The 72,089-nt window shown below is 33.6% G+C and overlaps 3 protein-coding genes and 2 long non-coding RNA genes across 8 annotated transcripts; 1 reads left to right on the forward strand and 4 right to left on the reverse strand.

Moving 5' to 3' along the window:
* The first annotated feature begins 12,383 nt into the window (after positions 1 to 12,383).
* Positions 12,384 to 17,913, forward strand: LOC134261608 (uncharacterized). Of its 4 annotated transcripts, none has more exons than XM_062744033.1 (11): positions 12,385 to 13,166; positions 13,680 to 13,846; positions 13,901 to 13,991; positions 14,317 to 14,440; positions 14,712 to 14,949; positions 15,149 to 15,668; positions 15,838 to 16,024; positions 16,252 to 16,509; positions 16,650 to 16,821; positions 17,107 to 17,255; positions 17,364 to 17,913. In XM_062744033.1, exons 1-11 carry the CDS (start codon positions 12,732 to 12,734, stop codon positions 17,534 to 17,536), a joined length of 2,514 nt encoding a protein of 837 aa, XP_062600017.1. In that variant the 5' UTR covers positions 12,385 to 12,731; the 3' UTR covers positions 17,537 to 17,913. The 4 variants fall into 4 exon arrangements, with proteins under 4 accessions (XP_062600015.1, XP_062600017.1, XP_062600016.1 ...); XM_062744032.1 differs by having other exon boundaries at positions 12,387 to 13,166; positions 13,680 to 13,795; positions 13,847 to 13,991; XM_062744034.1 differs by having other exon boundaries at positions 12,390 to 13,166; positions 13,680 to 13,795.
* Positions 17,914 to 18,308: 395 nt separating this feature from the next.
* Positions 18,309 to 24,575, reverse strand: LOC134261605 (uncharacterized). Its single transcript, XM_062744027.1, has 2 exons — positions 24,364 to 24,575; positions 18,309 to 18,525 (listed from the first exon to the last, which is right to left on the reverse strand). The coding sequence occupies exons 1-2, from the start codon at positions 24,573 to 24,575 to the stop codon at positions 18,309 to 18,311; spliced, it is 429 nt and encodes a 142-aa protein (XP_062600011.1).
* A 7,008-nt stretch (positions 24,576 to 31,583) lies between these two features.
* On the reverse strand, positions 31,584 to 32,333 carry LOC134261601 (uncharacterized). The gene is made up of 3 exons (XR_009990852.1): positions 32,293 to 32,333; positions 31,964 to 32,009; positions 31,584 to 31,645 (listed from the first exon to the last, which is right to left on the reverse strand). It is a non-coding gene; the product is annotated as an uncharacterized LOC134261601 (long non-coding RNA).
* A 16,099-nt stretch (positions 32,334 to 48,432) lies between these two features.
* On the reverse strand, positions 48,433 to 55,279 carry LOC134261606 (fibroleukin-like). The gene is made up of 5 exons (XM_062744028.1): positions 55,000 to 55,279; positions 54,391 to 54,527; positions 53,619 to 53,715; positions 52,567 to 52,734; positions 48,433 to 48,695 (listed from the first exon to the last, which is right to left on the reverse strand). Exons 1-5 carry the CDS (start codon positions 55,259 to 55,261, stop codon positions 48,433 to 48,435), a joined length of 927 nt encoding a protein of 308 aa, XP_062600012.1. The 5' UTR covers positions 55,262 to 55,279.
* Positions 55,280 to 61,430: 6,151 nt separating this feature from the next.
* LOC134261602 (uncharacterized) lies at positions 61,431 to 62,965 on the reverse strand. Its single transcript, XR_009990853.1, has 3 exons — positions 62,889 to 62,965; positions 61,827 to 61,922; positions 61,431 to 61,508 (listed from the first exon to the last, which is right to left on the reverse strand). It is a non-coding gene; the product is annotated as an uncharacterized LOC134261602 (long non-coding RNA).
* Between the last annotated feature and the right edge of the window lie 9,124 nt (positions 62,966 to 72,089).

Consider the following 72,089-nt stretch of genomic DNA (forward strand, 5'->3'; position numbering starts at 1 on the left):
GTAATTGATTAATAGATTAAAGAAGATTTTTTGAATTACTCTTTTCACTTTATGTTAATTAATTTTTACGGTAGTTTTATAAAAACCCCATTCTATCATTAATACTGAAAAAGTTCTTATTGTAACTTTAGAAGAAAATGATGAGAGAGGTTCAATTAATCCTTTGGGATCAATTATCTAGCCTGCTGCAGAAAATTTAGTAGGCTTTTCTTTATCTTTAAGATTGTCTGCAACTGCTGTATGTTTGAAGTTATGGTCAAGCCTTTATAATATTTGCATTCATTGAAGGCTGCCATTCTATATAACACAAGCTTCATAGTTGTTTAATACATTCAATGTTAAATTGTTCTTTACTGCCTAATGTAAATACTTAGGATATTATTTTAAGGTTTATGAATATTCAGGATTTAATATTCTTGAAATTTTAAGAATACAGTTGCTGTTGCTAATTATTCGTACATTTTTTAATCATTCCGTAAGCTGCACCCTTTTAATTCTACCCCATGGCGGGGCCCTTGCTGACTGGTCAGTTTTCTAGTTTTAGTAGAGCTTCACTGCCACTAATATGGAGTTATCCTCTTCTCTCCCACGTGACAACCATTCCCATACTGTCATCTTGCATACTCTTTCCCGTAAGAGAAATAAATTTTTTTATGCTTATTTTAGTAGAGCTTCACTGCCATTAATATGGAGTTATCCTCTTCTCTCCCACGTGACAACCATTCTCATAGTGTCATCTTGCATACTCTTTCCCGTAAAAGAAATAAATTGTTTTATGCTTATTTTAGTAGGGCTTCACTGCCACTAATATGGATTTATCCTATTCTCTCCCACGTGACAACCATTCTCATAGTGTCATCTTGCATACTCTTTCCCGTAAGAGAAATAATTTTTTGTATGCTTATTTTAGGATGGCTACCTGCCACTAATATGGAGTTATTCTCTTCTCTCCCACGTGACAACCATTCTCATACTGTCATCTTGCATACTCTTTCCCGTAAGAGAAATAAATTTTTTTATGCTTATTTAAGTAGAGCTTCACTGCCACTAATATGGAGTTATCCTCTTCTCTCCAACGTGACAACCATTCTCATATTGTCATCTTGCATACTCTTTCCCGTAAGAGAAATAATTTTTTTTATGCTTATTTTAGTAGGGCTTTACTGCCACTAATATGGAGTTATCCTCTTCTCTCCTACGTGACAACCATTCTCATAGTGTCATCTTGCATACTCTTTCCTGTAAGAGACATAAATTTTTTATGCTTATTTTAGTAGGGCTTTACTGCCACTAATATGGAGTTATCCTCTTCTCTCCCACGTGACAACCATTCTCATAGTGTCATCTTGCATACTCTTTCCCGTAAGAGAAATAATTTTTTTATGCTTATTTTAGTAGGGCTTCACTGCCACTAATATGGAGTTATCCTCTTCTCTCCCACGTGACAACCATTCTCATAGTGTCATCTTGCATACTCTTTCCTGTAAGAGACATAAATTATTAGAATTAAAATACTGGAGACCTCTCAATTCGAGATTATTATCAGGCATACAAACAGTTGTTCCTGATTTGATAAATGTGTTGTAAAACCGATACTCTTTGCATTGAGATAAACTTAGTTAATTAACTCTGGTAGACAGAACTCCAACTCCAAAGCAATCCGTATCAAGTGTATAAAAAAATTGGACATCATCACCTGTCACCTTTTACTGATAACGAACACGATATTAAATGTGTTAGAATCTATCTATTCAATATATGAGTTAGACGTATATACAAATATTTATTTTTCGGAAAATGTTTTATCCCCTCCCTCTCTCTTCTTCCTCTCTTGGCAAAAAGTAAAGGGGTGGTTCCAACCCCCGGAACCCCCCCCTCTTCTGGATCCACCAATGATAAATATGTTTATATATTGTTCTGTTTTAAATTTTACCTCCTCTGAGGGAGTGCAGTCTCGATAGGAATTGGAGGCTAAAGTCGGTGGATAGGAATCGGAGTCTGGAGCCGGAGGATATGTAGGAGTGGATTCCCCATCCGAAGGAACCCAGTCCTCATCCATGGGATCCGATGGTAACTCCTCAAACAAGTCCATTGGACACTCCTCAAACGGGAGTTCACTCCTCTCATCCTCTTCCTTAATTGATAATGGTAAGAGTAAGATCATGTTGAAAACATTAACTTGTATTTAATTAGAATGGTTTTTCTGTTAGTTTGTAGATTTAAAAAAAAACGATGACGACAACAGAGATGGGACATTTTACCCCCAACATGTCACTTTTTGATCCGGGGCCACAGAGCTGGTAGGCCTCGCCAAAGGACATCTTGTCCCTTGCACTCCGATTTCTAAAGGTCCACAATCTGAAGAAAAATTGGTAAGTTTTGTTCTTTCAGTGTAGTGCACAGATGACAAATTAAACTGATTGATGTAATACAGGCTGATGTGTAAACTATTATAAAATTGTAGCTTGACTTGATGACAATCAAAATAAGCATAAACTATTTCAAATATAAAGATGTCTCTAAATTGAAATCAAACTGTAAGGAAATATACAGCAATTATAGTTCTTGGTTATTAAGTGCAGTAGGATACATAGATCGTATAATTCATGACCCAATGATTCCCTTTTAAAATGGTGTTAGTATGTTTAAATATTGTATTTGTTCTGTTTGAAAGTTTTACATAAACATATATAGGAATTTTTTTTTAAATTCATGTTCTAAAGAATACCAAAGCCATGATTGGTCATTAGACTACTGTTTAATTATATACCAATTTCTATTTTGTCCTAGCCACAGTGCTCAGGTGAGAGATGTAGCCCATGGGCCTCTTGCTTATAAATGAACAGTTTTCCCTAAGATGTTGTATGGCATTGTATATAATTTTTGAGAAAAAAAATGTGTAATTCTTTACCAAGCTTTTCGTAGACGAAATCCCTGATGTTGATGATTTCATGGTCTTGCAACGTCTCTGCCTCTATTACTCTCTGGAAAGCTCTATCTAAATTTATTCCGTGTTTGACTATAATTGCAGTCCGGATTGCCTCAGCCCTGGAGACTGAATATTTAGGGTCAGATGGCAATCCTCCCTGAAGGACTTCTTGGAGGAACCGTGGGATTGTTTCTAAAAAATGTGTAGGAAATATTAAATGAATAAATCTCAATTTAAAAAATGGGGATTTCCGATGACGACAACAGAGATGGGACATTTTATCCCCAACAAGTCACTTTTTGATCTGGGGCCACAGAGTTCGTATACTTCATCAAGGGACATCTTGTCCCTTGCATTCCGGACTTCCAGAGGTCGTCAATCTGAGAAAAAATTGGTAATTTCTGTTCTTTCCCTGTAGCGCACAGATGACAAATTAAACTGTTTGATGCAATACATACTTGTGTTAAGGGTAATGATCTCCACTGGTAGAGTTTGACTGTCTTCAGGCTCATGTGTAAACTGTTATCAAATTGTAGCTTGACTTTATTACAATCAAAATAAGCATGAACTATTATAATATAAAGATGTCTCTAAATTGAAATCCAACTGTAAGGAAATGTACAGAAATTCGAGGTCTTGGTTATAAAGTGCAGTAGGATACATAGATCGTGCAATTCATGTCCCATTGATTCCCTTATAAACTGATGTAAGTATGTTTAAATATTGTACTTGCGTTTTAAAATTTACCTCTCCTGAGGGAGTGCATCCTCGAAAGGAATGTGAGTGTGTAGCCGGAGGGTAGGAATCGGAGTCTGGAGTCGGAGGGAAGGAACTGGAGGAATGTGCTGAAGCCAGTGGAGCCGTAAAATTGGATTCCTCATCCGAGGGAACCCAGTCCTCGTCCCTTGGATCCGATAGTGACTTGAACACCTGTTGTTGTTTAACATAAATGTCAATTGTCTGTACATGTAGCATCCAATATTATAAAAATATATTTACTAGTAAACATTTATATATTATCTTTTAAAAAGGTTATACTTTTTTTAGTGGGGCTTCACTGTCACTAATATGGAGTTTTCCTCTTCTCTCCCACATGAGAACTATTCTCATTTCGTCATCTTGCATACTCTTTCCTGTAAGAGACATAAAATATTAGAATTAAAATACTACAGAGCTCTCAATTCGAGATTAGTATCAGACATGCAGTTGTTCTAGATTTGATAAAGTGTAAAAAAAAAAAAAAAAAAAAAAAAAAAAAAAAACAGGCATCATCACCTAGCTGTCACCTTTTACTGATAACGAGTACGAAAGAAACATACTCCAACCGGACGTTAAACAACATTAAATCAATTACCAACACAGCTTAGTCGACATAGATCACATTAAGCCTTAATGTCCGCGTGTCTCTCCAATGGAGAAGAGACCAACCTTTTTTGAGGCCTAGACCTCTTGATATAAAGAGAGAAACAAAGATATATAAATGACTTAGTTAGCTTCAATGCTTTTAAATGTTTCTCATTATTACAGTTTTCCGTGTTTGATACATACATGTTTCTTTTATACAAATATTCATTCATGTTTCTTTTTTTTAGTTCTAATTTTTTTTTAAGTATTTCTTTTTTAAAATTCTTTTAATTCAATGTTAAAGCTGAACACGATTCGTAAAAGTATTGTGTCCGCCATTTTAGTTCTCGAGACTCGCTACCCTGCAGGCTCCTATAAATAGGGCAAGAATTAGAGACTTGTCAGTGTAATCAGTGGAAACCGGTGTAGAAGGACGTATGTTAAACAGGACTTGATAGCCAGAATAATAACGAAATAATTCGTCTAATGCAGGGAAGTAAGATACCAAATAAATTTACAATTATAGCTGTATAAGTCAGTGCAGTATACAAACAACACAGATAAACGTAACTGCAATAAAATATAAACAAATGTAATGCAAGATAACCAGCACGAACACGGGTCGCCATTCCACGCCGATACCTGTGACAATAAAGCAGTCAGGTGTAACGAATGCGACGAGTACGTCCTAGTATTGATGTTTCGTAGATAAAGCTATCAAAAATGGCGTATGCCTATTTACGAGTCGTGTTCAGCTTTAAACTTTGATTCCCTATTTATAGTCTCACCTTTTCTGTTAGATTGTAGATTTATTTCTATGCCATGAAGCGCACTTTTAAGTTTTCATCTTTTCTTGTCCAGTGATCCTTGTGAAGATTCTTTTTTAATCAAGAAGCTCAAGGGCCTAAAAGACCACCAGCTAAGTATAAAGCAACACAATAAAGATCCAAAAATAACAGAGAAATGAGTCTATGTTGCCCAACCATTTTAAAATGTTGGTAAGAATACCATTTCTATATGTAACATGTGAGACTTTTTACCGGTCACGGTAGCCTAGCTAGTGGTAGAGCGTTCGCTTCGTGATCGGGAGGCCCGGGTTCGATTCTCGTTCGCGGCGCCGCGTCATACTTAAGACGTAAACAAAGGTAGTGACTGTTCCTTCGCCAAGCCCTCGGCATCAGAAGAGAAAGTCACGGGTCTTTCGGATATGACATTTTAAAACGTATGTCACGTGTCACGGTAGGCGCTGGCACGATAAAGAAACCTCACTGCTCAATGGCCCTGAGTGCCGAGTATGTGTTTAAATTCACCGGCATACGGTGACGTCTCCAAAAATTCCCAAGAGGGACGTTAAACAATATACAATCAATCAATTTTCATAATTTATATGAGATATCGCCAACACCCCATGAACCACTCACTGAACTAGGGGCCATTAAATTCCTGATTTAGAAAGAAGCATCCTTATTTCTCATAACTATGAATTTAGTTTAGCGACTTAATACCCAAGAGCAGGGGAGATGATCTTTAGAGACTTTAGGCATTTTACAACATAATTTAGAAAGCCCCGCTCAAATATCTGAAATTCACATTTTGGAAGAAGCACCCTTGTTCATAAAAGCTATGTATATTTTGCAGGAGCAGGGGTGAATTATTTTGATAAAATAAATAATACATTTTCACTATATATTCAAAAAGCCCCACCTTAGACTCAAAACCGCTGATCCTGGGCCGTGGGATTTAACAATTTTTGTGGTGGATTAAACGCTTTGTGCAATCATGCTAATAGTATGACTGACAATGAATTTCACAGTATCTTTCCTCTTCAACCATGAATGCTATATGCCAAATTTGGTAGAAATTGGTTTAGTGGTTCATAGGAAAAAGCTGAAATTATTTTAATATTAAGCACAACGGACGTTGCACGACGAGGGACGAACCGATTAAACTCGGTTGACTGTTAAATGATATTCTCTCTGATTCCTTATTATTATCCCATCCTACCTCGTGAAAAAAACAAGAGTTGAACAATTAATAATCAACATACTTTTCTTGATATATATACATTATGACACATATATACCTGCTACAAAAAATGTGGTATATCCAAGTTTGCCGCTGAAAAATGTTTATATACCAAAAAAAAAAAGGATTGTTCATAAGAAATATACATGTGATATTTGAAAACCCTAGCCCAAACCTTTCAAAATTTGTGGCTTATGTTTAAGTGTTGACAGACAAACAGATAGACAGATGAACAGAATAAAAACTTATTGTCTCTAAATGTCCGCTTACGGGGCATAAAAATTCAAAATAAATATTTCATTAAAGATATTTTAAAAGAAGACTTTCCAATTTCATTATATTTATCACAGGATTTCACTGCCTGTATAGTTGTGCGTTTTATGCTTCTGATTTTATTTGTCAAGTTTTGTCCAAATGTTGCTTTCTTGCTTCGTCTATAAAATAATAAACAATTAATTACCCCTTGTGAGGTCAACATGGTGAAATAAGGACCCAAGACCTTGCCCACGAGGTGACCTGTCCTGACCGAGGCCGCGTAGCGGCCGAGATCTCGCCAACACCCCATGAACCACTGAACTAGGGGCCATTAAATTCATATTTTAGAAAGAAGCATCCTTCTTTCTCATAACTATGAGTTTAGTTTAGCGACTTAATACCCAAGAGCAGGGGAGATGATCTTTATAGACTTTAGGCATTTTACAACATAATTTAGAAAGCCCCGCTCAAATATCAGAGCCCTTACCCAGGGACCTTAAAATTCACATTTTGGAAGAAGCACCCTTGTTCACAAAAGCTATGTATATTTTGCAGGAGCAGGGGTGAATTATTTTGATAAAATAAATAATACATTTTCACTATATATTCAAAAAGCCCCACCTTAGACTCAGAACCGCTGATCCTGGGGCCATGGATTTAACAATTTTTGTGAGACTTTTTACCGGTCATGGTAGCCTAGCTAGTGGTAGAGCGTTCGCTTCGTGATCGGGAGGCCCAGGTTCGATTCTCGTTCGCGGCGCCGCGTCATACCTAAGACGTAAACAAAGGTAGTGACTGTTCCTTCGCCAAGCCGTCGGCATCAGAAGAGAAAGTTACGGGTCTTTCGGATATGACATTTTAAAACGTCACGGGTCTTTCGGATATGACATTTAAAAACGTATGGACCCGTGGGGATACGGGTTAGAATAGGTCCTCAGTACCCCCTTGCTTGTCGTAAAAGGCGACTAGATGGGGTGGTCCTTCGGATGAGACCGTATAAACCGAGGCCCCGCGTCACAGCAGGTGTGGCACGATAAAGATCCCTCCCTGCTAAAAGGCCCTGAGTGCCGAGCATAGGCCTAAATTTGCAGCCCTTCACCGGCAATGGTAACGTCTCCATATCAGTGAAATATTCTGGAGAGGGACGTTAAACAGTAAACAATCCATTTAAAACGTGTGTCACGGTAGGCACTGGCACGATAAAGAACCCTCACTGCTCAATGGCCCTGAGTGCCGAGTATGGGTTTAAATTCACACGCATACGGTGACGTCTCCAAAAATTCCCAAGAGGGACGTTAAACAATATACAATAAATCAATTTTCATAATTTATATCAGATCTCGCCAACACCCCATGAACCACTGAACTAGGGGCCATTAAATTCCTATTTTAAAAAGAAGCATCCTTATTTCTCATAACTATGAATTTAGTTTAGTGACTTAGTGACTTAATACCCAAGAGCAGGGGAGATGATCTTTAGAGACTTTAGGCATTTTACAACATAATAAGCCCCGCTCAAATATCAGAACCCTTACCCAGGGACCTTAAAATTCACATTTTGGAAGAAGCACCCTTGTTCATAAAAGCTATGTATATTTTGCAGGAGCAGGGGTGAATTATTTTTATAAAATAAATAATACATTTTCACTATATATTCAAAAAGCCCCACCTTAGACTCAGAACCGCTGATCCTGGGGCCATGGATTTAACAATTTTTGTGGTGGATTAAACGCTTTGTGCAATCATGCTAATAGTATGTCTGACAATGAATTTCACAGTATCTTTCCTCTTCATCCATGAATGCTATATGCCAAATTTGGTAGAAATTGGTTTAGTGGTTCATAGGAAAAAGCTGAAATTATTTTAATATTAAGCACAACGGACGTTGCACGACGACGGACGAACCGATTAAACTCGGTTGACTGTTCAATGATATTCTCTCTGATTCCTTATTATTATCCCATCCTACCTCGTGAAAAAAACGTGATTTAACCAATTTATAATCAACATAATTTTCTTGATATATATACATTATGACACATATATAACAAAAAATGTGGTATATCCAAGTTTGCTGCTGAAAAATGTTTGTATACCCAAAAAAAAAGGATTGTTCATAAGAAATATACATGTGACATTTGAAAACCCTAGCCCAAACCTTTCAAAATTTGTGGCTTATGTTTAAGTGTTGACAGACAAACAGATAGACAGATGGACAGAATAAAAACTTATTGTCTCTAAATGTCCGCTTACGGGGCATAAAAATTCAAAATAAATATTTTATTAAAGATATTTTAAAAGAAGACTTACCAATTTCATTATATTTATCACAGGATTTCACTGCCTGTATAGTTGTGCGTTTTATGCTTCTGATTTTATTTGTTAAGTTTTGTCCAAATGTTGCTTCCTTGCTTCGTCTATAAAATAATAAACAATTAATTACCCCTTGTGAGGTCAACATGGTGAAATAAGGACCCGAGACCTTGCCCACGAGGTGACCTGTACTGACCGAGGCCGCGTAGGGGCCGAGATCTCGCCAACACCCCATGAACCACTGAACTAGGGGCCATTAAATTCCTATTTTAGAAAGAAGCATCCTTATTTCTCATAACTATGAGTTTAGTTTAGCGACTTAATACCCAAGAGCAAAGGACATAATCTTTAGAGACTTTAGGCATTTTACAACATAATTTAGAAAGCCCCGCTCAAATATCAGAACCCTTACCCAGGGACCTTAAAATTCACATTTTGGAAGAAGCACCCTTGTTCATAAAAGCTATGTATATTTTGCAGGAGCAGGGGTGAATTATTTTTACATTTTCACTATATATTCAAAAAGCCCCACCTTAGACTCAGAACCGCTGATCCTGGGGCCATGGATTTAACAATTTTTGTGGTGGATTAAACGCTTTGTGCAATCATGCTAATAGTATGACTGACAATGAATTTCACAGTATCTTTCCTCTTCATCCATGAATGCTATATGCCAAATTTGGTAGAAATTGGTTTAGTGGTTCATAGGAAAAAGCTGAAATTATTTTAATATTAAGCACAACGGACGTTGCACGACGACGGACGAACCGATTAAACTCGGTTGACTGTTAAATGATATTCTCTCTGATTCCTTATTATTATCCCATCCTACCTCGTGAAAAAAACGTGATTTAACCAATTTATAATCAACATAATTTTCTTGATATATATACATTATGACACATATATAACAAAAAATGTGGTATATCCAAATTTGCTGCTGAAAAATGTTTGTATACCCCAAAAAAAGGATTGTTCATAAGAAATATACATGTGACATTTGAAAACCCTAGCCCAAACCTTTCAAAATTTGTGGCTTATGTTTAAGTGTTGACAGACAAACAGATAGACAGATGGACAGAATAAAAACTTATTGTCTCTAAATGTCCGATTACGGGGCATAAAAATTCAAAATAAATATTTCATTAAAGATATTTTAAAAGAAGACTTACCAATTTTATTATATTTATCACAGGATTTCACTGCCTGTATAGCTGTGCGTTTGATGCTTCTGATTTAATTGTTAAGTTTTGTCCAAATGTTGCTTTCTTGCTTGGTCTATAAAATATTAAACAATTAATTACCCCTTTTGAGGTCAACATGGGGAAATAAGGACCCGAGACCTTTCCAACGAGGTGACCTGTCCTGACCTCGGCCGCTACGCGGCCTCGGTCAGGGCAGGTCATCGAGTGGGCCAGGTTGAGGGTCCTTATTTCACCATGTTAACCTCGCAAGGGGTAATTGATTGTTTTATTATACCGATATGTATTAAAATTATGAACCTTTTATCGTTATCAATGCTTTCTTTCATCGGGATCGGGATTCGCTACAGACCGGATAGTGAATTTGTTTACATTGACGTCTGCAAGTTCCATGTGTAAGTGTTTGCATCATGATTTACTGAATAAAAACAAATTTGGTTGATAGCGACATATATTGTTATAACTATCGATTACTTTTCCTCTACATAGTCAAAATCTAACACAGAATTTAACTCGAAGAGCCGCCTCTACATTTTTATTGAACTGAATTGTAACGGTATATTGTAACGATAAAATTTTACTGTATTCTGAATGGTAATGCAAAACAGACAAAGCGCAATTTTAAAAACATGTTAATTTTGCGAATAATTATTATTTTATGCATTAACTTCACTCAAAAACATTTTTTTGATTAAGCGGTCATTAAAAATAATGACCGGGTCATTATATCCCACGTGCAGATTGCTAGGTCAGTATTGCTGTAAACAGTACCATTTGGAGTCATTGTTGTGTTTTAAAGTTTTTTTTTACCAGCCAATCAAATTGGAGTATTATCAATAGAGGTGTAATAAATGTGATTAATTTCAAATTAGCCTTATATGAATTGCACCCATAGGCCTTAAAGTTCACCTGAGTATCATATAACAACTTTCCAACAATTGAACAAGATTGAAACCAGAGGCCATCAAATTCAGAATTTGGGAGATAAAAAGGCACCCTTGCTTATCAATATACACTTAGTTTGCACGTTTAATACGTAGAAGCAGGACAGAAGATTATTACAGAAATAAAGCATTTCCACTCTGTAATAGATAAATCCCTTTCCCCAATATCACGGAGCAATAAAGAATATTTCAAATATAAAAAAAAATATAAGCCCCCCCCCCCCCCCCCCACTAAACCCATACCAAGCGGAATCCGGGTCATTTCTCCCCAGTACCTGCTCCGCCTAGGTCATTTCCGCCCAGGTCATTTCTCGCCTGTGTCATTTCCCTCCATTACCCAGGTCATTTCTCTCCACAACCTAGGTCATTTCACTCCAACACAAAAATTAAAGTGAAACAAGTTTAATTTTATTAAGTTTTGTTAATTACCACGCTGAATTTAACGCTTACTTTATTTATTTTGTTTCATCTTATTTATTTATTTATTCACACATTTATTTTTTATTTATTTATATGACTTCACACATTTATTGTTTATTTTCTTCATAATTAAAACATTTATGCATTCACTCATTTATTTAAATAATTTTTTTTTAGAATTCTTTTTAAATTTAATTCATTCCTTTATTTATTAATTTTTTGTATCAATTTATACAATGTTGAACTAGCTTTCACAAGGACAGAGGCACATGATTATTTATTTTTATTCATTAATTCTATAGCTACGATTTACTGTCTTTCTTTCTAATGGAATTAGCTGCAGAACTGTAGCTCTCTGAAAAATATGCATTGACAGTGCGGTCTGTCAACCAAAAAAAAGGGAGAGCTACAGTTCTGCAGCTATAATGGAATATAGAATAACTTTAAATGCCATAATAGAAATATTTTTTTATCTTCTTTCTTTAACAATTAAATTCATTATCAATTAGACCTACAGTGAATTTGTTTATTGTCCTGTCATCTGTCGTTTATGGTCTTTATCAGGAATAAATAAATAATTTTTAGAATTCGTAATTGCTGTCTTGTGGTTTTATGGTACCCTACAAGGTGTTTTTTTATCATCATGCTGGGTGCATATGTTTATCCCTAAATTGTCGATTTACAGATTGACAACACAATACCTCCTTTAGTCTTTAGACAAAAAAATGTCAACTTGTACAAAGATGTGTTTAGTCGGATTATTATATAAATGAGAATTTGTTCCCACTTTTTATTACATTGAAAACAAACTTAATTACATGTACGGTAATACTTCCTAGCGATCACAATTTTTAGGCAAGATGACTTAACCTAAATGTATGCATCTTCACAATCAAGTAAATTTTAAAGGGTAATGGAAATGGGTAGCAATTCTTTTATATGTTTTAGAGTTTGGCGAAATAAAACCAACAAAAAAACCGCAAATCGAAATCGATGCAAGTTTAACGGAGTTATTTGGGGAAAACCCAAATTCACACCTGAGCGACTTTGTGAATCGCGCGGTTTTGGTCCTTGGCACCCACAATGCACTAGTGTGACGTCACTACATGGACCGACCATTTTGAAAACAAAGGAGAGAGTGAATTTTCGAGGACGTTTTTAGAGCTTTATTTATATTTCTAGTGACTTTTGTGAACTTTTGTTGTACAGCGATCGTAGTATGTAGTGTTTAGTTTGTTTAAAATTAGTTTTTAGAATTTTTTCCATTTGATTTTTGTGAAATTTTTGTGTGAACTGAGGATGTCGGAGACCCCCGTCCCCAGAGCAGATTCCAGAGGAAGACGATGTGTCGCGGGCGGCTGCAGCAACACAAAGATGGAGGGAATTAGCCTACATTACTTTCCCTTTGACAGACCTGCCGTTTTGCGAAGATGGATACAGTTTGTACAACAGTACAGACGAGATTGGAAGGGTCCCTCGAAGACGTCCACGTTGTGCTCCGTCCACTTCACTGAGGATGCGTACCCTGCCAAGTACAAGATTATGGAGTCGGTGGGAGTGACAGTGCCCAGAAAGGACCTCAATAAGGATGCCATTCCTACACTGCAGACGAAAGTGGGCCCTTCCACCACACCGGCATTGGCACTTGGGAAACGGAAAGCCCATCCTACGACACCTCTTACTAGCACCCCGAAGAAGCCTAGGAGGGCTTATCTCAGAAGGGAATCCAAAAGAGTAAGTTAATTCAATCATTTATTTTTCTATTATTAAAATATTTTTATTTACATATAAATATAAGTGCTGTAATCATGGTAATCTTCATCATCTCAATACTCGTGCAGCTATTTTGTCCTGTCAGGCATCACAATATCAAATAGCACAGTTAAATTATGTGTACATTCAAAATTCTATGCATCTGATGTATTTGTTTAACCAGATTAACACACACTTCAGGGGTGCGCAATTACAAATGTAAGATACTAGCCCGTCGGGGTAGTGGAAGTAACAAAGTTACTAGCCTTAGGTTGCCACTTGCCAGTCACTATCCCATTACCTACCGAAAACAATCCATGTACATGTATAAGTATAACATGAAGGTTAAAAAACTACTTAAGTTGAAATATATGAAACAATTAATGGCTAACCGTTATTTTAGCAGTTTATCACTCCTTTTTTTTAAAGTAAATTTATGACCAAAACATTTATTTTAAAGGATTTGTGAATATCAGTTTTAAAATTGAATTGTAGATAGTATTAGAGTTTGAGCAGGCAAGGAGAGAGTCCAAGTCCGACACCCTAACTGAAGCTGGCCGTGACGGATGTAATCCCCAGGGGGTTGAAGGCACACAGACAGAGCAGCAGAGGTCTGACGATACACGGCAGCAGGGGTCGGGTGATGCACCAGAGCAGCAGAGGTCTGACGATATACCAAAGCAGCCGGGGTCTGACAATACACCAGAGCAGCAGAGGTCTGACGATATACCAAAGCAGCCGGGGTCTGACAATACACCAGAGCAGCAGAGATCCATTAACACACCAACCATTGAATTAGATGAAGAGGTAAAATTTGTACACAACCTTATATGCTTAAAATATTTTCATTGTTGTGAAGCTGACAGCAAATTGAATTTAATTTTATGAAGCTTTTAGGAGAATTAAAGGATACTTATCATTGGTCCTATATTACATACCTAGATTTTGGGCAGATTTGTTCATTATGAGCCACAAATAGTTCCCAGTCAGAAGTATTTATTTGACAGAAAAGAAAAAAAAATCATATGGGGAAAAAAAAAGAAATGTTTTGAAAAAAATTAATGTTTCCTGCATATTCTTCATGCTGTGATGGTCATTATGTATATTAAAATTTTATGTCTGATATTTACAGAGATGTACCAATGTCGTAGAGATGGTTGCAAAAGAGACAAGGACTGTAGGGTGCCAACGTTCCTTGACTAAGCCAATGAGAAAGTCCCACTACACCCAAACCAAATGGAAGACCAGCGACAAAGGTATTTTAATTTATAAATATCAGTTTTCATGCAAGGGGACTCGATGTTGAATAAATAAAGATTAATATCTAAGGAATATTTGTCGAGTAAAGCTTAAGTTAAACAGTATTGTGAGAATTGAATCAGCTAAGTTTGTTTCAGTCCCACCTGTTTTTTTTTTTTTTTTTTAAGAATTTGTAGTTTCAAAAAACCCAAGTTATTTTTTATGCTTTAATGTAGGCTATAATGTGTTTTAAAACAATAATGTGCATATTGAAATTATTATTTTCAGTGGTGCAGGCAGGTAATCCTGTGAAGACCAGGGATGTTGGAATTGCCTGTGAACTTCTGCCAGCTCCTCCCCTAAGACGACTGGGAGAACCAGAGACACCTGTACTACGTGAAGAGTGTGCAGACACAACGTTCTCTTCTATTGGTACAGATGACGGTTCAGATGAGGAGGACGAATCAGTTCACGACGACTCATTCAGTAGCATTGACTCAGAAGATCTGCTGGAAGCCGACAGAGGGTAATTATATTATAGATATTATTTCAAGTAATAATCAATAACTTGATGACATGATGTACTGAAAAAAATGAGAACAAATCCACTTATATTTCACAAAGTTATAATTTAAGTCCCATTTTCATTTATTTCTATGTAATGTAGTAGTCATGATTGAGAGTACTATTGTGACAGCATAATTTTGACCTCTCTGCATTTTCAGGGATAGGAGAGGAATGAAGTTTATAGTGTACCATAGTCAACTCATGGATCTCTTTGCAACATGCCCAAGATGTGCCAGCCCATCCTTGGCAGACATCGTTCACTCAAAGGGAACCTTCATTTCTGTTCGTCAAGAGTGTGGATGCTGTCGTTTCAGCAGAATTTGGTCAAGCCAGCCCCTTATTGGTGCCATCCCAGCTGGGAATTTTGAACTGTCATGTGCCATTTTGTTTTCTGGGTCCTTGCCGACAAAGTCCATTCGGATGTTGCAATTTATGGACATTGCTACAATCTCAGTGAGGACCTTCATGAATCACCAACAGCATTACTTACATCCCACCATTCTTAGTGTTTGGAAGAACCACCAGAACCAGTATGTACAGCAGATTCAGGACTCTGGTCAGCCAGTTCGTTTGGGCGGAGATGGGAGGGCCGACACTCCAGGTCACTGTGCCAAGTTTGGCAGCTACACGGCCATGGATTTGGACAAAAACATCGTCATTGATGTCCAACTTGTACAGGTATTTACCATATGATACATGAAACCACTTATTCTAAAAATAACTGTTTACAGAAATGCAATAATTCTTATCTAAGTGATAAGTTTAAAAAAAAATAATTAAAAAAAAATCATGTTCAATAGTATTTGACCTTTTAAGGTAAACTAATGTAACTTTTTTTACTTATTAGAGCAATGAGGTCGGGGGAAGCTGTCGTATGGAGAAGGAAGGGCTGATAAGAGTTGTCCAATTCCTACAACAGAACAACATTGAAGTCTGCCAGCTCATAACAGACCGACATCTTCAGGTGGCGAAATGGGTTCGGGAGAATATGCCAGACACTACACACTATGTGGATGTTTGGCATGTTGCAAAAGGTTTGTGACATTGCTTTCTTGTTTTTACAATTAAGTTGAATGCTAAAATTTTATAAAGTAAAGGAAGACGCTAATTTATTATAAAACTCTATCATTTGTATTAAAATTGTCTCAAAAAGGAAGGACAAGTGTCAGATTTTGTAAACTTCTATGTACATAATTGTCAGATTTTGTAAAATTCTATGTACATAATTGTCAGATTTTGTAAACTTCTATGTACATTTAAGGTCTGAAGAAGAAGCTGACAGCCCTCGGCAAGGAAAAAGACTGTGAGAGGTTGATGGAGTGGATCAAGAGCATTGTCAACCACCTGTACTGGGTCCCCACTTCCACACCAGAAGGCAGCAATGAATTGAGGTGGGAGAAATGGGTCAGCGTCTTCAACCACATCCAGAACATCCACGAGGGACATGGTGATCTCTTTGAGAGATGCGAACATGCAGAATTAGACGAAGCTGCACGACGGAAAAGATGGCTGAGACCTGGTAAAGATTTTTCAATTCCTTTAGAACCTTATTGCAGTATTGTTGATGAATTTGTTGAAGAATTGTATTTAAATCCATTATCTTTGATTATATTTATTTAGATTGAATTTTGTTAAGAGTGTATTTTTCTCCTTTCATAGGTACCAAAGTAGTGGAGAAGCTGGAAGCCATCATCACCTCAAGGCAGATGAAGAAAGATATTCCAATGCTTTCACCTGATGTTCAGACATCCAGTCTAGAGGCCTACCATTCGGTGATTAACCATTATGCCCCAAAGATGAACAAGTTTTCCTATCATGGGATGCAGAGTCGGTACGGAAAAATTTGATGATACACATGTATTTTTATTGAACAGCTATCTCTCTATGTTGTTGGACTAATGAAACTACCGTAGTTGTCTTGGTTTCAGTTTCTACTGTGAAGTGTATTGTTATTCTCAATGATAGTTTGTGTTTTGTTTTTTTGCTATCATTTGTGCCATATTTTGATAATGATTGCGGGTAAAGTGTGAATGGGATAGGTAATTCTTAGGAACTTTTTTTTTTCATACTTTGTAAACAAAATATGCATTGCTGAATATTTACTTGTTTCTTGTAGATTGCTCATTGCTGCAATGCATTTCAATGAAAATGGACAGAATCTGCAGGCTACTACAAAGGATGGTAAACCCAGGTACAGCATCACTTTCCCAAAACAAAAGAAGGGCGACTACACAGTGAAGAAAATCAAAACAAATAACACATATGGTAAGTTTAATCAGTTTACTTGTAAATTCATATACTTAAAGCACATTTCAATAATAGCTAGAAAGATATACATGTAGTTCATCGAGTCATTTTATGCTCTTATTACAGGATACGTTGAGTCACTCATGGTTGAGGCTACTTCCCGAGTCAGGGACACTCCAATGCCACGCTGTGAGCCTGACGAAATGCCAGATGATCCACCTCCACTGTGTGCGGATTTCCTTCATCCGGAGAAAGATGAGGCCATCGATCATCACGTCACTCGCTTCCGGCGCAACTAAACCCGGTATAGTGTCCATCTTCCTCAGGATAAGTGGTGCGGATCTTATGGACTGCACAAGCTGGGAGAGGTACCCTCACTTCCTTTCCAAGCCATCCCCAGCACCATCGAACCAGCTGCCGATATCCGATATATCTCATGCGCCTACAACATAAAGATAATTTGTACTTGTTATGAATACTTGTTACTGTTTTTATATATTAATAAATATTTACATAGATATTTTGTTGTTAGCTCTCTCTGTGTTGTATACGTACACTGATTTTGTTAAAGAAAATTGTTTGTTTTGTTTTCTATTCTATATTTTAAAATATACATTTTTTTTTTATTGTTATCCTGTATTCTTGCATATTTGATGAGTTATTATTTTTTGTTAGCCTTTTTATCATTGACACTTTAACTATTCAGTTTTCATTGTTTTGTTTTTTTTTTTGTTGTTTACAATATAATTGTAGTGATAAAATTGTTCAAGTTTGACCTTTTTTTCCTATTGTTGTGTTAATGTTTTCATTTTGTTGAGTTTGTTAATATTTTTGGTTTTATTTTCTGTTTGTATAAATTTGAGACATTGTGAATTATCAAACAATTTGATAAGTTCACTGTGCAATTTTGTCTCTATGTTCAATAAACAATGAACAGCCAATTAGTCTTATTTATGTTTCATTTCAAGTTTATAGTCTATGTTCCTCATGTACCATATTGTATGGTTTGAGCGAAATAAACTGATTCTGATTTCATTTTAACATTTATTTCATTGAATTGAATCAGAATTATTACCCATTAGTTTCCGGAAGTTCTGCATACTGCTGTCTATACGAATGGTATGCCGTCCTCAAAACAGAAGGGTGAAGACATACTGGGGAGAACCCATTGTGCTGTGTAATGCAGTGTCGATGGTCTTCTTCTGTCACGCATCTGATTTCTGGTATCTCCTGGCAGCATACACACTCTTCTGCATTAGGCATCGCAACACACTGCTCGCAAGTGCACCTGTTGACAAATGAAAGCTATTTTAATTCAGTATAGGAATTAAAAGTTTAATAGAAAAAATCTGTGATATTTCTGTTTTCAGATGATGAATAAGTCATAACACAAGTACATCTCCCTCCGCAAGCCCCATTTACTGTGGAGTGCAGTTTTCTGTACTGAAATTTCGTTCCCAAGCAACCAACTCATAAACCAAAAATTGTATTTGTTAGAAACTAAATGCAGAATATTTCTAGTTAGGCCAAAACAAAAAATACTCTTGTTTCCTGTCACCCGACCTACCCTACATTTTACCCTCCGACCCTAAAAGTTTTTTTTACATTTACATTTTTTGGGTTACTATTTTCCTAAAATACTAAAGTTGACCAACAATATTTACATAACTAATACATCATAAGTGTACAGGATACCTTTACTTTATAAATCTTTATTAACAAACTTTGGTCTGTAAAAAATATCATTTTCTTGTTATTACATACTATATGTTCTGCATTCATTGAGTTTTGAAAATAAATTTTTTTCTCAAATATAATTTTTTTTCCCTACCTACATACTCTAATTTATTTGGTCAGGGTACAGGAAACAAGATTATATTTTCTTTTAGCCTTACTTCATGCTATTTTCAAAACGGCTTAAAAATGGTTGATACTGGTTTTGTAATGTAACAAGGGAAACCACAGTATAGGCACAGTGTGTTCAAACAATATTATACATAGGTCCAATATTAAAAAGTCTAAAAATAATAACGAAACATTTAGCTAAAAGAAGTATATAGGGTAAGGGCCATTTAAGGCCCCCACTCAGAAAATGTTTATCTTTACTATGGAGAGGGATAAGGCAAGGATGTTACTAAAAATATATAATTTAATTTGATCAGGCGTTCCGTTGCCATGGAAACCGTCGTCAAAATCATACACCTTCAGACCTCTAAATCTGGCATCTAATGCCATCTATTGTCATTTAGATACCAACTATATTGTCTTAAGTTAATGATAGTATGTATACTTTAGGATATGTCAAAGTGACTATTTTACTAAAAAAATTATATTTTTAATTTAATAGGTATTCCGTTACCATGGAAACTGTATTCAAACTTATTCCATTATATCTGAAATTATGGCTTTATTGACAATTAAGAGATCTGTAATTTTGGTAGCATCTATAAAATGTTCCATAAATATTTATATTTTGGATACCCTAAGATGATTTTGTACTTAGAATTATATCAAATTGATAGGCAAGTCCGTTGCCATAGCAACCATTTTGTACAAACTTATTCCCTTAGATAAGTTTTTGTTGTTGTTTACCAAACAAAAGCAGTCGTTCATTTTTTTAATACAATTTTTTCCGATTTTTTTTTCTTTTTGTTAAACTTTATATTTTGAGGAATAAAGAAAACAAGATATGATTGTTAAACTCTATTCGCCCGGCGGCAACAAAGTTCGAAAAAGCTATTACAGCATATAGGTTACAGTCAAGGTCACAAGGTCTTTGACCTTGGTGTCATTTGAAAGCACTTAACTTGTGAAGTATGCATACCAAATATAAAGTCTAGTGAAGTATGCATACCAAATATAAAGTCTATCTCCTATGGTTCAAAAGTTGGAGCAAAAGTTCGAAAAAAACTATTTTTAGCATATAGGTCACAGTCAAGGTCACAAGGTCATTGACCTTAGTGTCAGTTGAAAGAGTTTAGTTAGTGGAGTATGCATTCCATATATGAAGTTTCTATCTCGAACGGTTCAAAAGTTAATGCAAAGGTTAAAGTTGACAACAGACAGTCAAACAGATAAACAGACAAACATACAGACAGGACAAAAACAATATACGCCCCAAATAAATTCGGTCGCATAAATATTTAACATTTTAACAAAAACTTGGTATTGAGGGACGTGGTTGTTGACAGGAATCAACTTGTCTCTCTTACAATAAGTCTGTCCGTTAATGCAGTCCTTTCCGATAATAACTTTGTAACTTAGAAAAATTAGAAGTTTATATTCTAGTACATGTATACATATGTACGGTTGTATATTTAAGACACGCAATTATTTTTTTTTAATACCAGAAAAAAATTATCTTGTGAAAACGACATAATTATCTTGTGAAAACGAGATATTATCTTGTGAAAACGAGATATTATCTTGTGAAAACGAGAAAATATCTTGTGAAAACGACTTATTGTCTTGTGAAAACGAGATAATATCTTGTGAAAACGAGATATTATCTTGTGAAAACGAGATAATATCTTGTGAAAACGAGATATTATCTTGTGAAAACGAGATAATATCTTGTGAAAACGAGATATTATCTTGTGAAAACGAGATAATATCTTGTGAAAACGAGATAATATCTTGTGAAAACGAGATAATATCTTGTGAAAACGACATAATATAATAAGTCGTTTTCACAAGATATGTCGTTTTCACAAGATAATATCTCGTTTTCACAAGATAAATTCTCGTTTTCACAAGATAAATTCTCGTTTTCACAAGATATTATCTCGTTTTCACATGATAATATGTCGTTTTCACAAGATAATATCTCGTTTTCACAAGTTATTATCTCGTTTTCACAAGATAATAAGTCGTTTTCACAAGATATTTTCTCGTTTTCACAAGATATTATCTCGTTTTCACAAGATAATATCTCGTTTTCACAAGATATTATCTCGTTTTCACAAGATAATAAGTCGTTTTTACAAGATAATATCTCGTTTTCACAAGATAATATCTCGTTTTCACAAGATAATAAGTCGTTCTCACAAGATAATTTTTTTCTGGTATTTAAAAAAAAAATAATTGCGTGTCCTAAATATACCACCGTACATATGATTTATGATTTGATTAAATCTCTAATTCAAAGTCTTGTCAAAAATTGTTATACCATAATCATTTATAAAATTCAAATCACTGGCAGATGAAAATATGAAAAATGCTAAGTATTAATTGGATCTTATCAATTATCATTTTACGGAGGAATTTATTTAAAAAAAAAAAAAAAAAAAAAAATCTGTATCATTCAGCATAAATTTGCAATATGGACATTAAAATTTTGCATCGCGTGATCATATTTGAAATGCAGAAATAAGTAGTGAAACGACATATTGACTTATATTTTTTATATTTATGAATTTTTAATTTATGATTCTATAGCCAAAGTGTCGCCCGCGTGACGCAGTAGATAAAACATCTTTCTCTAGAGTCGCCGCGAAGTAAGGAGTCAATCCTTACGTCGAGGGATAGAATCCCACCAAGGGACGTGGAGGCCGGTCCTTCGTTTAAACTGAGGTCCCGTGTGTAGTAGGAGATGGCACGAAAAAGATCTCTCGCTGGTCAATTGCCCTAAGTGCCGAGTATAGGTTAGAATCTGTTGCCCTTCATCTGCAAGTGGTGGTATCTCAATATAAAGAAAAATTCTCAATAGGGACATTGAAAACAATCTATCAATCATTTTTAATTTTTTCTCCATTGAAATCGATGGCCTTTTCCTATTAACATGTACAAAAATTCTAGTATCAGAAAGGGAAGATCGTGTAAATACTGCCTCTAATACATTGTTAAAAAATTCGAAAGGCATAATGATATAAGGTTTTTAAAATTAAACATAAAAATGTTAAAGAAAACAATACGAATTCATGTAACTGGCCATTGAGGAGATACACTGTACACAAATTCAATGAACAGGTTTGTTTGAATTTTTTATCTACCCTTTCGAGAACTTATTTTTTATATTCGAAATCTTATGTCTCGATTCCGATGTGAGATTTGAACCATGTACTTAAGGATATTCTGCGCTATACTCTGCAACTCATGGGCAAATGATTTAACCACTGAGCCACACAGGTGCACCAATAGACCTGGTGAAATATCGGAATCTTGTCCTGATATCATAGAGGGAGAAGGGTGCAATCAGTAAAATATACCGAGTAATCAGTAACTTTCTAGTCTTCTGCCTCACAATTTCAAATTAATTTCAACTGGTACAGTGTACTTTTTGAGATTTTTCCGAGAAGAAATACAACTACACGTGTAAGAACCTTGATTGTATTACAAACTACGAAAGTAGCAATGACACATGCCACTTTCTCAACACTCAAAAATATGTATTTTAAAACTTCCTATTTGTACAGTCCGGAAAAGAAATCACAATGTTTTAACTAGTTAATTAAAATAAAAAGGAAATAATTATTGTAATATTTAAAAAAAATAGTTTAGGTAAAAAAAAACAATATCATGTTGAGTGTTACTGCAGTAATCAGTAAAAAAAATGTTAAGAGAAAGGGTATATGACCTTATGTATGTGTACATGTATAATGGGTCCTTCTTACTATTATTTAATTTGATGATTCACACTATGATAGTTTTTATAATAACACATTAACCCTAAAAATTCAGAAATTAAATTAATGAACTTTTAGAATTAAAAATGTGATGCATTTATACTGTTTGTTTGTTTGTTTGTTTGTTTTTTTTTTTGAATATATAAATAAAATGTTGATTCAAAACTTTTTTACTATTTATTTTTATTTAGGCCTATTTATTTATTTATTTATTTTTTGTACAGACAGTATAAATAAGTTAATTATGCAATAAAATTAAATCATAGAAATATTAATATTATTTTTGTTGTCTATTTGAGTATTTGTACTCAACATTTATAGAAAAAAAATATTTTAGTTGGTTTTATTGAAATTACTAATGCCCCGAACTTCTTAGAATAACGTTGAATTTTTTACGCGTCTGGTTGGCCGTATATTTGTTGCCTTGTAAACAGGTAAACAATGAACGATATAGGAAGAAATGACAACGTATAAAGTAGATATGGAAATATGCACACACATTGAACGTATTTTAACATGATCAAATAATTTTACAAAATGTATACTGTGTATATATTTCTTCTGTGAACTGATTTGATGTACAGTAGACGAAGTTCAAGCGATTCGAAGATCAAACTAGATCATCGTTTTCCTTGTGATCCACACCCGTACATTCACACATCAACAGATCAATGTCGATCCCGATAAAATATATTCTTTAATCATAAATATGTTTCAAAAATAGATATGTCTCGAACTTTATGTCGAAAATATACATGAAGCAATCGATAGATGATGCTACCTTCGAAATAAAAAAAAAATTCAACACATGTCAACAACGTCGTCGTCTTTCTCCGTAGATGCTTGTGACGTCACGCGAGTCAGAAAGTGCTATTTTTCTCAAGGTTTTTTTATTTTTTAAGTGTGTGCGACTTTATGAACAAGATAAATTTTTTGAATGAAGTCTTTCTTTGAAAATATCTTTTACGTGTGTAAATATCTTTCTTGTTCAAGGCGTCGCACATACCTGAAATCGCCGATAACAATGCTAAAAATGCCACTTTAAAGCGTTTTCTTGTAAACTTTGTCACTTTAAGCATTTAATTGTCTGCATATTACTTAAATCAACATATCAATTTAACCATAAAAGAAAAGTATAAATTCTAATCTTTCAAAAAATATCAATTTCATTGGGGTATATTGGCGTTTAAATTGTAACAAAAACGGGGGCCAAACTATGATAGAAACCCTATATAGTTCTTTAGCCAACATAATTTATAGGAGGGTTATCATGATCCTATAGTGAATGTGATTTTTTGGTAACAGATTTGCCAGTAATCAAACAAAAAGGTAAAAGTCCGATGCCTTGAAGGCAATCACCTTTCAGCAGAAAATGTTCATAGTTCAGCCATATCCTAAGTAAATTACACAATTTATGTTGCTTTATATGGTTATTAAGTCTAAATATTGGACTACATATGTCACATTAAGCAATCTAATTGGAAAATATGCCATTTTCTAACCAGTCAGTATTCCCCAAGCGCTCGTCCTCGCTGGGCTGTATGTCGTCTTCATCTACCAATTCCTCGTCAGAATCGGCTTCTGGCTCAAACTGGTAAGGTCTTGTACCAAGTTCGATACCCACTCCATCTTGTTCATCAAAAACTGAAGATCCATCTGACATATCAAGGCTGATATCGTCGTTGTTGTCGGAACTAATCTCGTTGAAATCCATACTAATCCGCCTAATCTGTCAATGTAGTGACGTCACGGCGATATAGCCTCGTTTTCGATCGATTCTATTTTTGCTTGATTGGATTTTCATAACAGGTAAAAATAGACGCTTTCAACGGGCAATAACTCCGCTAAATTTGCATCGATTTCGATGCGGTTTTTTTTTTGTTGGTTTTATTTCGCCAAACTCTAAAACATATAAAAGAATTGCTACCCATTTCCATTACCCTTTAACTTTTAAGATTTCATTTTCCCCCAAAATACATATGTTTTCTCTATGCAACAGTGGCAGCCCCTCCCCCAAACATTAACATATTTATTATAAGAACGTAAAATTAATGTACTGATGCATGGATTTTTAATTTAAAATGTCCCGATTGTTACAAACATTTTTCTGTATTATTTTCTCATGCGCAAATATGTATGTGCATACATGTAAAAGACCCACGAATGTCTCCTTGATAATAAAACGGAAGTAATGAACAGTCGAAAGATCGTTTTAGTCAACATGAGATCGAGTCATATGTCTTTGCCCTTTCAAAAAGCTAGTTCAAGTTTATGTATATACATGTAGTTGGAATATTTTTGTTTGTACTTAAAATTTATGATCTCTGGTATAACAATGGGAACTGAACGCCATGGATAAAATACGTATAAAAATGAGATGATTTTTATTTAAATTGAATCAAAGAATATGTAAACTTTTAGAGACAGTAGATTATTTGACATCTACTGAAAGTACATGTATCAAAATTACAAGTCCTGAACAACATTTTATACAGTCCTGATAATGTATTATCTATTTCATAAAATATTGTGGTAAAGACACCAGATAACATTATATTAAAAAGGGAGTTGGGTATAAATAATTTTTCTTACATTAGATTCATACATGTAAGAATCGTTTAATAGTGCAATATACTAGTACTTGAAACATATTAAAATTTACTAGCCATTTCCAGCGAAGTTGTGGAGGTGTCTATTGCCACACCGAGTAAGTTCCTTTTCGAAATCTTATAATTCATTTTTAAGAAAAAAATTTTCCCTTGTTACATTCCCATTAATTCATGTGATTTGGCTGCTTTGTTAATCTTGTATACCTTGAAAATATTGCATTTTAGGTTTTTTCATATTGATAGCATTTTTACGTCATTATTTTCCTCGCGTTCTTATTATTTATAGTTTTATATTATACAATTATTCTAAATAAATATTAGTAAATATTTACATACTTTTACTTGTGTATCTGGTTTCATAATATATATTTTTAAGTATCCTTTGTTTTCTAAAAAATATCTATTTTTTAGCTGCAGAACTGTAGTTTTCCGAAAAGAAAATGTATTGAACCGGTCTGTCAATATATATCTTTTCGGAGAGGTACATTTCTGCAGCTATTATTTTATGTCATGTCTATTTTCTCCCTTATTTCTCCTAAGATCAAAATTGTTATTTTTATTCCGACTTCTTTGTATCGCCAAACAAAATCAATCAATAAACATTTTTTTGGATTATTTTTCTAAGATTCGAGTTTCATCAGTATCTATATGATATTCAGATTAAAGACAAAACTTCATCATCGGCTATGTTAAAAATTAATTCTTTTAACAAATTAAATTATTTTAATTGAGTTTAAATTTTTCTTTCAAAATAATTACCTTTAACAGAAGAGGCCTCCACGTAGCAAGGGCTGGACAATGGTATCAATTTATTTTCATTAATATCAAATATTAAATTTTCCACTGTAAATAAAATTCCGATACATTCTCTCGTTTGAATTTTATTGGTCATGAATTAATAAAATTAATTTATTTTACGAGACAAAAGTTAATAACACAAGAATAGAAAAGTAAATAATTGTATAAGACCAGATTAAAAATGGGGTGAAATGACCCAGGTAGGAGAGAGAAATGACCTACCGTGAAATGGTGGGAGAGAGAAATAACCTGGGAGGGAAATTTTTTTAGAGAGAAATGACCTGACACCTACCAAGCGGCCACATATTTCACAATTCTGGAAGAAATCATTTTGTTCATCATAACCATAGTTTATCGGCTGAATGCCCAAAGGAAGACAAGACAATTTAAAAAAAAATGCGTTTTCACTGTAAAATTAATGGAAACCCACAGAATCTGTTACCCAGGGGGAAGGAAATTCACAATATCCACCCCAGCACCAGAGTACCTGACCCTTTGACCATGGATTTCGAAATTTAGTATATTACAATCATGCCAACAGACTTACAGTTTGACTGCTTGATGTCCTGTAAACAAGAGGGAGATTTTTTAAAATATTCCAATGGTTTTGATGCTTTAACCCCATCATCAGGTCCCAAGGGGACAATGACCTTGAAATTCAAAATTTTTGTTCCCCTTTCTTCATTGATGCTTCATGTAATGGCTTAGTTAGAATGATCTAACTGTGCCTCGGTACAAGCCCTCACCACAGTGAGAATACGTCCCCATTTCTTGCAATGTAGCAAATCGGAGCGGATCCGCTCCGAAACGATTTTGAAGAATAGAAAAGGATTTGCACTGGAAATATGTACCAAATTAATCAAAACAAACCTTTTGGAGATTGCTTATGCCTTTTATCCTAGAAAATAATCCATCTAAAGACGAAAATGCAATTAATTTTCTCAACGTTTTTCTTTCGCTTCAAATTTACCTGCCATGTTTACTTTTGGAACTCTGTAGATTTTTCGTAGTAAATGCACTGATTTAAAGAGAGTACGAGTTATCACCCATGTTTCTTTTGCTGCATTACGAATACACGGAACGAATTCGATCGTTAAACCATGTACGTAGGATATCATTTTAACGATAGAACGTTCTATCTAGTAATGACTAAAAGCCAAAAACTGTCCATAAAGTCAGATACTAGACGGTCCGAGGTGCCTTGGCGCCAAGGATAGTCTAACATCTGACAAAATGGTCCGTTAGAGGTTTAAAACTTATTTTACAATAAGAAATAGTGTCTCATTGTCAGCACAGAAATTAAATTAAAAGGAATGAAGCTAATTTCAACTTATTTTATCCGATTTAACATAAACACACCTCCCAACCTTATTAATATTCAGGGTCATGAACCCCAGAGAGCATTCATTGCATCAGATATTTTCTTTAAACAAGGAAAGACAACTCAAGATTTTCTTTAATGGTATAGTCAGTTTCTTTTTCAATTTATATACATTTAAATTGTGGAAAAAATTGGGGGGGGGGGGGTAGTGAGATATGTTTTATCTCATTAAGATCACTTCTGGTCAAGTTTATGTTGAATAAGTAAAACATTAACACAGTGTATTTTCAGTATAAAATACTGCAAAGGTGTATGAATGTGTTCACTAAATTTCTGTTAAATAAATACAGGTAAATTGAGTTTCAAGTATACCTGATTTCACATAAGTTGCATATAGATCTGCAGCTACTAGTACATATAAATATTTCTGGAAGGTATCTATATACATAATTATATTCAGTTTTTATTTTTTTCTGTTAACTGAATTCAACAAAAATAATTTAAACTGATATGCACACCATTTATAAATCATGACTCATACTGATAAAAATTCAAAGTAAACAAACAGCATGCAATCATGTTTTTATTTACAAGAAATTTACTAAGCACTACATGTAGACAGACAATGGAATGTTCAACAATAAGTTGTATATTACACTCATATGTTATAATAAAGATTATGCTGTTTAAAAATGATGTAAAAATTTATATATCAATATTTAGATACCCTTCGCAAGATCTCCAAATTTTGACTATTTTTAATAAACAAAATAAAGTGCACATGTACATTCTTAATATTTTTTTTTTCTACTAAAAAAAATTAAAGTTCCATTTTTTAAAGATAATCAACCTTATAATGAAATTCATAGTAAAAATATTCAAGTGTTTCTTTCTTTACTGATCTGGTTTAAAATACTTGTGTAATTACAATATGTAATTCAAACAGTTCAAGCATGCAATACTAGTGAGAACAACATGTAGCTATTACCTCCCTTTTTTTGCAAACAATTTCTATACTGTGATTGAATTAAAAACATCAGTTTTAAGTTATAAATCTTATCATTTTATAACCTATAAAGTCACCTGCATGGCACAGTGGCAAGAGCATCTGCTCGAGAGTTGATCCATAAATTGCTGGTTCGAAATCCCAGAATTGGACATGGATGAGACTGTATTTACAGAGGTCCTGTGTTGCAGTAGGTGTTATTGCCAAAAAGATCCATCATTGCTCAATTAACCATGTGTGCCAAGTAAAGGACAAAATTTGCAGCTCTCCACCGACAAATGTTGGCATCCCCATATGAGTGAAAATTTCTCAAGAAGAATGTTAAACAATGTGCAAATAAACAATAAACTATATGGAGTCTTTGAATATGCAAATTCTTTTTTTCTGAGATAGGGTTCCTCAAATGATGTTAAGATATGGTTCATAGGAGTAGAAATGCACTGTATCATCCCAGCTAGTCTTCATGAATTCAGCAACCATTTGTTATATGGCCTGAAAAATATTATACAAATATGGACTCAATATAGGTCAATATGCATTTATAATGACCCAGGATGACAGATATTGACCGAAGATACATGTGGTATATCGACCGAGGGCGATAGCCCGAGGTCGATATACATCATGTATCTGAGGTCAATATCTGACATCCTGGGTCATTATAAATGTATATTGACCGTGTATTGAGTCCATATTTATTATAATATATAAATAATAATTTCCCAAATTTAATAGTACAATGTATATATTTTCCTAATGTTTACAGAGATAGTATTAACCATAAATAAGTTGAATGTAAGTGTTTCAGAATTCATTGAATATTATTCAGAGAAAATTGTTTCGATAACTAATTTTAACCCATATCATAATAATAACGCAAGATATCTATCTCAGAATAACACAGAGTACCCCCTCCCCCAGATTGAGAATCACTCTCGTTTTCACTTGCAGAGGAAATGCATTGACAAATTATAAATACCTGTCTTCTAAGATAAGATCCAATCTTACATTGCATGCTTGTCTTCATTTTTTAGTCTCCGTAATCGCGTAAACACCGTCAAATCTCTAATCACCGAGTGGAAAAGTCGAACTCAACCATGAAATGGTATGTGTTCTAAGTATTACTGTATTCCACAAAAATATTCACAGATATCCTTGTAATTTTTGTGTATTATCAGCCTCATAGTTCTTCACTATATCTTTTAAATTTTCCTCACCTACAACTTGCGAACTTCCATGTTTGTCTAAAGCGAAAGTGAAAACGAGGCAGCTCGTGCGAGTCATTATTCGCTTTCAGCGGTCGTTAATAAAAAATAAGTACTTTTTATTGACCAATCAGAATACCACATTTCACAAAGTTATATAATATAAAATGTTAATGCATTAACATAAAAGTACATGTATATGATTGATATTTTTATGATTCATCATAAATTAATTGAATCAATAAAAATAAAGTCACACTTGTTATCTTGAAATGCTCATGGGACTGCTGAAAAAAAGAGATATTCAAGAGATTCAAGGTAAGATATATAGAAAAAAAATGTCGTTCAAGGGACTTTAAAATGACTTTGATATCTTAATGTGTTCAAAATATCACTCAGTGTCAACTATCAAAGATATATACCAAATTTCAACTCTAAAACAGAGTTTACAAAGTTCATATACATGCATGCCATTTACAGTTGCTAATTATATCTAATCATTGTTCATTAAGAATCTGCATGAGAAGGAGATATGCGCAAAAAGAGGAAATAAGTTAACAAAAGTAAATCATATAATTATATGCAATTCCAAGTGTTTGCAAATCATTCGTCCAATTTGTAATACTGTCATGAACGTCAACATACCCTAGGTAGTCAAAGATTTTTTATTTTAAGATACTCTTGTTTAACTGTATTTATTTAGACTGCACTATATTGACTTGTTTCCCAACAGTATACATTTTTCACTTATCTGAAATCCATCATTAATATCTTGATGAGAGTTATGCCTCTTTTCTATAACCCCAAAATATTGCTTTCTTTCTGAAAATTGTAGCTTTTTTGACCTTACATAGATATCAAATAAATTATCCATAAAATAGGAATTTAAATTATGAAAATTATATTATTTTAATGTCTACTTAACTTAAAAGCCAAGAAATAAACAAAACGATTTTCCAGTATTTACATAGTATTTACATAGGACTTTCAAGATAAACAATTTGTTTCTAATTACGGCATATTCATTACCCTTGATTCTGGGATTCTGCATTCAAAAATGATGTATTGTGGCCCTGATAATTTTGAATAGATTTCATAATAAAAGGCTTCAGCCTTAAATATTCCAGAATAAAACTTTGACCCCCACTGTGGACCCACCATACCCTTTAGCTATATGATCTGAACAAATCTAAATCTGCTCTTAACTATCTCAGAGTGACTAATAATGACCTGCTTCTTCTTGAAAAGAATTAAGATTTAAATTTTGTCTATGGATTTCTATTGTTCTCACTATTTTATTGCTGTTATCTATTTACATCAATAACATATCATCACCACTAATCAACATACCTCTCTTTGGACTTGACATCCTTTCCTCGTGGTTGAAGCTTTCATCAGATAATTTGTTTTGTTATAGCTGAACTACAAATATGACTAATATAAAGTTAATACAATCCTCTACATTATTTTAATTAATCCAAATAAAATACAAGCATTTGAAATAATGTGGAAAGAAAACTGAATGAAAAATACTGTCAAATATCAATGCACTACATATAAATCAGAAAAATATGTAATGCAATACAGTTTTCATAATATGCTGATTATGTATCAGCATAATTTTCAGTTCATCAAATTGATTGCTGACTTAGACAACCAACTGCAATGTTTTCTGATTCTGAGTTAATGCGCGAAGACAAGTGAGTCAGTTTTAATTTATACATGTATTTATAAATTCTCTTTTAATGAATTTTCTTCTGCCTTTGAACTTACATGTACTACCGGGAATATGCAGCATGCTGATGTGAGAAATTTTTCACCCATTCTTTATTATTAAAGTATCTGCTGAAATTAGAACAGAATGTGATTAAATCTTTTGAGAATTAAACAAAAACAAAAATCACTGATGCATGATTTTCAATTATATTGACCCTTTTATCTCTCTCTCTCTCTCTCTCTAACTATATAATTATAACTTTACACAGGATTCTTTTACACACTGATATACCTGTACATGTAGATATTGGAGTTACTGGGCATGCTTAATATTTTTTTTATTTGTTTATTCCAATCAGCATGATCAGGATGATGGTAATTAAATAATAATTTTGCATATCAAATATGTTATCATTTTATCCTTACATTTACATATACAATATTCACAACAGGCAAACCTTGAACTTGCACATCACTGTCTTCAGAGTATATCCTACAAGAAACATTTAATCATTGCACATTACAAATGAAATGATTTGATTTTCTTTTTTATAAAGTTTATATTTGCTTTTTTTGTTTTATTTTAATGAAATTATAATTTTTGTGCATTTAATCTAGTAGCCTGGGAGTGGGATAGTGATGTTATGATGATCTGACCAGTAAAAAGCCTGAGTGAGCAGTGAAAGAAAACTATTTCTAGCCTGGGCCTACCATGATTTCACATTTGTGCTTCATTATATACATTTTTTAAATTCAGTAATGATTGTTTATTTAACCTTATAGGGTCAATTGTGTTATTTTTGTCATACCTGGAGATAGCTGTTCAAAATGTACTCTACAGCTGTACCTGCAATAGACAAACAAAAAAGAAAATTACTTTTCATTTAACACATTGAAATAATTAAACAATATGTAAATTAAATACATGTATTCTTACAAACAAAAATGCAAAACATCAATGTAAATTATCTTTAGCAAAATCTTTTCATAACACAGATTGATGCACGCATGCATGTAATTTATTATACCCCCGCTTGAAAAGCGGGAGGGTATATTAAGTAATTGGTATGTCTATCCGTCTGTTATGCTTTGGTGTACCCATCTCTTATCCGCTAATTCCTCTAATACCACTGAGTGATATATGATGACTTTCACAGAATCTATATTACATATTGCAATTGTGCATCTTCTATTTTACTTTTTGATCCGCCACATATTTGGGGTTTCCCATAGCAAAACATGGACACAGTCATTATATTCATATGAGAATTAGCAGTGGGTATCATTTAGTGTCAGAGCTCATTGCTGACACAGTACCTCTAGTTTTATAATATTTATACTATTTTTCAGTAGCTATCTTTACATGGGCAATACTCTCAAGAATTTTTCACTCACGTGGAGACGCCACCACTTGCTGGTGGAGGGCTACAAATTTTGGGTGAGGGTCTTTGAGGTGGGAGGAATCTTTTTTTGTGCCAGCACCTACAGCGACACGGGGCCTCGGTTTATACGGTCTCATTCAAAGACCGGTCTCCACGTCCCACAGTAGAATTGAATTAGCGACATAAGGATATTGACTCCTTACTTCTCTACTCTAGAGCAGACGCTCTAATCACTGCACCACACGGGCGACAACTGCATATGTGAAGTTTCATACCTGATATATACACAAATATGTGAGAACTGCATTGACATCATCTGATAATAAATTCTATGATATTAAATTAGAAAAGTAACAACCATATTTTGATCAGAAGACTCTAGTGAAAACTGCATGATTGATATAAATAGCTGACACTAATGTAAACAAACCTTTAATTCTTTATCCAGGTACACATGTATATGTGTAGAGGAAATTCGGAAGGACTTCTTCTGCATACAGAATTAAATTTTAGTCTCTTGGTATTTGAAAAAACACATACAGTTCTCACAAATCACTGGGTATTGATAAGTAAGAATAATGACTTTTATATGCGTAACTCTGCATATGCATGCAGAGTAGACTACCTTACAAGTAGGAACGAACTATAGTACACCTGCATTTTCTCTTCAATTTTAGACATGCTATTAACAGAATTTGACAAACATGCCCTAAAATATTAAGCCATTTTGTGCTAGAGGTAGTCGAAAAAATAAATGAAATTCTACTTACGAGTCTTTTTTTCACTAAATCAATGTATGTGGGTTAATCTTGACCATCACAACTACTCCCTTCCACGTGGAAACATGTTTACAAAATCGAGAGGTGCTGTTTTGACACTTTAAAGTACAATAACACTTGACAGAATAAGAAACTGCAAACCTACTTTCACTTTTCAGGTAAAGAAACGTTTGTTTTTCAACTTTTTGCAATTTACAAATTTTATAAATCGAAATAACATAAAGTTTTACCTCTTTTTTCATGTTGATTTTCTCTCTTGATTTTCACCTGTAGCATGTTGGTCTCGCTGAATTCTCGCGAGGAAAGCTGTTCGGACGTTTACGGATTTTGTTCATATTTTATTACGTTAATCTCCGAATTCTTCCGATTTATGCTAATGAGGTTAGGAGGTGTGATAAAGCGTAAACTGCCCCAAGTTATGTTATATCGGATAACATAAGTTGAAATAAGCTTCATTCCTTAAATGAAATGATGTGCATTCCTTTTAACAATTATTTGTTACCTATTCATATTCTTGGTGTTTGATTATAATTTTTCTATTAAATATGATCTTTTTTTAAAGTAAAAGTACAATTCCTGATAAATAATTAATCTGAAAGTAACCCCGAACAGTCATTTAATTAATAAGTCCTTGTAAGTGCAAAAAGGTCAAGAATATGAGTATCGGTAAATAGCCTATCTTTAATTAGTTAGAGGGGAAAGGTATATATCTTAATATTTTTTTATAATCATTGGGCTATGTTCTTCATCATATTGAAGATTGAAAACATTGTGACAAAGACTTCCAAAAAATATTTACAAATGTAGGGTGCATAATTGAATAAAAATAATAAAGCTCATTTGACTATTTTTTTAAATGTGGACTTATCAATAAAAAAGAAATTATTCTTTTGACCTTTACCTAGGAGTTTGTCCCATTTTACACAAAAATGCCATTTATTTTGGCCATAACTTTTAAGCGGTAGATACTAGTACTCTCATATGACATTACCTTACATTGGATGCTAAAAACTTTGACCTTTTGACTTGACCATGGAGTATCCGTACTAATGATTTTTAGCTCACCTGAGCTGAAAGCTCAAGTGAGCTTTTCTGATCACATTTTGTCCGGCGTCCGTCTGTCTGTCTGTAAACTTTTCACATTTTCGACTTCTTCTCTAGAACCGCTTGGCCAATTTCAACCAAACTTGCCACAAAGTATCCTTGGGTGAAGGGGATTCAGATTTGTTCAAATGAAGGGCCACGCCCTCATTCAAGGGGAGATAATTGGGAATTTGTGAAAATTTGGTGGCATATTTAAAAAATCTTCTTCTCAAGAACCACTGTGCCAGGAAAGATGAAACATATGGGGAAGCATGCTCAGGTAGTGTAGATTCAAGTTTGTTCAAATCATGACCCCCGGGGATAGGGCGGGGCCAAAATGGCCGACCAAAGATTTACATAGAAATACATAGGAAAATTCTTTAAAAATCTTCTTCTCAAGAATGACAAAGCCATAATTCATCATATTAATATGGAAGCATGCTCAGGTAGTGTAGATTCAAGTTTGTTCAAATCATGACCCCCAGGGGTAGGGCGGGGCCAAAATGACCGACCAAAGTTTTACATAGAAATATATAGGAAAATTCTTTAAAAATCTTCTTCTCAAGAATGACAAAGCCATAATTCATCATATTTATATGGAAGCATGCTCAGGTAGTGTAGATTCAAGTTTGTTCAAATCATGACCCCCGGGGGTAGGGCAGGGCCAAAATGGCCGACCAAAGTTTTACATAGAATTATATAGGAAAATTCTTTACATAGAATTATATAGGAAAATTCTAAAAAAATCTCCTTCTCAAGAATGACAAAGCCATAATTCATCATATTTATATGGAAGCATGCTCAGGTAGTGTAGATTCAAGTTTGTTCAAATCATGACCACCGGGGGTAGGGCGGGGCCAAAATGGCCGACCAAAGTTTTACATAGAAATATATAGGAAAATTCTTTAAAAATCTTCTTCTCAAGAATGACAAAGCCATAATTAATCATATTTATATGGAAGCATGCTCAGGTAGTGTAGATTCAAGTTTGTTCAAATCATGACCCCCGGGGGTAGGGTGGGGCCAAAATGGCCGACCAAGTTTTACATAGAATTATATAGGAAAATTCTTTAAAAAATCTTCTTCTCAAGAATAACAAAGCCATAATTCATCATATTTGTATGGAAGCATGCTCAGGTAGTGTAGATTCAAGTTTGTTCAAATCATGACCCCCGGGAGTAGGGTGGGGCCAAAATGGCCGACCAAAGTTTTACATAGAAATATATAGGGAAATTCTTTTAAAATCTTTTCTCAAGAATGACAAAGCCATAATTCATCATATTAATATGGAAGCATGCTCAGGTAGTGTAGATTCAAGTTTGTTCAAATCATGACCACCGGGGGTAGGGCGGGGCCAAAATGGCCGACCAAAGTTTTACATAGAAATATATAGGAAAATTCTTAAAAAAATCTTCTTCTCAAGAATGACAAAGCCATAATTGATCATATTTATATGGAAGCATGCTCAGGTAGTGTAGATTCAAGTTTGTTCAAATCATGACCCCCGGGGGTAGGGCAGGGCCAAAATGGCCGACCAAAGTTTTACATAGAAATATATAGGAAAATTCTTTAAAAATCTTCTTCTCAAGAATGACAAAGCCATAATTCATCATATTTATATGGAAGCATGCTCAGGTAGTGTAGATTCAAGTTTGTTCAAATCATGACCCCCGGGGGTAGGGCAGGGCCAAAATGGCCGACCAAAGTTTTACATAGAAATATATAGGAAAATTCTTTAAATAATCTTCTTCTCAAAAATGACAAAGCCATAATTCATCATATTATATGGAAGCATGCTCAGGTAGTGTAGATTCAAGTTTGTTCAAATCATGACCCCCGGGGGTAGGGTGGGGCCAAAATGGCCGACCAAAGTTTTACATAGAAATATATAGGGAAATTCTTTTAAAATCTTTTCTCAAGAATGACAAAGCCATAATTCATCATATTTGTATGGAAGCATGCTCAGGTAGTGTAGATTCAAGTTTGTTCAAATCATGACCCCCGGGAGTAGGGTGGGGCCAAAATGGCCGACCAAAGTTTTACATAGAAATATATAGGGAAATTCTTTTAAAATCTTTTCTCAAGAATGACAAAGCCATAATTCATCATATTTATATGGAAGCATGCTCAGGTAGTGTAGATTCAAGTTTGTGCAAATCATGACCCCTGGGGGTAGGGTGGGGCCAAAATGGCATACCAAAGTTTTTAAAGGTATATATAGGAAAATTCTTAAAAAATCATTTTCTAAAAATAGCAAATCCATGATTGGTCATGGGACTACTTTTGGATTAAAACTTTACAATAAAAAACCATTTTCGACATTTTCCTACCCTTGGTGCTCAGGTGAGCGATGTGGCCCATGGGCCTCTTGTTTTTACTTTTACCTTGGCCATAACTTTCGAACGGTAAGGGCTAGGGTATTCATACTTCACATATAATCACACGTAATCCTTGTTACATTAATCATTTTTTAAAAGAAATTATCAACTTTGAGTTTGCCCTACCTTTCTAAAACTTATCCTTAGCCATTACTTTAGATTTTGAATCATCGCATTGGTCATAAAATATAGTTATAATTGTATAAAATTATGAGATCAAAATATCATCAGTTTATTCCCAATAAGCTCAGGTAAGCATTTTGGCCAATATGCTTCTTTATCAATTTTTTTTTGGCCCCCTAAAAATTGTAGCTTGAATCTACAGGGGGTCATTTTTCTACGGGGGTCATTTTTCTGCACGTGGGTTTTGCAATTTTTTGGGATAGTGACACTTTTTCTACGGGCTAAAGGGTCATTTTTCTACGTCGAATAATGACAAGGGGGTCATTTTTCGCTGTCGAAAACACATTATTTGTCTTTACACCGGCACTAAATCGACCCTTTATTGCTCAATGGCCATATGTGCCGAGTATAGGACATACCTAACAGTTCTCCTGAGGCACCTAATTTCAACTCTGTTTTAAGACCGCAGTGTTTGCTTTCCTCCTAAAATGTATTATTTTGTGAGATTTTGAGTAAGATTATTACTATAATTGTTTGGTTGGATGTTGATTATGATTAGCATAATAAATCTTTGGTTAAATATGTAAGGATACTTAGTACAATTATAATTCGTTATCCTCACATTTCATAATTTCGTACTTAGGAAAGCGAACCCAAAAATGAATTACATTTGGACTTGAAAAAGTGTATTACAGATGAATTAATAATTTTTCTACTCGCAATCAGATTATGTTGGTTAAAAAAAAAATAAAATGGATCAGTTTATTTTACCAATAAAATAAATTATATGTTTCCGAAAAATGTTTTAATTTCCTGCGCAGTTTTAAAAAAATACTAGAAATGAATAATAAAGGACAAAAGTCAATAAACTGTTCAAAGTCTTTTTTCTACAATAATATTTACTTGATGTTGTTATATTGCTGTTAGTCATGTATCACAGTATGCATAATAAACCTTTTCAATTAAAAAAAGTGATCCCGAATCTGATGATTTATTCAACATGTATCTTGATTATCCCCTATATTGTAAACAACATTGATTGACTTGAAGAAGTCTGGATATATTTTTATAGACCAATTTGAAGTTATGGTGATGATTCAAAAGATAAAAATGTCATCATCATTAATATTTCGTTTGAAATTAAACAGATGGCCTAGTTTCATTCCTTGCTACTTTGTAACTGTCTCTGCATAATTTATAATACATGTAAACCAATAAATTTATTACAATGATTCCTTCACTCATCACAAACAAGACTATTGGGAATAATTCGCACGAGAATCGAGTTTATTATTTTTTCTAATCAAAAGCGGCATTTACAGCTATAAAACGATGTACATATCTTTTTCATACAATGATTACTTTTTGGTAGTTCATGAGTACTAAGAAATACAATATCTATGATCTGGCATTCTCCTTCTTGTGAAGACCTTGAGAGACTCGGATAAGCTAAAAGCACCATACACTTAAAATCCACACTGTTTTGCATTTGTTTCTGCTTAGGAAAATATGTTGAAATATACCCATTTAGCATTTTAACACTCATTTAATCTATATCTTTAATTTGCTTGAAACGTTGTCTTGATGAATTAAATTAAAAATTAGAAAATGTCAACAGAAATAAAAACCTGTTTGTATTTGATCAAATGCTTTATTTCGAGATAAAACATTTCACACTTTATAGGATGTAAAACACACCCACCCCGAAAAAAAGTATTCGATCAAAGAGATACGGAACCTTCTTCTTTATCAATTTGCTTTGATAATCAATTTATCCATGGCTGCATTTAACTAAATCTATTTTATTAAAGTACTCCTTAGCTAACTTTTTTTTCAGTTAAACAACGCAAGGGGAATTAGGAAGCAAACAAAAAATTCTACCTTTACTAAATCAGTGCTAAGTTATGACGTCATAGTAGGCGAGATGACGTCAATTTTAAAACAGTTTTCGTAATATTTAAGGAATGAAGCTTATTTTAACTTATTTTATACGATATAACATAACTTGGGGCAGTTTACGCTTAATGAACCGCGAAGCGGTTTATAAAAAAGCGTAAACTGTCCCAAGTTATAGCGTAAACTGTCCCAAGTTATGTTATATCGTATAAAATAAGTTAAAATAAGCTTCATTACTTATAATTTAATTTCAAATACAAATCTAACTGAATTTCATAAAGTTTTCATTTTTTTAATCGAAAAAAAATCATTAGTACATTACGTCAATTTTGAATTTACGCGCGCATTAATCTTCACCTTAGCAACACATTGACTTAGAATCGAAGCGGAACTGAAGCGTGGGTAGCCATATTTGATAGGGGAGGGAAAGACGCACTGTCTGGTGTTGTCGAGTTTATTTTTCAAATTTAAAGACACAGTTGTTGAAAGTGGAATTGGACATGAAACCAGAGGAGAGAAAATGTGAAGACTGCATAGATAAGGCCGTCGGGATCGCAGGTGCTGAAGTAGAAACGGGTACATCGAGACTCGAAATCACTGGATTAGGAGCAGTGTGGGAAATAACTGCAAGCTGGTCGTTCTTGCTTTCACTTTGGCTTGTGTGCGGAACCGTAGGTGCACTAAGAGTATCGCTCATCATTTTTTTCTGTGTTGTTGAGCAATCCCGATTGTAACTTCTAACAGACGACTCATTTTTGTGACCGGACATGTGCATAATATGTCGAATTTCAAAGCCTGCGTCATTCATTCTTGAATTGCGGTAGCACGAAGACAATGTGCCGTGTAGTATTTGCTGCAATTAGCATTTTTGGAAATGTCGGACATGTTACGACTAAACTGGTATTTTTTAACGGGAACACAGCTAAACCATATGGACTCATCTTCCGGAGAGGATAAGGCAGGTTTTAAACAATGGTTGAAGAGACTGATGGCATTTGGATCCGTTTTGGAAAGAAAAAGCTTGAGAGATTTAACAGGACATTTTTCATTTAATTCAGGAACTGCGTACATCCGTTTCTCTTTGGGGTTGTCAGCAGTGTCAATTCCCCCTTGCCAATTTTTTTGCTTGGTATCATGTGACAATGTTACATATTCTTGACCATTTTCGTCGGAGGAAAAAACAAAAGAATTTGTTTTTAGCTGGTCGTGGAATTCAAGGCCCCTTGTTACAAACTGAATAGATAAGAGGAACCAGATGCGGAAGCGAAGAACGACAGGATTCATGTTTTCATAGAGGTAAGTAGAAATCTTCATCAAATCACCAGTGTGAATGATTTCCTTGTGTTTTGTAGGTCTGGCAAGACCTTCTTGTTGATTTTTTTTTCAGTTTTCCGTCAAGAATGCTATTTGAACTTTTAAATTCCCTCCCTTGAACAATATCAATGTCCCTCCCTAAATCTTGCAAATGCCTGTTGATTGCTGACCGCATGGACTTAAATGAATTTTTATGGTATTCTGAAGCCTGTTGGCTGGACATATGATTGGCCCTTTTTTTGCTTGGCTGCGGTGTAGCTTCCGCATAAAACTTCCCCAGTTTTGTATTAAGATGAGAAGGTTCAATAGTTGAAAAATCTGTCATTTCTCCAAATGTTTCGACACTCCATTCTACAAAAAGGGGAGGTACCAGAGATTATTACCAATGCACCAAATTTCAATGTAAACCTAGATAGCTTAATAGTAAAGCGCTCTGAAAAGAGAGATTTGGGTGCAATTCCCATTCTGGGTTGAAAAATAAATGGTGTATTGGTAAATTTTAAATTAAATTTTAAATTTAGATTAGAATTACTTTTATCCACAAGTGTTTAATTCTTCAATCACTTAGTTTACAAAGTATTAACATGAATAGGCCTAAAACAAAAACATACCTTGAAAAAGTTTTAACCCCCACTTAGTGTTTCTTTTAGTAGCAAGAGATTGCTTTTTGTCCTGCAATTGTTTCAGTTCCATTTCTGTAACATTTTTAAATCTTTTTTTTTTTTTGAATCTTGGAATTTTGGGACAGCAAAATTTTCTTTCTTTTCTGGCAAAATTGCTTGTTTCATTTCTTGCTCTGATTCTTCTATACATGTAGAGGCCAGAACATCAATAGAAACCTCACTGCAGGAAAATTCACCCTCAGTACTAAATATTTGCTCTAATATTTCCCAATCTTCAGTTTCCATCTCTCCTGATTCCTCCAAATGGCAATTAAAGTTATAGTTTAGGTCAAAGTCTCCCATTCTTGATTGTTTACAAATTAGCAGACGCCACATGCCATATAACATCAATAAAAATGCCCCCATGTAATAGTTCTTTTTATTTTTCTGACATTTATGATTTATTTAAGGTATATCCCAAAAAAAATAAAAAATAAAGTATTTATTATTTTAAGATTTTTTCTGTAAGACTTCTGTTAGATTTCTTACAAAGCAGCAGCTGTATGATTCTATGGATGTAAAAAAAGTAGTTCCGGGTGTGGTTGTCAAGGGGGCGTGTCCCAATACCAAGTTATTTTATCCAAAATATTATATGTTCCTCTGAATGATTCAGCCAATGAAATTGCTTGATACAAGTGAAATTAAATTATTTGTATTTACATAGACCTTAAACGAAAGGACTGCCGAATTATGACGTCACATTCACTATCTTTTAACTTTTCTATCGTCAACTTCCCTTACTTATGCAGCAATATACCTTCATCACCTGCATACGGAGTATTTATATCTTAGTTGATTCGATACGCAAGTGCATGCTCTACGTATGAACAATTTCTTAAACAAGGTAAATTATTGACAAGCAAGTTGATGAAACAAGACTATCAACAGTCCTGTTTAAAGTCATCATTTCGTAAATTCTATGGTCGATACAATGACCTTGTCAGCAAATACAATTTATCATTGAATGAAATGCTGAATGACGTTTTTCATACTAATTGTTAGTCCATTATTTATACACTGAATTGACCACGGATTTTTCTGTTATTTCCTGATTATGACAACGATTACACGGCGGGTGTGACCGGTCGGCAGGGGATGCTCAATCCTCCATGGCACCTGATCCCACCTCTGATGTTTCGGAGGTCCGTGTTTGCTCTGCTCTTATTTTGTATATTTGTTTAATGGACATTGAGATTGAATACTGTTCGTTATTTCCATACCCTTCTTCAATAGAACTTGGCACACAAGTAGACTACACTAAGATACATAGAATAGTGCATCGGTTTAAAATTTGGATGCACGTTGTTGCCATGGTAACTAAAAATAGAATTTTCTATGAAATTCCTTTAAAATACTACTCCTTCTACAGTTTTGGTCTGATTTCAATATAACTTGGCACACAAGTAGACTACACTACGATACATAGAATAGTGCATCGGTTTTTAATTTCGATGAACGGTCTTGCCATTGTTACTAAAAATAGAATTTTCTGTGAAAATCCTTTGAAATGCTACTCCTTCTACAGTTTTGGTCTGATTTAAATATATAACTTGGCACACAAGTAGACTGCACTAAGATACATAGAATAGTGCATAGGTTTTTAATTTCGATGAACAGTGTTGCCATGGTAACTAAAAATAGAATTTTCTGTGAAATTCCTTTGAAAAGCTACTCCTTCTACAGTTTTGGTATGATTTCAATATAACTTGGCACACAAGTAGACTTCACTAAGATACATGGAAAAGTGCATCGGTTTTTTATTTCGATGAACGGTGTTGCCATGGTTACTAAAAATAGAATTTTCTGTGAAATTCCTTCAAAACGCTACTTCTTCTTCAGTTTTGGTTTGATTTTAATATAACTTGGCACACAAGTAGACTACACTAAGATACATAGGATAGTGCATCGGTTTTTAATTTCGATGAGCGGTGTTACCATGGTTACTAAAAATAGAATTATCTGTGAAATTCCTGGCTACACAAAGATACACAAAATAGCGCAATGGTTTTTGATAAGTACAAACCAGTAGAGCTACAATCTCAACAGAGACCTCTGGTTACTTAAAAGTACAGAACTGAAATTCAAACTAAGCTTTAGTTTTACTTTCAAAAAACACAATAAATATGAAATATGTGGGGCTCTTCGCTCTCTTAGATGATGTTAACACACACACACTCCCCAACACCCTCTAGATCCACCACTATAGTTCTCTTTGGTTTTGGTGTTGAAATGTGGCGGGAAAACGCATGGCACATTGTAAAACGCGCTTTATCCTTGTCTCTTGGACCAAAATGTTGTAAGATTTTGTGCTTTTTAAGAAATAAATATTTCATGAAATTTTGAAAAATTTCCATAGAAAATGTATAAATATACACGTCATTTCAAAATAAATACAACAAATCCCGTTAAGGCTGTTTAAACAGAGAAAGTAAAATTGTTGATTTACACAGCTGTCTTTGTTTTAGACTATGCCTACATATAACTTCATTGCACTTCAATCATGTCGGAGTATGTCAATCAGGATTGGATGAAATACTTACCCCCTTTTTAATAAGATTTTAATTTTATGATAATTGTGCTTTTTGTTTAACATTAAAAAATATCTTTGTTTAAAAATCTATAATATGAACGTTAAATATTTTTATTTAAATTGTAGTAACTCCGCAGAAACGCAGGTCGACTTCAAACTTTCATATCAAGTAACCGACCAACCGGTCACGGTAGCCTAGTGGTAGAGCGTTCGCTTTGTGATCGGGAGGCCCGGGTTCGATTCTCGATCGCGGCGCCGCGTCATACCTAAGACGTTAACAAAGGTAGTGACTGTTCCTTCGCCAAGCGCTCGGTACTAGAAGTGAAAGTCACGGGTCTTTTTGATATGACCTTATAAACGTAGGTCCCGTGTCACGGTAGGCGTTGGCACGATAAAGAACCCTCACTGCTCAATGGACCTGAGTGCCGAGTATGGGTTTAAATTCACCGGCATACGGTGACGTCTCCATATGAGTGCAAAAATTCTCAAGAGGGACGCTAAACAATATACAATCAATCAATCAATCAAGTAACCGACCGCCTCCTGGCGGCCGGTAATGACCTTGTTGATCATGTGACGTTTTTTTTTTCTTTTTTGGAAGTTTCACATAAATCGTTTCTGCGAAGGTTATTAACAAATTATTATCAATTTTTTGCCACATAAATAAACTCCTTGTCTCTTGGACCAAAATGTTGCAACCTTGTGAACCCGAAATGTGCTAGGGAAAAGTTCAACTATTTCTTTGGTACAAAATATTTCACATTAACTTCAACTTACCGACAAATCTAAGGGTATTTTCCGCTGAATATCGTCATCTCTTTTAAAACAAAGCCATCATACATTTTTCTCAAGCAGGATTCAGTTAGAGAGGAAACTCCTCATACATATTTTCACAAAAGATATTAAATAAATCCTCATTAATAACCTGCGTCAGGCTCTATTATACACATATTATGAATTCTGCCTCTGTCCACGGGTACAAAAAAAGGTAAATGTCAAACGTATATTTTCGCACGTTTTTAAATTTGGACACGCTGACTCTTAAACGAGAGTAATAAAGCAAAGTTGTCTAGATTGTTTGGATATATAAGATTTTTGAAAAATAAATTAAAACACGTTTATTTTAAACTAGAATTGCTGATTGAAAATTTTTTACTTGTATGACACTCTCAACATCATTACAGTTCAAGTGTGCAGTAACTTGACGTCATTTTCAATTATGACGTCATACATTTGAAGTTCAGAAAAGTGCTTGCACAGAGTACAAAAAGTTTAAAGTCAAACATGCAAAATCAGGTTGAGCCAGAGTCACCCATTAATATATCTTAGTGGGTTGACCATTTTCATACTCTATTAAATTCTAACGAACATGGCATAGGTATGGATATTAATTGTGAAGTTGACAAAAACAAACCACTAGACTCTCTATTTACACCTAAAGAAGTGCAAATAGGAATATCCAGCTTGAAATCTGAAAAAGCTCCGGTTTAGATCTTATTCCAAATGAATTTATTAAAAATTAGTTCTAATATTTTCGTGCCTATACTGGTTAAACATTTTAATAAAATTCTTCAGAATACCAGAATAATGGAACTTCTCATTTATCACAACTTTGTACAAATCTGGAGATCCAGGAAATTGCAATAACTATAGAGCATTAAGTGTAACAAGTCGTTTCGGTAAACTTTTTAATAGACTCCTTCAAACACGACTTAATAATAATTTAGAATCAGAAGGGTTGTTAAGTTGTTTTCAGGCAGGATTTAGGAAAGGATATCGTACAACAGATAATGTTGTCATCCTCAAAACTTTTATTAACAAGTATCTGTTTAATAAAAAGAAGGAATTATTTTTGTGCTATGTTGATTTCTCAGAAGCTTTTGATATATTCTGGATATAGACCAGCTCTTATGTATAAGATTTTAAAAAAAAGGTATTGGTAGAAATTTTTTCAATATTATAAAACATATGTACTCTACTACAAAATGTGTTGTAAGACAGGAAATTTTTTATAGTGAGTTTTATGATACTTCATTAGGACTTAAAAAGGGGACAATTTTAGTTCTATTTTATTTATTATTTTTGTTGACGACTTTGAAAATTATTTTGATAAAGTTATGACTTACCCAGCATGTTTAGGTGATTTAACTTTAAATCATTTATTTTTTGCTGATGATCTTGTTTTATTATCAGAGTCAGCTAAAGGTCTCCAAAATTGTATGGACAGTCTTTCAAGATATTGTATAGAATGGAAGTTATATGTAAACTTAGAAAAAACAAAGATTATGATTTGCTCGACCAGAGAAATAAAGAAATATGCATTTTTTTTTATAACAATAATTATATAAGTATTACTGATAAGTACAAATATCTTGGTATATTTTTAAAATCAAATGGCAATTTAAAACATGCTTGTGATGACCTTGCTTCCAGAGCCCGAAAAGCTTATTTTGCCTTAAAGCATAAACTACCCTTTGGCTCAAATCTCTCCCCCAGCTTGTGGTTAAAACTATATGAATCAATTATTGTGCCAATTTTAACATACTCTTCAGAAATTTGGATCTCTGATTTTAAAACAAATCTAATAATTTTGATAAAACTCCTTTTGAAAAAATCCAAAATTTTATCTTTGAAAACATCTTAGGTGTCCATAGTAAAGCATCAAATTTAGCAAATAAGATTGAATTAGGTGTTTTCCCTGTACATACCAAAATTTACCAGCTTGTTTTTAAATATTATTCCAGATTGAAAAAATTAACAAAAAAAATATAATAATTGCAATGTCTTACTCAAGAATGCTTACTTGGTAGATACTCGAATGGCTAGTGAAAAAAAAATGTTTGCAAAGGTGTGTAAAATCAATACAGAAGATGTTAGATTATAACTTTGACACAGATTTTAAAACTTTTAGTCCTAATCTTAAAAATTTCTTTGAACATAATTTTTTTTTCCTGAACCCCAACACATTAATTATAATCAATGCGGTAAGCTGTCATTTTATAGTGCGTACATTATTCATTATAAGAAACTGAAAATCCAACCATACTTGTGTTTTCCTTTTCATAAGAATTTATTATCATATCTAACGAAGTTAAGAATAAATGCACATAAGATGTACGTAGAAACAAGTAGATACTGTAATCCTGTCATTCCTAGAGAAAGCAGATTTTGTTTCCAACTATACTTGAGGATGTAAAACACTCTTTACTTGATTGTCCTGTGTATAAAAATGTCAGAAAAAAGCATTCAAGGTTACTAGATGTTAATAACTTATCGTGTTTGCTTGATCCACATAACTTTATATCTACGAAACAAATCTGTTTATATATCAGAGACAATTTTGATATTAGAAACAAGCTTACAATAGTATAATATTTTTTATCAAAACAAAATGCATTTTTTCTGTGCAGATGAAACCCATTTCACAACATATATTTTTTATATGAAAATCTGTAAAGAACGTAGCAAAAACATTCATATGAATTTCATGCGTGGTCTTTTTTGTCGCCTTTTCATGCGCCTTGAAGAGAAATTACGAATGTATGTAACGAAATAAACAAGGTGTGGTATTGCAGCGTGTAAAGATTATTGACATAAGTATAAATGAGGAATGATATTGAATGGCGGACACCACAGTAAACATATTGCAAACAAATGTGTCGAATTAAACATGTTCCACTGTAATAGGTTTAAGAACAAAGCAATCTACTTCCTAATTATCCGTACAAACATGTCCGTTTATCAGTATTTTTAAATAACAACGAAATATTTCAAATTTATTACAATACATATGAAGAAAATCTTTTACATTCAGTTTCGCTTTACAGAGCAGTTCAACCCCTTCTTTTACCGATAACATATCTTTAAATATGTGTTAAATATTTAAAAAAAAAACAAGCATTCTGAGAGTATTGCAAAAGCAATACATGTCCCCTACCGGGTTCCCCTTTTTCTTCAGGATGTCATTTTTTAATGTGCAAAAGTCATGTCCAAGGTTAAACTGAAAGATTTTCAAATTGTAAATGCCTTAAATCTAATAAAATACTAAACTTTAAGACGACAATTCAACTCATTTATCCATCGTCTTTTCCTCGCTTCATATTTTTGTCGACAATCGAAAGTTAGCGCAGTTCGAACCCGATCTTAATTAAGCGATTATGAAAAATATTCAAAATGCCATAATTCTGTCAGAAATCGATGAAGCGAAACGAAGTTCAAACTTGATCTGTAACTCATTAAGATACACTCACTTACAAAAATTCAGCTCAATACCTGCAAGCGTTTAGAAAAAAAGTGCGGAAAACCAAGTGGGAATGAAAAATATTCAAAATGCCATAATTCTGTCAAAAATCAATGAAGCGAAACGAAATTCAAACATGATCTGCAACTCATTAAGATACACTCACGTACCAAAATTCAGCTCAATATCTGCAAGCGTTTAGAAAAAAAGTGCGGAAAACCAAGTGGGACAGACTGACGGGGACAGACAGACAGACAGACGGACGGACGCAGAGGAAACTTATAGTCCCCTCCGGTTTCACCGGTAGGGGACTAAAAAGAACTTAGCGATAAAAAATAATTTAAAATCGTCTCTTGAGGGTTTGCATAATCCATCGATGATCTTACGTCTGTAAAAAAAACATTAATTTAATACTTGACAGATAAATGTATGATAGCATATTTTTTCTATTTAAAAAATATTATAATTAAAATTTTCACAGTAATATAAAAATAAAAACAAAAAGTTATTAAGATTTGATGAGTTTTACCTAGTGACGTCTGATCATCATGGTGGTACCCCTTACAATCATCCCCAAACTAACTGTAGGATACCATGGTCTAATCCAGAACTTCGGGGCCCAGGGACCGTTAAGGAAGGCGTGGTAACAGTGGTTGAACCACCAGCCTCCTCCGTAGAAATGAGCACAGTGTCCAGTGTTTATGTCGTATCGGTCGTTGTCTCTGTCTGGGGTACTAAAGTACATCCCAGACAGATCGTAGTAAGAATCACCTGTATCTAACATACTGTCACCTGTAAAATTAAACACAAAGAATCCCATATAGATCGTACCAACTATCACCTGTGTCGTACATACTGTCTCCTGTAAAATTAAACAAAAGGAATCCCAGACAGATCGTAGTAAGAATCACCTTTGTCGTACATACTGTCTCCTGTAAAATTAAACAAAAGGAATCCCAGACAGATCGTAGTCAGAATCACCTTTGTCGTACATACTGTCTCCTGTAAAATTAAACAAAAGGAATCCCAGACAGATCGTAGTAAGAATCACCTTTGTCGTACATACTGTCACCTGTAAAATTAAACAGAAGGAATCCCAGACAGATCGTACCAACTATCACCTGTGTCGTACATACTGTCTCCTGTAAAATTAAACAAAAATAATCCCAGACAGATCGTAGTAAGAATCACCTGTGTCGTACATACTGTCACCTGTAAAATTAAACAAAAGGAATCCCAGACAGATCGTACCAACTATCACCTGTGTCGTACATACTGTCTCCTGTAAAATTAAACAAAAGGAATCCCAGACAGATCGTACCAACTATCACCTGTGTCGTACATACTGTCACCTGTAAAATTAAACACAAAGAATCCCAGACAGATCGTAGTCAGAATCACCTTTGTCGTACATACTGTCTCCTGTAAAATTAAACAAAAGGAATCCCAGACAGATCGTAGTAAGAATCACCTGTGTCGTACATACTGTCACCTGTTAAATTAAACAAAAATAATCACAGACAGATCGTAGTAAGAATCACCTTTGTCGTACATACTGTCTCCTGTAAAATTAAACAAAAGGAATCCCAGACAGATCGTAGTCAGAATCACCTTTGTCGTACATACTGTCTCCTGTAAAATTAAACAAAAGGAATCCCAGACAGATCGTAGTAAGAATCACCTGTGTCGTACATACTGTCACCTGTTAAATTAAACAAAAATAATCACAGACAGATCGTAGTAAGAATCACCTTTGTCGTACATACTGTCTCCTGTAAAATTAAACAAAAGGAATCCCAGACAGATCGTACCAACTATCACCTGTGTCGTACATACTGTCACCTGTAAAATTAAACAAAAGGAATCCCAGACAGATCGTACCAACTATCACCTGTGTCGTACATACTGTCTCCTGTAAAATTAAACAAAAGGAATCCCAGACAGATCGTACCAACTATCATCTGTGTCGTACATACTGTCTCCTGTAAAATTAAACAAAAGGAATCCCAGACAGATCGTACCAACTATCACCTGTGTCGTACATACTGTCTCCTGTAAAATTAAACAAAAGGAATCCCAGACAGATCGTACCAACTATCATCTGTGTCGTACATACTGTCTCCTGTAAAATTAAACAAAAGGAATCCCAGACAGATCGTACCAACTATCACCTGTGTCGTACATACTGTCTCCTGTAAAATTAAACAAAAGGAATCCCAGACAGATCGTACCAACTATCACCTGTGTCGTACATACTGTCACCTGTTAAATTAAACAAAAATAATCACAGACAGATCGTAGTAAGAATCACCTTTGTCGTACATACTGTCTCCTGTAAAATTAAACAAAAGGAATCCCAGACAGATCGTACCAACTATCACCTGTGTCGTACATACTGTCACCTGTAAAATTAAACAAAAGGAATCCCAGACAGATCGTACCAACTATCACCTGTGTCGTACATACTGTCTCCTGTAAAATTAAACAAAAGGAATCCCAGACAGATCGTACCAACTATCATCTGTGTCGTACATACTGTCTCCTGTAAAATTAAACAAAAGGAATCCCAGACAGATCGTTCCAACTATCACCTGTGTCGTACATACTGTCTCCTGTAAAATTAAACAAAAGGAATCCCAGACAGATCGTACCAACTATCATCTGTGTCGTACATACTGTCTCCTGTAAAATTAAACAAAAGGAATCCCAGACAGATCGTACCAACTATCACCTGTGTCGTACATACTGTCTCCTGTAAAATTAAACAAAAGGAATCACAGACATAATGGATGTATAAATATTCTATCTAATTTTCATTAATAATACTGAGGTAGTTCTAAGATAGACGGCTTTAGGGTTGGAAAGATCAATATTTATTTAATTAAGTCCTAGAAAAATGAAAGGAAAAATAGAACAGAAATGATTAGTATTATTCATTAATTTACATCCCATTAATCTTAATACTGAAAAACGTCTGAGATACGAGATACACAGTTAAAAGTATTGTCTAGTTTGAAGAGAAATAAAAAATACAAGTCAACAAAACATTGCGCAATTCACAGCTTCTTTTCTAGTGTGACAATAAACCTCAGGCGTGTACACTTTTAAAGCATGTTTGTTTGTTTTTTTTTTTTTTTTTTGGGGGGGGGGTAAGATCACTGGAAATATCAGAAAACATGAGTATAACAGAGACCGTGCTTTTCAAAATATATGAAATGCAATACGTAGTAACTCATCCATAATTATAACGATATAAGATATGGTGTACCTGTAAATGTTTTGAAATGTAAGATTTCCATTAAATAAATCATACATATTGTAAATGTAAAATGCTTTGAGGACTTTTTGAACTTTTTTTTATTTGAATAAATATCCGATAGGTTTTTTATCATAAAATTTTCGTAAACTTTTCGACATTTAAGATTAGTGACGCTCTGTAAACTTCTTATTCCGTAGAAGTAAAAATGTCAATTATTGAAAATCAGACTAGATTTTCATTTCATAGAGAAACGGTACAGTTAATGTGGAACACGTTGAGATGTTTTGATTGATTGATTGTATATTGTTTAACGTCCCTCTTGAGAATTTTTCACTCATATGAAGACGTCACCGTATGCCGGTGAAGGGCTTCAAACTTAGACCTATACTCGGCACTAGGGCTGAAACAGTTCATAGAAATATCGATATTGTTCAATATAATTCTTCAATTCAATTCACTACCTCAATTTTCAATTCAATACATTTTTTTATAATCAGGTTAGATTACCCCTTGAAATGACTGGCTTTGTCCTCATTTTGACAGTTTGACACTCAAGGGAGAGATAATTGAGACAGAAAAGTTTAGCACAGGCTGCTACTGCTAGATTTGACACAAACAATGTGCTATTATAATTGGCAGAAGCACAAAAGTGTTTTCTCCTTGTATTACAACCTTTTATGTATCTTTTGGAATCTGAATACATGTTTTCTTTAACCTAATGATATGTTCCCTTTTTAAAATGTATTGTATCGAAAAAATTGAATTGTGACACAAGTATTGCAATATGTATCGTATCGTGGAGGGGGTATATCGTTTCAGTCCTACTCGGAACTCAGGGCCATTGAGCGAGGGTTCTTTATCGTGCCAGCGTCTACATTTGTACCGTGACACGGGACCTACGTTTTTAAGGTCATATCCGAAAGAACCGTGACTTTCACTTCTGATGCCGAGCGCTTGGCGAAGGAACAGTCACTACCTTTGTTTACGTCTAAGGTATGACGCGGCGCCGCGAACGAGAATCGAACCCGGGCCTCCCGATCACGAAGCGAACGCTCTACCACTGGGCTACCGTGACTGGTATTGAGATGTTTTGAATACGGCTTTTTGTTTTAATTTGAATATGTTTCCGATTAAATAATTTTCTTTGAACATCAGATTTTTGTGAAGATGTCGGCATTATAAATCAATAACTTCAATGTCAGCTGAATACGTGAATTATACTGCAAATAATACTCTGAAATATTACAATGTTTAATTAGCATGGAATCAAAAAAGTATACAGAATATCAAAACGTATCTTTGTCTTTTTTAACAACTTAATAATATTTCAATACAGAAAAGTATTATGATGATAATATGCGTAATTTGGACCTAATTTTATGAACTTAACGTGGATACACTTACCTAAAGTTCCAGTGGCAGGTCCTGCAAGAAAGAGTTTATATTTTCCTGCTTCGTCGGAGACAGAGAATCCGCCGTACATTTCATACAGCGTTGTACCATTCTGGAGAGTGATGGACACATACAGGGACGAGTTGTTTTCTTTTGTTAATTGATGGATAACGTCATTTCCTGTATAAGAAAAATCCATCGATTCATATTTGAATTTAATCATACCTAAATGAGAAATCGAATTAGTTTCCTGTTTTAAGATACATTCAAAATCAACAATTATGTGTATAATAATACTTTTGTTAAGTAGAAATAACCCAAGGGAATCAAACAATCTTGAGATTTTCGTAAAAAACATCGTCAAATTCTATATCATTTTATATACATGTATCATATTAAAATGCATGCTTTTGACATTGTTTAAAGAATGCAGATGTAGATATCTATAATCTGCTCTTCATCATGCTTTATTTATATGTATTTATATTTGCTGTGTTTTTCTAGTAATCAACACTGAAACTGATTTGAACACCATTTCTGTGTATAATCATACGAAGAAATATTCACGGAAAAACCTGTGCTAACTTGACGTCACAATGAGGCTACAGAGACGTCACAAAAATGCAACGAAATAGGGCAGCGCGAAATTCAAATATTGAGTTTATTTTTGATGCTTTAATACACAGAAAATGTAAATGTAAGGAATGTTTATAAGTTTAGCGTGAATTATGGGTGTGCATATAACGCAGACATATTCCTACGTGACAAGCTCATTCCTCCATGGCACCTGATCCCACCTCTGATGTTTCGGAGGTCCGTGTTTGCTCTGCTCTTATTTTGTATATTATTGAATACTGTTCGTTATTTCCATATTCTTCACACACCTATCAATCACACAAAACTTACAAACATTCCTTAACGACGTTTGATCTTAATATTTAAAGTCTTAAACTTTTTTCTGCAAAAATAATGATTTTTAAATTGCTTCCCAAGTTCATATGTTTATAAAGATCTTTGGTCATTTTTTTAAATAAATCAATGTCCCAATATCAGCTCATATTTACCAATCCAAACTTCCTGTTCCGGTTCACCAAAACCATTTTTGTAGTCTGTCCAGTTCATGTCAAAGCTGACGGACCCATCGATTCGTTTTTGGATTGCCTTGGAAAAGTGTAGGTACATTTATTAGGCTAGTTTGCTTGCTGTTTAAATAAAAACTTTATAGCGATGGGTATGATTTTTAGATTTGTCATCCATTTTGATTGAATGAAAATATACATATTACGAGTTGTGATCTTATAAAAATGCAACAACCAATCAATATCTGTAAACAGGGCATAAAGCACACCCCCGCAAATTCCAGAGGTGTGATCAGGACTCTTGCTGTGGTAGCGCGCCGTGATTCTGTCTATGAAACAGATAGATGTAACATTCTGTGGTCCTATTTTGTATATAACGATCTTACAATGGATATGAAAGAAACAGCAAAAAAACGACCCACTGATACTTTTATTAACAAGGTCATAAAGACGAGCAGAGAATTTTGCGAAATACTGAAATTGACATTAAACCGGGTTTTAAGATCCCTGTAACATTTTTTTATTTTTCCGTATTCTGCCTCAACACTAAAAATCATACCTAATCTGATCATGCTCTTGCGTATCACATACGTTTGGAAAATGAAAACACCAAATGAAGGTGATAGCAGAATATCAATTAATGAATAAGAAAAAAATGGATTCAATATCCTGGAAGAGACACAATATAAATATCACAATATCGTCCCCATATATAAAAAAAACCCGGATTTAAAACTAAAAATTAAATAAATCTTACCGTCCACCCGCCGCCCATTATATCCATGTTACAGTGAACTTTGACTGGAATGGACTTTATCCCGTATGGGTAAATATCGTACACATCCGATTTATCATAACCATTGTCACGAAGTTCCTTACAATCTGAAGGGAGAGCTAGAAAACAAAAGTGATAATTTTAAAGGATTAGGATTTACATAATATAAAGGAAAAATTAAAGACCGAAATTGAGAATTATATAGGATAAGCACTTACATATTATAAAGGGAAAACTAAAGCACAGAAGTGGGAATCATATAGGATTTTGACTTATAATAAATAAAGGGGGGGACTAAAGAACTATTGAGAGAATTATATAGAATTTTTAAAACATAAAATGAAACAAAAAATAAATCACAACTGAGAATTATTTACGATTCAGATTTAGACCATCTAAAGGAAGAACGCAAAACCAAACTAAGAATTCATAAGATTATAACTTAAACAATGAATAAATAACTTAGTTATCTTCTCAGTACAATGCTTGAGACGACTTTAAAGAATAAACAATCGAAATTACGTAAAATAAATCTTTTTATCTGTGACAAATTAAGGAAGATTAAAAACTTAAATAAAAACTAATACATACAGTCCGGAAAATAATACTGCCATCCGTTTTCGTCCGACATTCCGGAAGTGAACGTCTTCTTGTGGGTCCGGCACCTCTTCAGCGTAGGATTGTACCCGAAGAAACCGCAATCTTTCTGACAGGTGGCAGCACATTCACTTAAAGATTGGGCTCCGTGTTCTCCTACAAGTTCCTCATCAGACATCTTGTTATCGAGTTCCAGTTTCGCGATATATCTCAAGGAGGAAATGGTAGCACGAGTAACTGTAAAAATAGAGGCCATTAAACAAACAATACCAAGACTGCACATTTTGTAGTCTCTATGTGTATTTGGAGTGTTTCTGTGAGAGTTTAAAATTTATCCGTCAACCGACGAGTTTAAATATCAAATTATTATCTATTCCTGCAAAACGATTGGCTTGTTATGTTATTATTATTTCTAAAATATTGATTGTGTTTAAGTCCTGAAATTATTGCATTTGCCGTTCTTATTTACATGACCGAATGAAATTTTCTTTTAAATGCGTAGTTCATATTTTCCATGTAAAATCAATCATATAATTTCAAGAGAAGTGCATGGCATCTATAATATTTTCTTTTAATCTTTTTTTAGTTTAGGCAGATTTATATTAACGTAATCAAAGTATGGTATGTTCTAAATAGTTATAATGGTTTTGACAATTGTAAATTCTTCTTATTCCTGAGTTAACTTCAGGTAAAATAAAAACATAGGGGTGTCAATGCAATAACAAAACTACATAAACATATTACCAAAGAGCCATACTAGAAAAAATGATTAAATATTTTATAATATGCGCTAACGGATTTCTATTAAAAATGAACAGAATAAAACTATTCCTTTGCAGTTGGATTTGAAGAAACCTTCAGGATATCAAAGATATTAGACGAAAAGGGATTATTATACTCCCTATGTAAAAGAATTGCTTCCCTTTTAGATTTTCTACATGTAACAAACTGTTTTCTCAAAAAAGATAATATATCTCATTAGTATCTTATTTGACAAGGTTATACTCTATACAAATTTCAAGAAGCAATGTTTTTTGTTGTTGAAATAATGGAGATCATTTAGAACATGTAATGTGAGTTTTTGACGTCGTGAAATTCAACGTAGGTAGCAAAAAATGACGCATGTTGGAAATATCCCTTATTTTCATTAATATGTAAGATTTTGTTCAATGTTAAATATTTTAGTTTGTTATTATATTTAATGAATCTTATGGATACATACATCAATTTGATAAAAAGACTTATCAGTATCTTTTTCTTGTGTTTGTCAAATTGAAGATTCAAAATGTAACATATATTATGAAACACCCTGTATAAACAATGTTCATCAGTATCAATAACAACGACTATACTTGAAAGTTTTACTGTTCAGTTTCACTTTCTTCACTGTCTGTCGCATCAATGACACGAGCAGCGTCCTCCAAGTAATTTTTCCGGCCAACTACTGCTAATACCGTATTTTGTTTTTAATAAGTAATGGTCTACTGTCTATAGTAACCAAAAATCTCTTTCTTTAAACATTACCATATCGCATCGCTCCAGTCGGATGATTGGGTATTTTAATATCATCTCTTTTTCCATGACCTGTAATGATTAAAAATATGTATACGAGGGTTGTCCCAAAAAGTCGTAGACAATGTTTATAATTTTTTAATCATGCAACCAATACATACCAAATTTTGCAAAGACATGATATAGTCAATGTTCTTTAAAATTGTGAATTTTTAAAAATATATCTTTCATATTAATAATATTAGGACGATTTATATGAAGGCCGATAAGGCCTGTCGGCGCACGGACAAAATTCTGAATAATTTACGCATATAACTATTACATTTGCTTTTATTTCTTTAGTACTATATAATACATTGAACTTAAATTTAAATTACTGAAACCAGAATAAAAATCTTAATATTATATCAAAATTTCATATAAATATCATTAGAAACACGCGATTGGTGTCATGATTTTCATAGTATCGTTGAAATTGAGTTTGATGAAAATGACGTCGTCAAACGCGTAGTCGGCGCACGGAGATGTAATAAATTGTGTTGGATATGGTTAATATACATCAGAGACGGGTAAAATATGTACAGAAGTGACATTAGACACCAGATGTCAATAAAGAAGTTATTTTTAAATTGCACGATTTTCAATGAGAGTTTTTCTTCTTTACCAATAATAGTTAATTACGGCATGTAAGAAGTAGAGTACTGCTTGATAAACGCAGACAATTTGGAAAAATCTGGACCGCGAACGACGTCAAACAATTTGTATTCTCTGCTGCCTTCAATTTAAGGCAATCTTTCGACTAAATTTCGACTGAAATTTGAATCTGCTTTAAAAAAAAAACAAGTAAAAAACAAATAGACAGTAATGAATTTAAATATGTCCGTTAGTCAAGAGTGGTCTATCACTTAAAAAAATCATTGAATGTTAATACCCGCTAGTGAAGTAGACAAAGAGATAATGACGTTATAAAAGACGTAATTTACGCTTGCTTTTGTGCGCCGGTGTACCCTTATATTCTTTCGTTATTTTTTCATAATTTTCTTATAAGATGTGATATCATCATGAAACTTATAGTGCATGATCATAAAATGTTACTCTTTGCTCTGACAAGGAAAGAAATTTAATAAAGCAAAGAGAAACAAAACTGTTAAACCTTTCTACGACTTTTTGGGACAACCCTCGTATATGTAGAAAATTTGAATTGATATTCAAGCACGCGGATTAATTAATAAGTAATGGTCTACTGTCTATAGTAACCAAAAATCTCTTTCTTTAAACATTACCATATCGCATCTTTCCAGTCGGATGATTGGGTACTTTAATATCTCTTTTTCCATGATCTGTAATGATGAAAAATATGTTTATATGTAGAAAATTTAAATTGATATTCAAGCACGCGGATTAATTAATAAGTAATGATCTACTGTCTATTGTAACCAAAAATCTCACTTTATTCTTTTGCCTCCATGGGTAGGTGCATCTCTGCCCCTTATTGTAGCTGTATGTTATTTTGTCTCCTGGACATATGTCGCAGGAGGAGAAAAACACAGTCTGTCATCTATTACATTTTTAAATTAACCTTGTCTGTTATTCTTTTCTTGTAGTCTGTTGGATGGATTTTTTTGATTCGCTCTCTCTTTTGAATTAGAATAATTCTTCTTAATTATCCTGGAACACAGTGATAATATGGGGCCGCCTCTGTAGCATTGTTTCAAGTTTACATCCAAAAGATGTACGCTAACCTGATTGTGGAAATACATTGAAAAATTTCATAAGGCACTGTACTTCAAACCCCCAGTCTTTGTATGAAACATCCTTTAGAGGAGGGTCATCACCCGAGAATCGTAGGATTCTTTGGATGTTTTTCCATTTACAAATATTCTGTTTTTCTGAAAAACTTTTTTCATGGTGGTACAATTGATTTCAAAGTTGGAATGTTTGTTGATTTGGCAGTAAGACAGTTTGTTTCTCTATCTCCTCGGGGATTACCATTTTATTCAAAAATCTTCTAACTTTAACATTCATCTAAATCATACATTAAACATAAAGTTCCCAGTTACTATAAATATAACATAGCAAAGTTAGTGTTGTGTGTTATAATTAAAGTGGACTAAATGAATGCTTATCATAGCAGCGGATACCGACAATGTCACAATAACTGTTATTAAAATCAACAGGGGTGGTGAAATATGATTTATTTTCTCCTTTAAAATTTGTCAAATCATGTGGTTGTAAAGGCTAAGTTACACAGACAAAAGTGGCTCGCATGAACTTCATATGAAATTCGCATGAATATCGTGCGAATTCTTCGCATGAAAAGGAGAAGAAAAGGACCACACATGATATTCGCATGAAAATATCATGCGATTTTGACATGAAATTCGCACGAATATCATGCGAATAAAAATTCGCACGAAATTCATATGAATATTTTTGCTGCTTTCTTTACAGATTTTCATATGAATTTCATGCGAATTTCATGTAAATATCATGATATATTCATATCAAATCCATGTGATGTAATTTATATATTTTTCCTAGTATATTGGACTTTCAATTCTTTTAATCCATTTGATGAAAAGTATTAGGAAATTCTAATACTTAGATCTGTATATGAATTTGTACAACTAATCATCAACGTTTCACTGTTACTGTATTCAAAAAAATGCAATAAGTACAATCTCAAAATCTGATCCAGCAAATGACTTAATGAGCTTTATCTAAATCTTAATTTGAAACTGCTTAATTTTAACACATGCAGATTTTGAGGAAGCACCACTATGATTATCCAAGTTATTCTTTTGATGAACAAACAACTGGACACATTCTGTTTCTTAATCGTCTTAATTGAATGCTTTGATTCTTTTTAACATTCTCTGCTCAAGGGCCACCCATCTGTCTGGAGATTGTTTCATCTGCAAGAGAAAATAATTGTAATGAATACTGGGTACCGGTAAATGAAATACAGTCATGAATTTTACAACTGCATTTCCAAAGTCAATATTTCCCTACTTATCAAGATAACATAAAATATGAACAAAAGTAGATATAGCAATCTCATATCATCCCTAAGTTCAATTTGGTAAAACGTTGAATTTATATTGCCTACATTGTAAATGATCTTTAAAAAATTAAAAAACATACATCATAAATTATTATGATTTCAAAACCATACATCATAAATCATAATTAAAAGTACTAGTATAATTATAATGTTTCTTAAGTATAAAATTATTGACAAAAAATGAAAACAATTTTCCTGCAAATGACTTTAAACTTAAAAACAATCTTGTGTCAGGTATCAATTAAACCTTGAGATAATTGTCTCTGTTTCATTGACCTATATCTGATGATGCAATTTGTATCTGTTGCAAGGGAATTTAAAAGCAAAATTTACCTACCATTGCATCTATGTTCCTTCTGAACACACGCCAGAAATCTGTGGCTGTGGTAGCTGGATTTTTTCCTGAACAATTTGAGTCCATCAGCGAAAGATCTCTGTAAAGCAAAGAACAGAAATAAATCTAAAAATATTATTAAGACTAGTCATGAATTTTATATCTTCAAAGTTCAACTTTTTAAAGGAATAAGTTTGAATTTTTTTTACTATTTAAACCGTCATGGAAATATTATGCACTAATAATAATAAATGGAAGCCCTAGCCCTAACCTTTCAGAAGTTATGGCAAAGGTTAATTTTCTTTTAAAAGTAGGTCAAACTCCATGGTCAAGGTCAAAGGGTCAAAGTTCTTGTTATCAAATAAATGGTCTTGTCACAAGAATTAAATATGTAAAATATGAAAGCACTAGCCCTAACCCTTTGAAAGTTATGGTCAAGGCTTGTCTTTTAAAGTAGGTCAAACTCAAAGGTCAAGGTCAAAGGGTTAAAGTGCTTGGTATCCAATGAAGGGTCTTCTCACAAGGATTACATATGTGAAGTATGAAAACCGTATCCCTTACCGTTCAAAAGTTATGGCCAAGAATCAAGTTTTGCACAGGTACAGAAATCTACTAGGTCAAAGTCAAAGGGTCAATGTTGTTGGTATCCAGTGAAAGGTCTTTCAATAAAAAATACACATGTGAAGTATAAATGTCCTGGTGTCTACTGTTCAAAAGATATGGCCAAAGTAAAAGTGTAAAATTATCATGTAAAAGTGAGTCAAACTCCAAGGTCGAGAGGTCAAATTTGGTAGTACCCAAAGAAAGGTCTTGTCACAAGGAATACACATGTGAAATATGAAAGTCATGGCTCCAATAAATCAAAAGTTATGGGCAAGGTTAAAGTTTTTGAGAACAAACAGACAGACAAAGAGACAGACAGACAGACGGACATGACAAAAACTATAAACTGTACCCCAACACTTTGTTTACGGGGCATAAAAAGGGCTAACTTAAGCTTCTGGCTTAGGTGAGAAAAATTCAATGAAATATTCCCAGCTTAGTCATAATTGGTCATGAGATTAAATTCCATAAAGCCCGAAGGGTTTCTATGTAAAACTTTGATTGGCCACTGTGGACCCGCCCTTCCCCTGGGGGTCATGATTTGAATAAACTTGAATCTACACTACCTGAGGATGCTTCTCTGTAAGATTCATCTTTCCTGGCACAGTGGTTCTTGAGAAGAAGATTTTTAAATACCATCAAATTTTCATTATTTCTGAATTATCTCCCCTTTGATATGGCATGGCCCTTCATTTGAACTAACTTGAATCCCCTTCACCTAAAGATACTTTGTGCCAAGTGTGGTTGAATTTGGCCCACTGGTTCTTGAGAAGAAGTCGAAAATGTGAAAAGTTAATGACAACAACAACAAAAATAGACAGACAATGGACAAACTTTGATCAGAAAAGCTCACTTGAGCCTTCGGCTCAGGTGAGCTAACAAAAAATATTATAAAATACTTACATGTACTTTTGACAAATTGGGAAAATTTAGGAGTTATGACTACTCTGGCACTTGAAATCTGATCCTTGTGATGACAAGTAACTGTGCCTACAGAGAAACTCAGAAATGTCAGGTACTGTAGGTTCATTAACATTTAGTTCATTATCTCTTTGTCACTTTATTTAAATTAAAAACATGTATTCTATAAATTAACGAAGATTATATATACATGTATTTACATTAAAGAAATGCAAGATAAGCAAATATAAGCTGAATGGTTAAGGTTTTGCTACATGTATACATGTAATAACAAAATTGTTATACACGTAATAACAAAATTGTTATTGATTGTTATACACGTAATAACAAACAATGTATACCACAGGCTCTGCAAAAAATATTTCTCTCTTAGATTTTTTTTCTTACCTGCTTACATGTATCATATTTATAATCTTTGAGAAGCTATCAGTGTGGTATAATGGAGTGCCGTGCATAGATCTGCTTATAACCAGCAAATTATACCTGTGAGTATAGAATACAACATTTAATAAATATTTTCGAATTGATGAATATTTTGTAAATATATGTACAGTACGACTCATTTTAGGGAAGTGACTAGGACTTTCTGTCTTGCATTCCAGATGTAAGTAAGCCTCTTTATATTTGCATACATTTTGGAATGCACATGCACAGGTACTTGTGGACAGGACAGTGGTTTTTTTTTTTTGTTGTTGAGGGATGGAAGGGTTTTTTCAAAGGGGGGGGGGGTATTATAATGTACATTTTACACCTGCATGTAGTTATAAATAACTCAAAAGGATACCGGGTGGGGTATGGTTTTTAAAAGAGGAGGATGATATAAAACTAGGAAAAATATTTGTATGGATTACCTGAAAAGTTTTTGAAAAAGAAAGGAAAATATTGGTCTCAGAACCTGAGAATCCTATCCTACAACATTAGCTTTTCACTGAACATTTTCTATGGTAAAAACACAAACAAACAAAAATTTGGAACTTAATTCTTCTTATTCCTTTTTTTTTTTTTTTTTTAAAAATCCAAAAGGGAGGGTTGCAATTTACCACCGTAGTTAGAATAATCTTAAGCCATCACCGGGTACGTAGGACATTAATTTTTATCATTTTAACGATAGAACATCAACATTCTATCTACACCCCCCCCCCCCCCCCAAATGCTACCTGTGTTATTTGATTGCTGCAGTTTAATTTTATATACTAGATCCCAATGCAACAGGAATCAAAAACACATTAAAACATTAGGCCTATCAATGGGCCAATAATATTGTAAGAAAAGCAGAGAACCTGTACTAGGCCCATCTTTCATTTTCAACACATAACGTTATGCGTTACCATAGATAATGTTAGATCCACTTGAATCTCATATCTGTTATTAAGCTGTCAACAAATATTCCCAAATAAAGTTATTACATCCGTCTGATATAAAAAGAAGATGAGAATCTTACAAACTTACAGAAAATATGGAGTTGAAAACATTCTGCTCTTTCTTTCTTTCTTTCTGCTCTCTAAGTCGCATGATGACGTAATTTGTGACGTACGGCATTCCATAAAAGAACTAGCTTTGGTTCCATAAAGTAAATTTATATCACTTAGCCATCTGCGTTCGTCTTTGAAGTGGAGATGCATTTTTAAGATAAAAATTTGAACGACTAATATTACAAAGATTAAGGATGAATTCTTATGATCATTTTACCCCAAGTGGGTCTTCGTACTTAGACATGTCGTAAAATTCAAACTGATAACAATTCACAAACAATTTTAAAAAGTTTTTATTATTCAAATGTTTAACTATATTTATTTTTAAATAAAAAATCTTTCTATGTTGTATTGATGACCAAGACGTGTGCAAAATTACGATATTTACGACATAGGCCTAAGAAGTGAAATCGACATGATCAAGAGAGGAAGAAGACGGGATCGCCCCTTTCAAAGCGACAGGAATGCCGAATGACACTCTGTTAAAAGTATTCTCGTTAAAAGAGTCGACAGAAATTTGAATACATTTTAAATATCGCCGACATCACAATCAGACCATTTACATTCTCGAAAGCGGCGCCCCAAACATGCCAGCCTAGAGCGCCGATGTGTGTTGACGACGTTCCAGTAGCAGTGGACAAGCGAAAATAAAGGTTTTCAATGCTTTCTAACTTATTGAATATAGCAATGTTTATGCATTATAGATACAAAAGTTTTAAAATACCTAGTATACTGTCACATTGCAATCTGAAACATTGCATTTTTAAAACATGTCACATATTTGTACGGAACGTTTTCAGATTTGTGCAGACGACAGCATTTGTATTATACTTTTTATTGCAACTTTAGCTCGTAGTATATGATAAATTTCATTTGATATTGTAAATGCAGAATCCCAAATTTATAGACATACCGTACGAAAACAATAAGGTAACATCTCTATTTTTTTTTTGCTGTTTACATTCGATAAGAAACTAGGTCGTTCCTTCTATGGCAGCCTATTCGGGTTAAAAAAAAGAATATTTCCGAAACATTATAGAACATACAGAAATTATTTGATTGTAAACTACAGGCTTGGGTTCATAAAAACAAAGTCAGATAGACAAAATAATGATTTTACATTTTTTAAACAATGAAATAACCAGTATTTATAATTTTTTTTTCTAAAATAATTTTTTTTCAGATAAGTCTTGTTGTCACAAGAATCACAAATGAAGCACTTTAGAAGATAGCAGGTTTTTAGAACCACTAAAATTGGATGGAGAAAACCATGCAAATCAGATTGAGAAAGTGGGACTGGAAGGGAAGCCACCATGCAACACCACAAACCAGAACCCGCAGGGCAAGGGAAAGAGAGGACATCTAACAAACTATAATTATGAAGTTTTATGTGTTAAATAATTACTTTTTGTTCATAAAAGCTTTTCTAAACAAAATTGCAATTATTACCTGAAATTATCGCACAAATTTTGAATATTTGGTGAATAAAACGCATACTTTGAAGCCTAAATGCTTTGATTTAATTTCATTAAATGCTAAAAAAGAAATAGGGGGTGGGGATATTAAAAAAAATATCAAAACTTTCTTATATGTACACTAACCCCTACTTTTCATACTATGAAAAGGAACCATAATACCTAAAGAAACTGTACAACAATTTTCTCAAAAAGTTTAATTGTAGAAATATGTTTTTCTCTGGTTTTTTGAGCAATTTTATGGGAAAAATTTGCCTAATTTTGACACCGGTGTACAACATTTTTGGGTACAAGTTATCTAATTGGTGTTTTTTTGCTCATATTTTGCTTAAAAAATTAACTTTGCAATACTTTCAAGTAAATTTAAGCCAAATTATGTTTAAATTAATTGTATTTATAAGTTTATGAGGTATTTTTATGGTCTAATAGCTATTTTAATGAAATTTCCCATGCTCTATTTTGGCCTATGTTTGAGGGGTTGAATCTCTCCTAGATGAACACTAACATACACTTTTCTTGTCTTTAAATTATTCCTTGGATATTACACTTTCAGAAAAATATAAGCACGTGGAAAGTTTAATGCACGTTTTTTTCCGGGTATCAGAAGAATACATCCTTAAGGTATTTCCCGATTCTTGGATGAATACGAAACGATTAGCCAGGTTCTACTTGCACTTCCTGTTACAGAAAAAAAATCCGAGTCAGCAAGAGCTCCTTTCTATGGTTTGTTCTAGACTTTCCTTTTGGCTGATTGTGATATACTTCTTTGAAACAATGGTAAATATGTATGCTTTGTTGATTTTTTGTCATATTTTGTGGTTATAATGCACATTTTTATTGATAATTCAACTTGCAACGAAATCTTTCAGAGTAAATTCGGATTGCGTTCTCATTTCAGATTCTACGTAACGCAGTCAGGTGAATCGACTGGTCCTTTTTATGCTTAGTGACATCTTTATGAAGGTTTACTAAATTTTGAGTAAGTAATTTAAGGTTATTTTTATTTAAACTAATTGTCATTACAAGTTTCTACATATGTGTCAGAACACAACACACAGACAGTGTTTTTGTTCTGACACATGTAAACACAACTTTTATAGACCAAGTGTATCCCATAAAATAATGTAGACATAGGTCAAACAAAAGGTTCAATCTTCTAGGGGATTAATTTGAGGTCCATGCAAAAAAAGTGTAACTATATATTGCATTTGATTTATTCACAGTTGAGGTATTCTAATTATTCTGTGCAGATTATAAAAAAAATCAATCTTTTCAGTATTTTACTGTTGTCTGTAATATATTAAAAATTCATCAATTACATGTTTATTGTCATCCAATTGGAACATCACAATTAAAATGAAAATTTTTATCTCATTTATGGTTCAATAGCAGCCCGATATATAAAGTCGCTAGGTCAATAACACACTGTATGGTGTCTGACACATCCCTTTAAAGTCTAATATGCAGTTATGAATCTGTTAAACACATGGTCTTTTCTGTTTCGCTCTAAACATATAGTACCATTTAACATACCGTATAATCCCTATTAACCGCCCCGGGCGCTTAGAAAATTGCAAAAAGTGGGCGGTTATTTTGGTATAGTCTTTATGATAAAGGCTTTTGACTCCATCATTAGGGAAAAATTATATAGAAAACTGAAGTATTATGGTATACAAGGGAAACTTCTTACAATTATTCGTTCCATGTATTCTAGAATTAGAAGCTGTGTAAAATCCTCTGATCGTATATCAAATTTTTTTGAAAGTCATGTTGGTCTTTTACAAGGGGAAGTTTTATCGCCCATGCTGTTTGTATTATATGTTAATGATCTTGAGAATGAGTTCATAAAGCAGGGTAACACGCCTACTGATTTGCAGCTATTAAGCCTTTATCTTTTAATGTATGCAGATGATATGGTATTGTTTTCAGAATCAATTGATGAATTACAGAGCATGTTAAATACACTAGAAATATATACGCACGAATGGGGTCTAGATGTAAATGTATCAAAAACTAAAGTTGTTTTTAGAAATGGTGGGAAAGTCCGCGCAAATGAAAAATGGACTTATAATGGTGAAAATATAGAAATAGTGGATCAGTTTGTCTATTTAGGCATTGTGTTTAACTATAACTGTAAATTCATTAATGCCCAAAAACAATTAGCGGCACAAGGTCGCAAGGCTATGTTCGCTCTTAAATCAACAATGAAGCAGCTTTATTTAAATCATTGTACTTTGTTTTCTATTTTTGATACCTATGTGTGTAGTATCTTAAACTATGGATGTGAAGTTTGGGGATCCCACAAAGGCCAAGACATTGAAAAGGTTCATCTTGAGTTTATACGATATGTACTTGGTGTTCGTAAAACTACAAACACGTCCATGTTGTACTTTGAGACAGGCCGTCTACCCATGTACCTTATTCGTATTTATCGAATGTTTAAATTCTGGTTTAAATTATTACAGTCTGAAAATTGTATATTAAGAGCTGCTTATGATTGGTCTTATTGTAGTTGTGAAAATGATAAGCAAAATTATCAAAGTTGGGCAAAATTTATCAAGGAGCAATTACATTGTTTGGGCCTTGGGTATATGTGGAACGACCAAAGGAATCTGAAGTCGGATCTGTCTGCCAATCATTCGTCAAAGACTTAATGATCACTTCATACAGACCCTATATAGCAAAATGCAAATAGAAACAAAATGTTATATTTATAAACATTTAATTGACAATTTATGCTTGCAATATTATTTAGAAAAATCGATACCAAAGGTGTACAAAAAATGTATTTCTAAAATGAGGTTGTCTTCGCATAATCTGTTTATTGAAACTGGTAGGCATAAAAATATAACAAGAGACAAAAGATTCTGTAAAATATGTACTACAGAAATTGAAGATGAATACCATTTTTTTACTTGTTTGCCCAATTTATTCAACATTGCGGACAAAGTTTTTGAAAAAAATATTATTGGTATAGGCCATCTATGTACAAAATAATGCAGTTGCTAAGTGTGAATAATGTAAAAGAACTATGTAGTTTAGGGAAATTTATCTATAAAGCCCTCGCTCTTAGAAATGATTTAATAATGTAATGGTGTGTCATTTGCTGATTTGTTACTCCTATATTATTATATGATTGATATGATTATATCTGCTTTATTACATGTCATTCTCCATATGAACTGTAAAGACTGTTAAAATGAGTTTATATGTATATATGTGCATGTTTCATAAGGGTTTACAAGACTGTCCAGCCATTATTTCCTTTATTTCTTTTGTTTATATTGTATAAATGCTATAAGACGTATGTCTTTTGCAATAAAAGAATTGAATTGAATTGAATTGATATTTAATGTCATATTTTAACTTAAAAAATCCTTTGAAAATAAAAAATGAATACAAAGAACCACTAAAATAATGTCTAACTTTACTGAAAGTGAAGATAATTCAACCAAATGCTAAATTAATATTCATTTTCCACTGAGAAATCGGTTAATAGACAAGTTTTATTTTCACTTTCATTTTTTTATATGATTCTAGATGATTTTAATCACCGTACAGGGGGCCCTTATTTCCTGACAATTGAAAAATACCCAAGGGGCGCTAATAGGGGCAGGGGCGGTTAATAGGGATTATGATTAGGGATTACTCAGTGATTTAAGTTGCCAAAACATGGACTTTTCAAGTGATATCATTGAATTTATTGTATTTAATGTCATCCTAATCTAGGAATTGGTCCCTTTGACCTAAACAATTGGAATATTAGTATGGGTAATAGTATTTTATAATAATTAATATAATAATTAAATAATTAATTAATTAATTAATAACCTTTGTAGGAAACACTTGTCAAAATGGTCAAGGGTCAAAGACAAGTAAAGGTGTGTTAAGATCGGCTCCACAATAAAGAATGAAATATGCTACAAAGAACTTTCGATGTTGGCTAAAAGTTATGTGGTATGGTTGTGTAGTGTGTAAACATTTATAGAAAGGTAAATCCGCAATATTTGGTGAGTCTTGAAGTTTATTTTTGCTATTTTATTCAGTGACTATAGGGTTATCTGTGAACACTAAATGAAAACTACTCATGGCGTCCTACTGTGTTGTATACTGAACTCGGTAAAAAGGTGTTTTACCTTTTGTGATTTTCGTATATGGTGTTCACTGCTATAAGTCTGAAATCATGACAGACACTACTACAGTTACTACATCAGTAACAGATACTGCAAACTTAGTCTCGCAAAGTCATTCAGTTATATATGGAGGAATGGAGGGAGTCCATGAACAGCCAAGTGAAATTTCTCTTAGTACTTTACATACCATCCTTCTAAAAATAGATGCGAGACTAACAAACATTGAAACAAACAGCTCTACATTGGAAAAGAGAATGTGTGACATTGAGAATAAAATGAGTACGATTAATAGAATGGCAGAAGCAGTTGTTTCGCTTGAAAATAAAATTCAAAAATTTGAATGTGAAATAAAAACCATGAAAGAGACGGTGACAGAGGCGGAGATGAGTGCCAAATCTATTAGTGATATGTTTGACAGTGTGAAACACACTGCCGAGAAAGAATTAAAACAGCTAAAAGATGATTCAAGGAAAAGGGACGAGGAACTCAACTCAAGTGTTCACACTTTAAAAAAGAAAAATGTTGAATTACAGGAGTCCATCACTGATCTCCGTAGCAGATCAATGAGAGATAACCTAGTTTTTTTGTGGTATTCCTGAGAAAAGAAACGAAAATTGTGAGATGGTGCTGCGTAATTTCATAAAAGATAAGATGAAAATCTACGATTACATATCATTCGAGAGAGTGCACAGAATTGGAAAATTTGAGGAGTTCAACACAAAATTCCGAAACATAGTGGCGAAATTCTCGTTCTTCCAAGACAGAGAGTACGTTAGATCACAAGCCCCTCGGAAATTAAAGGGAACTCACGTTTGGGTCAACGAACAGTACCCCCCGGAGGTTGAAGAGCGGCGTAAAAAACTGTACCCTGTAATCCGTCAGGCCAGAAAAGAACACAGGCGTGTTAAACTCGTGAAAGACACTTTGTACGTTGATGGTGAATTGTACGTGCCCGAAGATCAGGAATCCGCTCCACGCATGGAAGTGACGCGCTCGCTCGATCAGGCAGCAGGAGGGCATTTGGCCAACTCCGCAAACACACCGTGGACTCATCGTGGTACCCCCGCAGGTACTAACCGTGCAAACAGTGACAGTGATACAGACACTAGATCACCGGTACACAAAAAATTCTGTTATAATGGTCCAGTTTCTTCCACATACTAGGACAACGCCGGAGGCCAGACAGAAAATAATGAAATAAAGTTTTTATCATTAAATGTTTGTGGTGTAAATAGAAGACTTCAGTATATGGAATTTAATGATCTTATTTCTTCTTATGATATAATTGGTTTAACTGAAACTAAAACAGACGACACTGATAATTTGCAAATACCTGGATTTTCTACTTTTTTAAAAAACAGATGTAAATTATCAAGAGTAAAATCAGGTGGCATTGCTTTATTAATCAGAGACTCCATTGTCAAGTATATAAAAATAATCAACACAGATTGTAAATATGTATTATGGTTCAAATGTAATAGATCGCTTTTTCATCTCGAGGAGGACATTTATTTTGGTATTGTATATATCCCTCCAGAAAATAGCAAGTATTCATCCCCAGATTGTTTTACTAAAATAGAACAAGAGCTCATGTCTATATCCGAAGATTGTAAATATGTTTGTTTGCTGGGGGATTTTAATTCCAGAGTGGGTAAATTGAATGACTTTATTATAACAGATGAATTTTTAACAAGTGTTAAACAATGTAATTCTGGCGTTGATAATCACGATATTGCAACGTTTTTTGATAATTTAGACATTCCTCTTGACAGGACTGTTAAAGATTTTTCAAATAATAACTTCGGTTATAAGATGATAGATTTTTGTATAAATAATAATGTGTATATTGTCAATGGTCGCGTAGGTGGCGATAGAGATGTTGGAGCACTCACTTGTAAAAATACTAGCACAGTCGATTATGTTCTAGCAAGTATGGAAATGTTCAAACTGTTAAGAAACTTTGACATCTTAGAATTTTGTGAAATGTTTTCAGACGTACATAGCCCTGTTTCATTTAGCATTGTTATTGAGCAAATTATATCTACTGTTAGTTACCCACCTGTAAATAACCAATCACGTGTAACGCTCTGGTCGAATGACAGAGCAGACGATTTTCGTGAGAACATCGACACGTCTATTTTAAAAAGTATGGAACAAGAACTATTAAATTTAAGAACATCAAATAATATTACTAATGAAAGTGTCAACAATGTAATTTCAAGAATGTGTGATACATTTTTCAATGCTGCTGAAAAATCATTCGGAAGGAAAAGTTTTCGAACTTGTAATGTAAAGAAAAAAGATAAACCATTGTTTAACAGTAACTGTAAAACAGCAAGAAAATTTCATTTAGCGAAGCGCATAAATAACGCAAATAAAACAAGTGAAAATAAAGAAAGTCTGAAGAAAGCAAGTAAATATTACAAAAAGGTAATGGATAACTCAATAAAACAGCACAGAAAAGACTTATCGCAGAAACTTATGAAATTACGTACAACAAATACTAAAGAATATTGGAACATTCTTAATAGTACTAAAAGATCAGAAAAAAGCTCTGCGGATTTAGACTCGATGTTTAACTATTTCAGAGATTTGAATGAAACTAGTAATATTGAAAATACTGAGGTTAACTGGACGAACTATTTACATGTAGATAATTACAATAATAATGAGTCGTTAGACTATCCAATTACCAGGGAGGAAATTTCATCAGCTGTCAATGATTTGAAGAACAGTAAGGCCCCGGGCTTCGATAATATTTTAAATGAGCACATAAGAACAACTTTGCCATTATTTTTGTCAATTTATGAAACTTTTTTCAATCTTATTTTTGAAACTGGTATCGTACCAGAAAACTGGTTAATTGGTATCCTGAAACCAATCTACAAAAATAAGGGTGACCCAACGCATCCTGAAAATTACCGCCCGATTACCCTTTTAAGCTGTTTAGGTAAACTTTTTACAAGAATATTAGGTAGCCGTTTAGAAAATTATGCAGAAGAAGTTATGCTTATTAAAGAAAGTCAGACTGGGTTCAGAAAAGGTTACTCTACTTTAGACAATATCCTATTATTACAGTTTTTGTCTCAGACATTAATTAACAGCAAAAGAAAATTGTTTTGTGCGTTTATAGACTTTAAACAAGCGTTTGATACAGTCTGGCGCGAGGGACTTTGGTGCAAACTTCTTAGAAGTGGGGTCAATGGTAAATGTTTTACTTTTATTAAAAATATGTATAGTGGTATAAAATCTAAAATACAAATGAATGGTCTGTCATCTGAATTTTTTAATTGTAATGTTGGTGTACCACAAGGTGAAAACTTATCTTATTCTCATTATATATTAATGACTTGGAAGATTTTTTGACAGAAAAGAATATTGTTGGTTTGTCTAGTATTAGCAAAGGTATACAAGATGATTTGTTTTTGTATATGAAATTGTTTATCTTATTTTGTGCCGATGATACTGTTATTCTTGCCGAAACTGCTGAAGATCTTCAGAGAGCACTAAATGAATTTTACAAATATTGCGAAGAATGGAAATTATGTGTGAATATCAAGAAAACAAAGA

Source organism: Saccostrea cucullata, unplaced genomic scaffold (genome assembly GCF_032062105.1).
Source record: "Saccostrea cucullata isolate Sc308-1 unplaced genomic scaffold, CSIRO_AGI_Scuc_v1 ctg633, whole genome shotgun sequence".
In the NCBI taxonomy this organism is placed as follows: domain Eukaryota; kingdom Metazoa; phylum Mollusca; class Bivalvia; order Ostreida; family Ostreidae; genus Saccostrea; species Saccostrea cuccullata.

What these genes read in the sequence shown, in the direction of transcription:
- LOC134261608 (XM_062744031.1), top strand. Translation starts at nt 12,732, where the DNA reads ATGTCGGAGACCCCCGTCCCCAGAGCAGATTCCAGAGGAAGACGATGT. An exon ending in TTGATGTCCAACTTGTACAG is followed by an intron (nt 15,669 to 15,837) that starts GTATTTACCATA and finishes TTTACTTATTAG; the next exon opens with AGCAATGAGGTCGGGGGAAG. An exon ending in CAAAACAAATAACACATATG is followed by an intron (nt 17,256 to 17,363) that starts GTAAGTTTAATC and finishes CTCTTATTACAG; the next exon opens with GATACGTTGAGTCACTCATG.
- LOC134261605 (XM_062744027.1), bottom strand. Translation starts at nt 24,575, where the DNA reads ATGGATTTCAACGAGATTAGTTCCGACAACAACGACGATATCAGCCTT. An exon ending in CGCTTGGGGAATACTGACTG is followed by an intron (nt 18,526 to 24,363) that starts GTTAGAAAATGG and finishes ATTTGTCAACAG; the next exon opens with GTGCACTTGCGAGCAGTGTG.
- LOC134261606 (XM_062744028.1), bottom strand. Translation starts at nt 55,261, where the DNA reads ATGGCCTCTATTTTTACAGTTACTCGTGCTACCATTTCCTCCTTGAGA. An exon ending in GCAGTATTATTTTCCGGACT is followed by an intron (nt 54,528 to 54,999) that starts GTATGTATTAGT and finishes TTTGTTTTCTAG; the next exon opens with CTCTCCCTTCAGATTGTAAG. An exon ending in GGAACAGGAAGTTTGGATTG is followed by an intron (nt 52,735 to 53,618) that starts GTAAATATGAGC and finishes TTTCTTATACAG; the next exon opens with GAAATGACGTTATCCATCAA.